The sequence below is a fragment of the Narcine bancroftii genome, chromosome 7 (assembly GCF_036971445.1).
Source record: "Narcine bancroftii isolate sNarBan1 chromosome 7, sNarBan1.hap1, whole genome shotgun sequence".
NCBI classification, from domain to species: domain Eukaryota; kingdom Metazoa; phylum Chordata; class Chondrichthyes; order Torpediniformes; family Narcinidae; genus Narcine; species Narcine bancroftii.
Window position 1 is genome coordinate 117,672,587 of NC_091475.1, and position 72,089 is coordinate 117,744,675.

The following is a 72,089-nucleotide window of genomic DNA, read 5'->3' on the forward strand; positions in this document are numbered from 1 at the left end:
CATATCTGATTCCTCGCCTCTGTTTCCCCGCCTCTGATTCCCCGCCTCTGATTCCCCATATCTCATTCCCCGCCTCTGATTCCCCATCTCTGATTCCCGGACTCTGATTCCCCACCTCTGATTCCCGGCCTCTTATTCCCGGCATCTGATTCCGGCCTCTGATTCCCGGCCTCTGATTCCCTGCTTCTGATTCCCCATCTCTGATTCCGCAAATCTAATTCCCTGCCTCTGATTCCCCACCTCTGATTCCCCATATCTGATTCCCCGCCTCTGTTTCCCCGCCTCTGATTCCCCGCCTCTGTTTCCCCATATCTAAGTCCCCGCCTCTGATTCCCCAACTTTGATTCCCCACCTCTGATTCCCCAGCTCTGATTCGCCACCTCTGATTCCCCTTATCTGATTCCTCGCCACTGTTTCCCCGCCTCTGATTCCCCGCCTCTGATTCCCCATATCTCATTCCCCGCCTCTGATTCGCCAGCTATGATTCCCCACCTCTGATTCCCCGCGTCTGATTCCCTGCCTCTGATTCCCCGTCTCTGATTCCACATCTCGGATTCACCACCTCTGTTTCCCCGCGTCTGATTCCCCGCCTCTGATTCCCCATCTCTGATTCCCCATCTCTGATTCCCCAATTCTGATTCCCCGCCTCTGATTCCCCAGCTCTGATTCCTCGCCTCTGATTCCCTTCCTCTGATTCCCAACCACTCATTCCCCACCTCTGATTTCCCATATTGATTCCCTGCGTCTGATTCCCCGCCTCTGATTCCCCAACTCTGATTCCCCGCCTCTGATTCCCCAGCTCTGATTCCCCGCCTCTGATTCCCCGTGTTTGATTCCCTGCCTCTGATTCTCGGCCTCTGATTCCCCATCTCTGATTCACCGCCTTTGATTCGCCACCTCTGATTCCCCATATCTGATTCCCCGCCTCTGTTTCCCCGCCTCTGATTCCCAGACTCTGATTCCCCAACTCTGATTCCCGGCCTCTTATTCCCGGCATCTGATTCAGGCCTCTGATTCCCGGCCTCTGATTCCCTGCTTCTGATTCTGATTCCCTGCCTCTGATTCCCCATCTCTGATTCCACACATCTGATTCCCTGCCTCTGATTCCCCACCTCTGATTCCCCATATCTGACTCCCCGCCTCTGTTTCCCCGCCTCTGATTCCACGCCTCTGTTTCCCAATATCTAAGTCCCCGCCTCTGATTCCCCAACTCTGATTCCCCACCTCTGTTTCCCCAGCTCTGATTCCCCACCTCTGATTCCCCGCATCTGATTCCCTGCATCTGATTCCAAGCCTCTGATTCCCCACCTCTGATTCCCCATATCTGAATCCCCGCCTCTGTTTCCCCGCCTCTGATTCCCCACCTCTGTTTCCCCATATCTGATTCCCGGCCTCTGTTTCCCCATCTCTGATTCCCCGCCTCTGATTCCCTGCCTCTGATTCCCCATCTCCGATTCCGCACATCTGATTCCCTGCCTCTGATTCCCCGCCTCTGATTTCCCGCCTCTGATTCCCTGCCTCTGATTCCCAACCTCTGATTCCCCACCTCTGATTCCCCATATCTGATTCCCCGCCTCTGTTTCCCCGCCTCTGATTCCCCTCCTCTGATTCCCCAACTCTAATTCCCCACCTCTGATTCCCCATATCTGATTCCCCGCCTCTGTTTCCCCGCCTCTGATTCCCTGCCTCTGATTCCCAACCTCTGATTCCACACCTCTAATTCCCCATATCTGATTCCCCGCCTCTGTTTCTCCGCCTCTGATTCCCTGCCCCTGTTTCCCCATATCTGATTCCCTGCCTCTGATTCCCCAACTCTGATTCCCCGCCTCTGATTCCCCAGCTCTGATTCCCCGCCTCTGATTTCCCGTGTTTGATTCCCTGCCTCTGATTCCCTGCCTCTGATTCCCCATCTCTGATTCACCGCCTTTGATTCGCCACCTCTGATTCCACATATCTGATTCCCCACCTCTGTTTCCCCGCCTCTGATTCCCCGCCTCTGATTCCCCATATCTGATATCCCGCCTCTGTTTCCCCGCCTCTGATTCCCCGCCTCTGTTTCCCCATATCTAATTCCCAACCTCTGATGCCCCAACTCTGATTCCCTGCCTCTGATTCCCCGCGTTCTATTCCCTGCCTCTGATTCCCCGCCTGTGATTCCCCATCTCTGATTCACCACCTCTGATTCCCCACCTCTGATTCCCCATATCTAATTCCCCGCCTCTGTTTGCCCGCCTCTGATTCCCCGCCTCTGTTTCCCCATATCTGATTCCCCGCCTCTGAATCCCCAACTCTGATTCCCTGCCTCTGATTCCCCAGCTCTGATTCTCCGCCTTTGATTCCCCCGTCTGATTCCCAGCCTCTGAAACCCCGTGTCTGATTTCTTGCCTCTGATTCCCCGCCTCTGATTCCCCATCTCTGATTCACAGCCTCTGATTCCCCACCTCTGATTCCCCATCTCTGATTCCGCACATCTGATTCCCTGCCTCTGATTCCCCGACTCTGATCCCCACCTCTGATTACCCAGCTCTGATTCCCCGCCTCTGATTTCCCGTGTTTGATTCCCTGCCTCTGATTCCCCGCCTCTGATTCCCCATATGTCATTCCCCGCCTCTGATTCCCCATCTCTGATTCCCGGACTCTGATTCCCCACCTCTGATTCCCGGCCTCTTATTCCCGGCATCTGATTCCGGCCTCTGATTCCCGGCCTCTGATTCCCTGCTTCTGTTTCCCCATCTCTGATTCCGCAAATCTAATTCCCTGCCTCTGATTCCCCACCTCATATTCCCCATATCTGATACCCCGCCTCTGTTTCCCGGCCTCTGATTCCCCGCTTCTGATTCTGATTCCCTGCCTCTGATTCCCCATCTCTGATTCCGCACATCTGATTCCCTGCCTCTGATTCCCCACCTCTGATTCCCCATATCTGATTTCCCGCCTCTGTTTCCCCGACTCTGATTCCCCGCCTCTGTTTCCCCATTTCTAATTCCCAACCTCTGATGCCCCAACTCTGATTCCCTGCCTCTGATTCCCCGCGTTCTATTCCCTGCCTCTGATTCCCCGCATGTGATTCCCCATCTCTGATTCACCACCTCTGATTCCGCACCTCTGATTCCCCATATCTAATTTCCCGCCTCTGTTTGCCCGCCTCTGATTCCCCGCCTCTGTTTCCCCATATCTGATACCCCGCCTCTGAATCCCCAACTCTGATTCCCTGCCTCTGATTCCCCAGCTCTGATTCCCCGCCTTTGATTCCCGCGTCTGATTCCCAGCCTCTGAAACCCCGTGTCTGATTTCTTGCCTATGATTCCCCGCCTCTGATTCCCCATCTCTGATTCACAGCCTCTGATTCCCCACCTCTGATTCCCCATCTCTGATTCCGCACATCTGATTCCCTGCCTCTGATTCCCCGACTCTGATCCCCACCTCTGATTCCCCAGCTCTGATTCCCCGCCTCTGATTTCCCGTGTTTGATTCCCTGCCTCTGATTCCCCGCCTCTGATTCCCCATATCTCATTTCCCACCTCTGATTCCCAATCTCTGATTCCGCACATCTGATTCCCTGCCTCTGATTCCCCGAATCTGATCCCCACCTCTGATTCCCCAGCTCTGATTCCCCGCCTCTGATTTCCCGTGTTTGATTCCCTGCCTCTGATTCCCAGACTCTGATTCCCCATATCTGATTCCCCGCCTCTGAATCCCCAACTCTGATTCCCTGCCTCTGATTCCCCAGCTCTGATTCCCCGCCTTTGATACCCCCGTCTGATTCCCAGCCTCTGAAACCCCGTGTCTGATTTCTTGCCTCTGATTCCCCGCCTCTGATTCCCCATCTCTGATTCACAGCCTCTGATTCCCCACCTCTGATTCCCCATCTCTGATTCCGCACATCTGATTCCCTGCCTCTGATTCCCCGACTCTGATCCCCACCTCTGATTCCCCAGCTCTGATTCCCCGCCTCTGATTCCCCAACTCTGATTCCCCGCCTCTGATTCCCCAGCTCTGATTCCCCGCCTCTGATTCCCCGTGTTTGATTCCCTGCCTCTGATTCCCCATCTCTGATTCACCGCCTTTGATTCGCCACCTCTGATTCCCCATATCTGATTCCTCGCCTCTGTTTCCCCGCCTCTGATTCCCCGCCTCTGATTCCCCATATCTCATTCCCCGCCTCTGATTCCCCATCTCTGATTCCCGGACTCTGATTCCCCACCTCTGATTCCCGGCCTCTTATTCCCGGCATCTGATTCCGGCCTCTGATTCCCGGCCTCTGATTCCCTGCTTCTGATTCCCCATCTCTGATTCCGCAAATCTAATTCCCTGCCTCTGATTCCCCACCTCTGATTCCCCATATCAGATTCCCCGCCTCTGTTTCCCCGCCTCTGATTCCCCGCCTCTGTTTCCCCATATCTAAGTCCCCGCCTCTGATTCCCCAACTTTGATTCCCCACCTCTGATTCCCCAGCTCTGATTCGCCACCTCTGATTCCCCTTATCTGATTCCTCGCCACTGTTTCCCCGCCTCTGATTCCCCGCCTCTGATTCCCCATATCTCATTCCCCGCCTCTGATTCGCCAGCTATGATTCCCCGCCTCTGATTCCCCGCGTCTGATTCCCTGCCTCTGATTCCCCGCCTCTGATTCCACATCTCGGATTCACCACCTCTGTTTCCCCGCGTCTGATTCCCCGCCTCTGATTCCCCATCTCTGATTCCCCATCTCTGATTCCCCAATTCTGATTCCCCACCTCTGATTCCCCAGCTCTGATTCCTCGCCTCTGATTCCCTTCCTCTGATTCCCAACCACTCATTGCCCACCTCTGATTTCCCATATTGATTCCCTGCGTCTGATTCCCCGCCTCTGATTCCCCAACTCTGATTCCCCGCCTCTGATTCCCCAGCTCTGATTCCCCGCCTCTGATTCCCCGTGTTTGATTCCCTGCCTCTGATTTTCGGCCTCTGATTCCCCATCTCTGATTCACCGCCTTTGATTCGCCACCTCTGATTCCCCATATCTGATTCCCCGCCTCTGTTTCCCCGCCTCTGATTCCCGGACTCTGATTCCCCAACTCTGATTCCCGGCCTCTTATTTCCGGCATCTGATTCAGGCCTCTGATTCCCGGCCTCTGATTCCCTGCTTCTGATTCTGATTCCCTGCCTCTGATTCCCAATCTCTGATTCCACACATCTGATTCCCTGCCTCTGATTCCCCTCCTGTGATTTCCAATATCTGACTCCCCGCCTCTGTTTCCCCGCCTCTGATTCCCCGCCTCTGTTTCCCAATATTTAAGTCGCCGCCTCTGATTCCCCAACTCTGATTCCCCACCTCTGTTTCCCCAGCTCTGATTCCCCGCCTCTGATTCCCCGCATCTGATTCCCTGCATCTGATTCCAAGCCTCTGATTCCCTGCCTCTGATTCCAAACCTCTGATTCCCCACCTCTGATTCCCCATATCTGAATCCCCGCCTCTGTTTCCCCGCCTCTGATTCCCCACCTCTGTTTCCCCATATCTGATTCCCGGCCTCTGTTTCCCCGCCTCTGATTCCCCGCCTCTGATTCCCTGCCTCTGATTCCCCATCTCCGATTCCGCACATCTGATTCCCTGCCTCTGATTCCCCGCCTCTGATTCCCCGCCTCTGATTCCCTGCCTCTGATTCCAAACCTCCGATTCCCCACCTCTGATTCCCCATATCTGATTCCCCGCCTCTGTTTCCCCGCCTCTGATTCCCCTCCTCTGATTCCCCAACTCTAATTCCCCGCCTCTGATTCCCCAGCTCTGATTCCCCGCCTCTGATTTCCCGTGTTTGATTCCCTGCCTCTGATTCCCCGCCTCTGATTCCCCATCTCTGATTCACCGCCTTTGATTCGCCACCTCTGATTCCACATATCTGATTCCCAACCTCTGTTTCCCCGCCTCTGATTCCCCGCCTCTGATTCTCCATATCTCATTCCCCGCCTCTGAATCCCCATCTCGGATTCCCGGACTCTGATTCCCCACCTCTGATTCCCGGCCTCTTATTCCCAGCATCTGATTCCCGGCCTCTGATTCCCGGCCTCTGATTCCCCGCTTCTGATTCTGATTCCCTGCCTCTGATTCCCCATCTCTGATTCAGCACATCTGATTCCCTGCCTCTGATTCCCCACCTCTGATTCCCCATATCTGATATCCCGCCTCTGTTTCCCCGCCTCTGATTCCCCGCCTCTGTTTCCCCATATCTAATTCCCAACCTCTGATGCCCCAACTCTGATTCCCTGCCTCTGATTCCCCGCGTTCTATTCCCTGCCTCTGATTCCCCGCCTGTGATTCCCCATCTCTGATTCACCACCTCTGATTCCCCACCTCTGATTCCCCATATCTAATTCCCCGCCTCTGTTTGCCCGCCTCTGATTCCCCGCCTCTGTTTCCCCATATCTGATTCCCCGCCTCTGAATCCCCAACTCTGATTCCCTGCCTCTGATTCCCCAGCTCTGATTCTCCGCCTTTGATTCCCCCGTCTGATTCCCAGCCTCTGAAACCCCGTGTCTGATTTCTTGCCTCTGATTCCCCGCCTCTGATTCCCCATCTCTGATTCACAGCCTCTGATTCCCCACCTCTGATTCCCCATCTCTGATTCCGCACATCTGATTCCCTGCCTCTGATTCCCCGACTCTGATCCCCACCTCTGATTCCCCAGCTCTGATTCCCCGCCTCTGATTTCCCGTGTTTGATTCCCTGCCTCTGATTCCCCGCCTCTGATTCCCCATATCTCATTCCCCGCCTCTGATTCCCCATCTCTGATTCCCGGACTCTGATTCCCCACCTCTGATTCCCGGCCTCTTATTCCCGGCATCTGATTCCGGCCTCTGATTCCCGGCCTCTGATTCCCTGCTTCTGATTCCCCATCTCTGATTCCGCAAATCTAATTCCCTGCCTCTGATTCCCCACCTCTGATTCCCCATATCTGATTCCCCGCCTCTGTTTCCCGGCCTCTGATTCCCCGCTTCTGATTCTGATTCCCTGCCTCTGATTCCCCATCTCTGATTCCGCACATCTGATTCCCTGCCTCTGATTCCCCACCTCTGATTCCCCATATCTGATTTCCCGCCTCTGTTTCCCCGCCTCTGATTCCCCGCCTCTGTTTCCCCATATCTAATTCCCAACCTCTGATGCCCCAACTCTTATTCCCTGCCTCTGATTCCCCGCGTTCTATTCCCTGCCTCTGATTCCCCGCATATGATTCCCCATCTCTGATTCACCACCTCTGATTCCCCACCTCTGATTCCCCAGCTCTGATTCCCCGCCTCTGATTTCCCGCGTTTGATTCCCTGCCTCTGATTCCCAGACTCTGATTCCCCATATCTGATTCCCCGCCTCTGAATCCCCAACTCTGATTCCCTGCCTCTGATTCCCCAGCTCTGATTCCCCGCCTTTGATACCCCCGTCTGATTCCCAGCCTCTGAAACCCCGTGTCTGATTTCTTGCCTCTGATTCCCCGCCTCTGATTCCCCATCTCTGATTCACAACCTCTGATTCCCCACCTCTGATTCCCCATCTCTGATTCCGCACATTTGATTCCCTGCCTCTGATTCCCCGACTCTGATTCCCACCTCTGATTCCCCAGCTCTGATTCCCCGCCTCTGATTCCCCAACTCTGATTCCCCGCCTCTGATTCCCCGTGTTTGATTCCCTGCCTCTGATTCCCCGCCTCTGATTCCCCATCTTTGATTCACCGCCTTTGATTCGCCACCTCTGATTCCCCATATCTGATTCCTCGCCTCTGTTTCCCCGCCTCTGATTCCCCGCCTCTGATTCCCCATATCTCATTCCCCGCCTCTGATTCCCCATCTCTGATTCCCGGACTCTGATTCCCCACCTCTGATTCCCGGCCTCTTATTCCCGGCATCTGATTCCGGCCTCTGATTCCCGGCCTCTGATTCCCTGCTTCTGATTCCCCATCTCTGATTCCGCAAATCTAATTCCCTGCCTCTGATTCCCCACCTCTGATTCCCCATATCTGATTCCCCGCCTCTGTTTCCCCGCCTCTGATTCCCCGCCTCTGTTTCCCCATATCTAAGTCCCCGCCTCTGATTCCCCAACTTTGATTCCCCACCTCTGATTCCCCAGCTCTGATTCGCCACCTCTGATTCCCCTTATCTGATTCCTCGCCACTGTTTCCCCGCCTCTGATTCCCCGCCTCTGATTCCCCATATCTCATTCCCCGCCTCTGATTCGCCAGCTATGATTCCCCACCTCTGATTCCCCGCGTCTGATTCCCTGCCTCTGATTCCCCGTCTCTGATTCCACATCTCGGATTCACCACCTCTGTTTCCCCGCGTCTGATTCCCCGCCTCTGATTCCCCATCTCTGATTCCCCATCTCTGATTCCCCAATTCTGATTCCCCGCCTCTGATTCCCCAGCTCTGATTCCTCGCCTCTGATTCCCTTCCTCTGATTCCCAACCACTCATTCCCCACCTCTGATTTCCCATATTGATTCCCTGCGTCTGATTCCCCGCCTCTGATTCCCCAACTCTGATTCCCCGCCTCTGATTCCCCAGCTCTGATTCCCCGCCTCTGATTCCCCGTGTTTGATTCCCTGCCTCTGATTCTCGGCCTCTGATTCCCCATCTCTGATTCACCGCCTTTGATTCGCCACCTCTGATTCCCCATATCTGATTCCCCGCCTCTGTTTCCCCGCCTCTGATTCCCAGACTCTGATTCCCCAACTCTGATTCCCGGCCTCTTATTCCCGGCATCTGATTCAGGCCTCTGATTCCCGGCCTCTGATTCCCTGCTTCTGATTCTGATTCCCTGCCTCTGATTCCCCATCTCTGATTCCACACATCTGATTCCCTGCCTCTGATTCCCCACCTCTGATTCCCCATATCTGACTCCCCGCCTCTGTTTCCCCGCCTCTGATTCCACGCCTCTGTTTCCCAATATCTAAGTCCCCGCCTCTGATTCCCCAACTCTGATTCCCCACCTCTGTTTCCCCAGCTCTGATTCCCCACCTCTGATTCCCCGCATCTGATTCCCTGCATCTGATTCCAAGCCTCTGATTCCCCACCTCTGATTCCCCATATCTGAATCCCCGCCTCTGTTTCCCCGCCTCTGATTCCCCACCTCTGTTTCCCCATATCTGATTCCCGGCCTCTGTTTCCCCATCTCTGATTCCCCGCCTCTGATTCCCTGCCTCTGATTCCCCATCTCCGATTCCGCACATCTGATTCCCTGCCTCTGATTCCCCGCCTCTGATTTCCCGCCTCTGATTCCCTGCCTCTGATTCCCAACCTCTGATTCCCCACCTCTGATTCCCCATATCTGATTCCCCGCCTCTGTTTCCCCGCCTCTGATTCCCCTCCTCTGATTCCCCAACTCTAATTCCCCACCTCTGATTCCCCATATCTGATTCCCCGCCTCTGTTTCCCCGCCTCTGATTCCCTGCCTCTGATTCCCAACCTCTGATTCCACACCTCTAATTCCCCATATCTGATTCCCCGCCTCTGTTTCTCCGCCTCTGATTCCCTGCCCCTGTTTCCCCATATCTGATTCCCTGCCTCTGATTCCCCAACTCTGATTCCCCGCCTCTGATTCCCCAGCTCTGATTCCCCGCCTCTGATTTCCCGTGTTTGATTCCCTGCCTCTGATTCCCTGCCTCTGATTCCCCATCTCTGATTCACCGCCTTTGATTCGCCACCTCTGATTCCACATATCTGATTCCCCACCTCTGTTTCCCCGCCTCTGATTCCCCGCCTCTGATTCTCCATATCTCATTCCCCGCCTCTGAATCCCCATATCTGATTCCCGGCCTCTTATTCCCAGCATCTGATTCCCGGCCTCTGATTCCCGGCCTCTGATTCCCCGCTTCTGATTCTGATTCCCTGCCTCTGATTCCCCATCTCTGATTCCGCACATCTGATTCCCTGCCTCTGATTCCCCACCTCTGATTCCCCATATCTGATATCCCGCCTCTGTTTCCCCGCCTCTGATTCCCCGCCTCTGTTTCCCCATATCTAATTCCCAACCTCTGATGCCCCAACTCTGATTCCCTGCCTCTGATTCCCCGCGTTCTATTCCCTGCCTCTGATTCCCCTCCTGTGATTCCCCATCTCTGATTCACCACCTCTGATTCCCCACCTCTGATTCCCCATATCTAATTCCCCGCCTCTGTTTGCCCGCCTCTGATTCCCCGCCTCTGTTTCCCCATATCTGATTCCCTGTCTCTGAATCCCCAACTCTGATTCCCTGCCTCTGATTCCCCAGCTCAGATTCCCCGCCTTTGATTCCCCCGTCTGATTCCCAGCCTCTGAATCCCCGTGTCTGATTTCTTGCCTCTGATTCCCCGCCTCTGATTCCCCATCTCTGATTCACAGCCTCTGATTCCCCACCTCTGATTCCCCATCTCTGATTCCGCACATCTGATTCCCTGCCTCTGATTCCCCGACTCTGATCCCCACCTCTGATTCCCCAGCTCTGATTCCCCGCCTCTGATTTCCCGTGTTTGATTCCCTGCCTCTGATTCACCGCCTCTGATTCCCCATATCTCATTCCCCGCCTCTGATTCCCCATCTCTGATTTCCGGACTCTGATTCCCCACCTCTGATTCCCGGCCTCTTATTCCCGGCATCTGATTCCGGCCTCTGATTCCCGGCCTCTGATTCCCTGCTTCTGATTCCCCATCTCTGATTCCGCAAATCTAATTCCCTGCCTCTGATTCCCCACCTCTGATTCCCCATATCTGATTCCCCGCCTCTGTTTCCCGGCCTCTGATTCCCCGCTTCTGATTCTGATTCCCTGCCTCTGATTCCCCATCTCTGATTCCGCACATCTGATTCCCTGCCTCTGATTCCCCACCTCTGATTCCCCATATCTGATTTCCCGCCTCTGTTTCCCCGCCTCTGATTCCCCGCCTCTGTTTCCCCATATCTAATTCCCAACCTCTGATGCCCCAACTCTTATTCCCTGCCTCTGATTCCCCGCGTTCTATTCCCTGCCTCTGATTCCCCGCATGTGATTCCCCATCTCTGATTCACGACCTCTGATTCCCCACCTCTGATTCCCCAGCTCTGATTCCCCGCCTCTGATTTCCCGTGTTTGATTCCCTGCCTCTGATTCCCAGACTCTGATTCCCCATATCTGATTCCCCGCCTCTGAATCCCCAACTCTGATTCCCTGCCTCTGATTCCCCAGCTCTGATTCCCCGCCTTTGATACCCCCGTCTGATTCCCAGCCTCTGAAACCCCGTGTCTGATTTCTTGCCTCTGATTCCCCGCCTCTGATTCCCCATCTCTGATTCACAACCTCTGATTCCCCACCTCTGATTCCCCATCTCTGATTCCGCACATCTGATTCCCTGCCTCTGATTCCCCGACTCTGATCCCCACCTCTGATTCCCCAGCTCTGATTCCCCGCCTCTGATTCCCCAACTCTGATTCCCCGCCTCTGATTCCCCAGCTCTGATTCCCCGCCTCTGATTCCCCGTGTTTGATTCCCTGCCTCTGATTCCCCGCCTCTGATTCCCCATCTTTGATTCACCGCCTTTGATTCGCCACCTCTGATTCCCCATATCTGATTCCTCGCCTCTGTTTCCCCGCCTCTGATTCCCCGCCTCTGATTCCCCATATCTCATTCCCCGCCTCTGATTCCCCATCTCTGATTCCCGGACTCTGATTCCCCACCTCTGATTCCCGGCCTCTTATTCCCGGCATCTGATTCCGGCCTCTGATTCCCGGCCTCTGATTCCCTGCTTCTGATTCCCCATCTCTGATTCCGCAAATCTAATTCCCTGCCTCTGATTCCCCACCTCTGATTCCCCATATCAGATTCGTCGCATCTGTTTCCCCACCTCTGATTCCCCGCCTCTGTTTCCCCATATCTAAGTCCCCGCCTCTGATTCCCCAACTGTGATTCCCCACCTCTGATTCCCCAGCTCTGATTCGCCACCTCTGATTCCCCTTATCTGATTCCTCGCCACTGTTTCCCCGCCTCTGATTCCCCGCCTCTGATTCCCCATATCTCATTCCCCGCCTCTGATTCGCCAGCTATGATTCCCCGCCTCTGATTCCCCGCGTCTGATTCCCTGCCTCTGATTCCCCGCCTCTGATTCCACATCTTGGATTCACCACCTCTGTTTCCCCGCGTCTGATTCCCCGCCTCTGATTCCCCATCTCTGATTCCCCATCTCTGATTCCCCAATTCTGATTCCCCGCCTCTGATTCCCCAGCTCTGATTCCTCGCCTCTGATTCCCTTCCTCTGATTCCCAACCACTCATTCCCCACCTCTGATTTCCCATATTGATTCCCTGCGTCTGATTCCCCGCCTCTGATTCCCCAACTCTGATTCCCCGCCTCTGATTCCCCGTGTTTGATTCCCTGCCTCTGATTCTCGGCCTCTGATTCCCCATCTCTGATTCACCGCCTTTGATTCGCCAACTCTGATTCCCCATATCTGATTCCCCGCCTCTGTTTCCCCGCCTCTGATTCCCAGACTCTGATTCCCCAACTCTGATTCCCGGCCTCTTATTCCCGGCATCTGATTCAGGCCTCTGATTCCCGGCCTCTGATTCCCTGCTTCTGATTCTGATTCCCTGCCTCTGATTCCCCATCTCTGATTCCACACATCTGATTCCCTGCCTCTGATTCCCCACCTCTGATTCCCCATATCTGACTCCCCGCCTCTGTTTCCCCGCCTCTGATTCCCCGCCTCTGTTTCCCAATATCTAAGTCCCCGCCTCTGATTCCCCAACTCTGATTCCCCACCTCTGTTTCCCCAGCTCTGATTCCCCACCTCTGATTCCCCGCATCTGATTCCCTGCATCTGATTCCAAGCCTTTGATTCCCTGCCTCTGATTCCAAACCTCTGATTCCCCACCTCTGATTCCCCATATCTGAATCCCCGCCTCTGTTTCCCCGCCTCTGATTCCCCACCTCTGTTTCCCCATATCTGATTCCCGGCCTCTGTTTCCCCACCTCTGATTCCCCGCCTCTGATTCCCTGCCTCTGATTCCCCATCTCCGATTCCGCACATCTGATTCCCTGCCTCTGATTCCCCACCTCTGATTCCCCGCCTCTGATTCCCTGCCTCTGATTCCCAACCTCTGATTCCCCACCTCTGATTCCCCATATCTGATTCCCCGCCTCTGTTTCCCCGCCTCTGATTCCCCTCCTCTGATTCCCCAACTCTAATTCCCCACCTCTGATTCCCCATATCTGATTCCCCGCCTCTGTTTCCCCGCCTCTGATTCCCTGCCTCTGATTCCCAACCTCTGATTCCACACCTCTAATTCCCCATATCTGATTCCCCGCCTCTGTTTCTCCGCCTCTGATTCCCTGCCCCTGTTTCCCCATATCTGATTCCCTGCCTCTGATTCCCCAACTCTGATTCCCCGCCTCTGATTCCCCAGCTCTGATTCCCCGCCTCTGATTTCCCGTGTTTGATTCCCTGCCTCTGATTCCCCGCCTCTGATTCCCCATCTCTGATTCACCGCCTTTGATTCGCCACCTCTGATTCCACATATCTGATTCCCCACCTCTGTTTCCCCGCCTCTGATTCCCCGCCTCTGATTCTCCATATCTCATTCCCCGCCTCTGAATCCCCATATCTGATTCCCGGCCTCTTATTGCCAGCATCTGATTCCCGGCCTCTGATTCCCGGCCTCTGATTCCCCGCTTCTGATTCTGATTCCCTGCCTCTGATTCCCCATCTCTGATTCCGCACATCTGATTCCCTGCCTCTGATTCCCCACCTCTGATTCCCCATATCTGATATCCCGCCTCTGTTTCCCCGCCTCTGATTCCCCGCCTCTGTTTCCCCATATCTAATTCCCAACCTCTGATGCCCCAACTCTGATTCCCTGCCTCTGATTCCCCGCGTTCTATTCCCTGCCTCTGATTCCCCGCCTGTGATTCCCCATCTCTGGTTCACCACCTCTGATTCCCCACCTCTGATTCCCCATATCTAATTCCCCGCCTCTGTTTGCCCGCCTCTGATTCCCCGCCTCTGTTTCCCCATATCTGATTCCCTGCCTCTGAATCCCCAACTCTGATTCCCTGCCTCTGATTCCCCAGCTCAGATTCCCCGCCTTTGATTCCCCCGTCTGATTCCCAGCCTCTGAATCCCCGTGTCTGATTTCTTGCCTCTGATTCCCCGCCTCTGATTCCCCATCTCTGATTCACAGCCTCTGATTCCCCACCTCTGATTCCCCATCTCTGATTCCGCACATCTGATTCCCTGCCTCTGATTCCCCGACTCTGATTCCCCATCTCTGATTCCACACATCTGATTCCCTGCCTCTGATTCCCCACCTCTGATTCCCCATATCTGACTCCCCGCCTCTGTTTCCCCGCCTCTGATTCCCCGCCTCTGTTTCCCAATATCTAAGTCCCCGCCTCTGATTCCCCAACTCTGATTCCCCACCTCTGTTTCCCCAGCTCTGATTCCCCACCTCTGATTCCCCGCATCTGATTCCCTGCATCTGATTCCAAGCCTCTGATTCCCTGCCTCTGATTCCAAACCTCTGATTCCCCACCTCTGAATCCCCATATCTGAATCCCCGCCTCTGTTTCCCCGCCTCTGATTCCCCACCTCTGTTTCCCCATATCTGATTCCCGGCCTCTGTTTCCCCACCTCTGATTCCCCGCCTCTGATTCCCTGCCTCTGATTCCCCATCTCCGATTCCGCACATCTGATTCCCTGCCTCTGATTCCCCGCCTCTGATTCCCCGCCTCTGATTCCCTGCCTCTGATTCCCAACCTCTGATTCCCCACCTCTGATTCCCCATATCTGATTCCCCGCCTCTGTTTCCCCGCCTCTGATTCCCCTCCTCTGATTCCCCAACTCTAATTCCCCACCTCTGATTCCCCATATCTGATTCCCCGCCTCTGTTTCCCCGCCTCTGATTCCCTGCCTCTGATTCCCAACCTCTGATTCCACACCTCTAATTCCCCATATCTGATTCCCCGCCTCTGTTTCTCCGCCTCTGATTCCCTGCCCCTGTTTCCCCATATCTGATTCCCTGCCTCTGATTCCCCAACTCTGATTCCCCGCCTCTGATTCCCCAGCTCTGATTCCCCGCCTCTGATTTCCCGTGTTTGATTCCCTGCCTCTGATTCCCCGCCTCTGATTCCCCATCTCTGATTCACCGCCTTTGATTCGCCACCTCTGATTCCACATATCTGATTCCCCACCTCTGTTTCCCCGCCTCTGATTCCCCGCCTCTGATTCTCCATATCTCATTCCCCGCCTCTGAATCCCCATATCTGATTCCCGGCCTCTTATTGCCAGCATCTGATTCCCGGCCTCTGATTCCCGGCCTCTGATTCCCCGCTTCTGATTCTGATTCCCTGCCTCTGATTCCCCATCTCTGATTCCGCACATCTGATTCCCTGCCTCTGATTCCCCACCTCTGATTCCCCATATCTGATATCCCGCCTCTGTTTCCCCGCCTCTGATTCCCCGCCTCTGTTTCCCCATATCTAATTCCCAACCTCTGATGCCCCAACTCTGATTCCCTGCCTCTGATTCCCCGCGTTCTATTCCCTGCCTCTGATTCCCCGCCTGTGATTCCCCATCTCTGGTTCACCACCTCTGATTCCCCACCTCTGATTCCCCATATCTAATTCCCCGCCTCTGTTTGCCCGCCTCTGATTCCCCGCCTCTGTTTCCCCATATCTGATTCCCTGCCTCTGAATCCCCAACTCTGATTCCCTGCCTCTGATTCCCCAGCTCAGATTCCCCGCCTTTGATTCCCCCGTCTGATTCCCAGCCTCTGAATCCCCGTGTCTGATTTCTTGCCTCTGATTCCCCGCCTCTGATTCCCCATCTCTGATTCACAGCCTCTGATTCCCCACCTCTGATTCCCCATCTCTGATTCCGCACATCTGATTCCCTGCCTCTGATTCCCCGACTCTGATCCCCACCTCTGATTCCCCAGCTCTGATTCCCCGCCTCTGATTCCCCGCGTTCTATTCCCTGCCTCTGATTCCCCGCATGTGATTCCCCATCTCTGATTCACGACCTCTGATTCCCCACCTCTGATTCCCCAGCTCTGATTCCCCGCCTCTGATTTCCCGTGTTTGATTCCCTGCCTCTGATTCCCAGACTCTGATTCCCCATATCTGATTCCCCGCCTCTGAATCCCCAACTCTGATTCCCTGCCTCTGATTCCCCAGCTCTGATTCCCCGCCTTTGATACCCCCGTCTGATTCCCAGCCTCTGAAACCCCGTGTCTGATTTCTTGCCTCTGATTCCCCGCCTCTGATTCCCCATCTCTGATTCACAACCTCTGATTCCCCACCTCTGATTCCCCATCTCTGATTCCGCACATCTGATTCCCTGCCTCTGATTCCCCGACTCTGATCCCCACCTCTGATTCCCCAGCTCTGATTCCCCGCCTCTGATTCCCCAACTCTGATTCCCCGCCTCTGATTCCCCAGCTCTGATTCCCCGCCTCTGATTCCCCGTGTTTGATTCCCTGCCTCTGATTCCCCGCCTCTGATTCCCCATCTTTGATTCACCGCCTTTGATTCGCCACCTCTGATTCCCCATATCTGATTCCTCGCCTCTGTTTCCCCGCCTCTGATTCCCCGCCTCTGATTCCCCATATCTCATTCCCCGCCTCTGATTCCCCATCTCTGATTCCCGGACTCTGATTCCCCACCTCTGATTCCCGGCCTCTTATTCCCGGCATCTGATTCCGGCCTCTGATTCCCGGCCTCTGATTCCCTGCTTCTGATTCCCCATCTCTGATTCCGCAAATCTAATTCCCTGCCTCTGATTCCCCACCTCTGATTCCCCATATCAGATTCGTCGCATCTGTTTCCCCACCTCTGATTCCCCGCCTCTGTTTCCCCATATCTAAGTCCCCGCCTCTGATTCCCCAACTGTGATTCCCCACCTCTGATTCCCCAGCTCTGATTCGCCACCTCTGATTCCCCTTATCTGATTCCTCGCCACTGTTTCCCCGCCTCTGATTCCCCGCCTCTGATTCCCCATATCTCATTCCCCGCCTCTGATTCGCCAGCTATGATTCCCCGCCTCTGATTCCCCGCGTCTGATTCCCTGCCTCTGATATCCCGCCTCTGATTCCACATCTTGGATTCACCACCTCTGTTTCCCCGCGTCTGATTCCCCGCCTCTGATTCCCCATCTCTGATTCCCCATCTCTGATTCCCCAATTCTGATTCCCCGCCTCTGATTCCCCAGCTCTGATTCCTCGCCTCTGATTCCCTTCCTCTGATTCCCAACCACTCATTCCCCACCTCTGATTTCCCATATTGATTCCCTGCGTCTGATTCCCCGCCTCTGATTCCCCAACTCTGATTCCCCGCCTCTGATTCCCCGTGTTTGATTCCCTGCCTCTGATTCTCGGCCTCTGATTCCCCATCTCTGATTCACCGCCTTTGATTCGCCAACTCTGATTCCCCATATCTGATTCCCCGCCTCTGTTTCCCCGCCTCTGATTCCCAGACTCTGATTCCCCAACTCTGATTCCCGGCCTCTTATTCCCGGCATCTGATTCAGGCCTCTGATTCCCGGCCTCTGATTCCCTGCTTCTGATTCTGATTCCCTGCCTCTGATTCCCCATCTCTGATTCCACACATCTGATTCCCTGCCTCTGATTCCCCACCTCTGATTCCCCATATCTGACTCCCCGCCTCTGTTTCCCCGCCTCTGATTCCCCGCCTCTGTTTCCCAATATCTAAGTCCCCGCCTCTGATTCCCCAACTCTGATTCCCCACCTCTGTTTCCCCAGCTCTGATTCCCCACCTCTGATTCCCCGCATCTGATTCCCTGCATCTGATTCCAAGCCTTTGATTCCCTGCCTCTGATTCCAAACCTCTGATTCCCCACCTCTGATTCCCCATATCTGAATCCCCGCCTCTGTTTCCCCGCCTCTGATTCCCCACCTCTGTTTCCCCATATCTGATTCCCGGCCTCTGTTTCCCCACCTCTGATTCCCCGCCTCTGATTCCCTGCCTCTGATTCCCCATCTCCGATTCCGCACATCTGATTCCCTGCATCTGATTCCCCACCTCTGATTCCCCGCCTCTGATTCCCTGCCTCTGATTCCCAACCTCTGATTCCCCACCTCTGATTCCCCATATCTGATTCCCCGCCTCTGTTTCCCCGCCTCTGATTCCCCTCCTCTGATTCCCCAACTCTAATTCCCCACCTCTGATTCCCCATATCTGATTCCCCGCCTCTGTTTCCCCGCCTCTGATTCCCTGCCTCTGATTCCCAACCTCTGATTCCACACCTCTAATTCCCCATATCTGATTCCCCGCCTCTGTTTCTCCGCCTCTGATTCCCTGCCCCTGTTTCCCCATATCTGATTCCCTGCCTCTGATTCCCCAACTCTGATTCCCCGCCTCTGATTCCCCAGCTCTGATTCCCCGCCTCTGATTTCCCGTGTTTGATTCCCTGCCTCTGATTCCCCGCCTCTGATTCCCCATCTCTGATTCACCGCCTTTGATTCGCCACCTCTGATTCCACATATCTGATTCCCCACCTCTGTTTCCCCGCCTCTGATTCCCCGCCTCTGATTCTCCATATCTCATTCCCCGCCTCTGAATCCCCATATCTGATTCCCGGCCTCTTATTCCCAGCATCTGATTCCCGGCCTCTGATTCCCGGCCTCTGATTCCCCGCTTCTGATTCTGATTCCCTGCCTCTGATTCCCCATCTCTGATTCCGCACATCTGATTCCCTGCCTCTGATTCCCCACCTCTGATTCCCCATATCTGATATCCCGCCTCTGTTTCCCCGCCTCTGATTCCCCGCCTCTGTTTCCCCATATCTAATTCCCAACCTCTGATGCCCCAACTCTGATTCCCTGCCTCTGATTCCCCGCGTTCTATTCCCTGCCTCTGATTCCCCGCCTGTGATTCCCCATCTCTGGTTCACCACCTCTGATTCCCCACCTCTGATTCCCCATATCTAATTCCCCGCCTCTGTTTGCCCGCCTCTGATTCCCCGCCTCTGTTTCCCCATATCTGATTCCCTGCCTCTGAATCCCCAACTCTGATTCCCTGCCTCTGATTCCCCAGCTCAGATTCCCCGCCTTTGATTCCCCCGTCTGATTCCCAGCCTCTGAATCCCCGTGTCTGATTTCTTGCCTCTGATTCCCCGCCTCTGATTCCCCATCTCTGATTCACAGCCTCTGATTCCCCACCTCTGATTCCCCATCTCTGATTCCGCACATCTGATTCCCTGCCTCTGATAACCCGACTCTGATTCCCCATCTCTGATTCCACACATCTGATTCCCTGCCTCTGATTCCCCACCTCTGATTCCCCATATCTGACTCCCCGCCTCTGTTTCCCCGCCTCTGATTCCCTGCCTCTGATTCCCAACCTCTGATTCCACACCTCTAATTCCCCATATCTGATTCCCCGCCTCTGTTTCTCCGCCTCTGATTCCCTGCCCCTGTTTCCCCATATCTGATTCCCTGCCTCTGATTCCCCAACTCTGATTCCCCGCCTCTGATTCCCCAGCTCTGATTCCCCGCCTCTGATTTCCCGTGTTTGATTCCCTGCCTCTGATTCCCCGCCTCTGATTCCCCATCTCTGATTCACCGCCTTTGATTCGCCACCTCTGATTCCACATATCTGATTCCCCACCTCTGTTTCCCCGCCTCTGATTCCCCGCCTCTGATTCTCCATATCTCATTCCCCGCCTCTGAATCCCCATATCTGATTCCCGGCCTCTTATTGCCAGCATCTGATTCCCGGCCTCTGATTCCCGGCCTCTGATTCCCCGCTTCTGATTCTGATTCCCTGCCTCTGATTCCCCATCTCTGATTCCGCACATCTGATTCCCTGCCTCTGATTCCCCACCTCTGATTCCCCATATCTGATATCCCGCCTCTGTTTCCCCGCCTCTGATTCCCCGCCTCTGTTTCCCCATATCTAATTCCCAACCTCTGATGCCCCAACTCTGATTCCCTGCCTCTGATTCCCCGCGTTCTATTCCCTGCCTCTGATTCCCCGCCTGTGATTCCCCATCTCTGGTTCACCACCTCTGATTCCCCACCTCTGATTCCCCATATCTAATTCCCCGCCTCTGTTTGCCCGCCTCTGATTCCCCGCCTCTGTTTCCCCATATCTGATTCCCTGCCTCTGAATCCCCAACTCTGATTCCCTGCCTCTGATTCCCCAGCTCAGATTCCCCGCCTTTGATTCCCCCGTCTGATTCCCAGCCTCTGAATCCCCGTGTCTGATTTCTTGCCTCTGATTCCCCGCCTCTGATTCCCCATCTCTGATTCACAGCCTCTGATTCCCCACCTCTGATTCCCCATCTCTGATTCCGCACATCTGATTCCCTGCCTCTGATTCCCCGACTCTGATCCCCACCTCTGATTCCCCAGCTCTGATTCCCCGCCTCTGATTCCCCGCGTTCTATTCCCTGCCTCTGATTCCCCGCATGTGATTCCCCATCTCTGATTCACGACCTCTGATTCCCCACCTCTGATTCCCCAGCTCTGATTCCCCGCCTCTGATTTCCCGTGTTTGATTCCCTGCCTCTGATTCCCAGACTCTGATTCCCCATATCTGATTCCCCGCCTCTGAATCCCCAACTCTGATTCCCTGCCTCTGATTCCCCAGCTCTGATTCCCCGCCTTTGATACCCCCGTCTGATTCCCAGCCTCTGAAACCCCGTGTCTGATTTCTTGCCTCTGATTCCCCGCCTGTGATTCCCCATCTCTGATTCACAACCTCTGATTCCCCACCTCTGATTCCCCATCTCTGATTCCGCACATCTGATTCCCTGCCTCTGATTCCCCGACTCTGATCCCCACCTCTGATTCCCCAGCTCTGATTCCCCGCCTCTGATTCCCCAACTCTGATTCCCCGCCTCTGATTCCCCAGCTCTGATTCCCCGCCTCTGATTCCCCGTGTTTGATTCCCTGCCTCTGATTCCCCGCCTCTGATTCCCCATCTTTGATTCACCGCCTTTGATTCGCCACCTCTGATTCCCCATATCTGATTCCTCGCCTCTGTTTCCCCGCCTCTGATTCCCCGCCTCTGATTCCCCATATCTCATTCCCCGCCTCTGATTCCCCATCTCTGATTCCCGGACTCTGATTCCCCACCTCTGATTCCCGGCCTCTTATTCCCGGCATCTGATTCCGGCCTCTGATTCCCGGCCTCTGATTCCCTGCTTCTGATTCCCCATCTCTGATTCCGCAAATCTAATTCCCTGCCTCTGATTCCCCACCTCTGATTCCCCATATCTGATTCCCCGCATCTGTTTCCCCACCTCTGATTCCCCGCCTCTGTTTCCCCATATCTAAGTCCCCGCCTCTGATTCCCCACCTCTGATTCCCCGCATCTGATTCCCTGCATCTGATTCCAAGCCTCTGATTCCCTGCCTCTGATTCCAAACCTCTGATTCCCCACCTCTGATTCCCCATATCTGAATCCCCGCCTCTGTTTCCCCGCCTCTGATTCCCCACCTCTGTTTCCCCATATCTGATTCCCGGCCTCTGTTTCCCCACCTCTGATTCCCCGCCTCTGATTCCCTGCCTCTGATTCCCCATCTCCGATTCCGCACATCTGATTCCCTGCCTCTGATTCCCCGCCTCTGATTCCCCGCCTCTGATTCCCTGCCTCTGATTCCCAACCTCTGATTCCCCACCTCTGATTCCCCATATCTGATTCCCCGCCTCTGTTTCCCCGCCTCTGATTCCCCTCCTCTGATTCCCCAACTCTAATTCCCCACCTCTGATTCCCCATATCTGATTCCCCGCCTCTGTTTCCCCGCCTCTGATTCCCTGCCTCTGATTCCCAACCTCTGATTCCACACCTCTAATTCCCCATATCTGATTCCCCGCCTCTGTTTCTCCGCCTCTGATTCCCTGCCCCTGTTTCCCCATATCTGATTCCCTGCCTCTGATTCCCCAACTCTGATTCCCCGCCTCTGATTCCCCAGCTCTGATTCCCCGCCTCTGATTTCCCGTGTTTGATTCCCTGCCTCTGATTCCCCGCCTCTGATTCCCCATCTCTGATTCACCGCCTTTGATTCGCCACCTCTGATTCCACATATCTGATTCCCCACCTCTGTTTCCCCGCCTCTGATTCCCCGCCTCTGATTCTCCATATCTCATTCCCCGCCTCTGAATCCCCATATCTGATTCCCGGCCTCTTATTCCCAGCATCTGATTCCCGGCCTCTGATTCCCGGCCTCTGATTCCCCGCTTCTGATTCTGATTCCCTGCCTCTGATTCCCCATCTCTGATTCCGCACATCTGATTCCCTGCCTCTGATTCCCCACCTCTGATTCCCCATATCTGATATCCCGCCTCTGTTTCCCCGCCTCTGATTCCCCGCCTCTGTTTCCCCATATCTAATTCCCAACCTCTGATGCCCCAACTCTGATTCCCTGCCTCTGATTCCCCGCGTTCTATTCCCTGCCTCTGATTCCCCGCCTGTGATTCCCCATCTCTGGTTCACCACCTCTGATTCCCCACCTCTGATTCCCCATATCTAATTCCCCGCCTCTGTTTGCCCGCCTCTGATTCCCCGCCTCTGTTTCCCCATATCTGATTCCCTGCCTCTGAATCCCCAACTCTGATTCCCTGCCTCTGATTCCCCAGCTCAGATTCCCCGCCTTTGATTCCCCCGTCTGATTCCCAGCCTCTGAATCCCCGTGTCTGATTTCTTGCCTCTGATTCCCCGCCTCTGATTCCCCATCTCTGATTCACAGCCTCTGATTCCCCACCTCTGATTCCCCATCTCTGATTCCGCACATCTGATTCCCTGCCTCTGATTCCCCGACTCTGATCCCCACCTCTGATTCCCCAGCTCTGATTCCCCGCCTCTGATTTCCCGTGTTTGATTCCCTGCCTCTGATTCACCGCCTATGATTCCCCATATCTCATTCCCCGCCTCTGATTCCCCATCTCTGATTCCCGGACTCTGATTCCCCACCTCTGATTCCCGGCCTCTTATTCCCGGCATCTGATTCCGGCCTCTGATTCCCGGCCTCTGATTCCCTGCTTCTGATTCCCCATCTCTGATTCCGCAAATCTAATTCCCTGCCTCTGATTCCCCACCTCTGATTCCCCATATCTGATTCCCCGCCTCTGTTTCCCGGCCTCTGATTCCCCGCTTCTGATTCTGATTCCCTGCCTCTGATTCCCCATCTCTGATTCCGCACATCTGATTCCCTGCCTCTGATTCCCCACCTCTGATTCCCCATATCTGATTTCCCGCCTCTGTTTCCCCGCCTCTGATTCCCCATCTCTGATTCCCTGCCTCTGATTCCCCGACTCTGATCCCCACCTCTGATTCCCCAGCTCTGATTCCCCAACTCTGATTCCCCGCCTCTGATTCCCCAGCTCTGATTCCCCGCCTCTGATTCCCCGTGTTTGATTCCCTGCCTCTGATTCCCCGCCTCTGATTCCCCATCTTTGATTCACCGCCTTTGATTCGCCACCTTGATTCCCCATATCTGATTCCTCGCCTCTGTTTCCCCGCCTCTGATTCCCCGCATCTGATTCCCCATATCTCATTCCCCGCCTCTGATTCCCCATCTCTGATTCCCGGACTCTGATTCCCCACCTCTGATTCCCGGCCTCTTATTCCCGGCATCTGATTCCGGCCTCTGATTCCCGGCCTCTGATTCCCTGCTTCTGATTCCCCATCTCTGATTCCACAAATCTAATTCCCTGCCTCTGATTCCCCACCTCTGATTCCCCATATCTGATTCCCCGCATCTGTTTCCCCACCTCTGATTCCCCGCCTCTGTTTCCCCATATCTAAGTCCCCGCCTCTGATTCCCCAACTTTGATTCCCCACCTCTGATTCCCCAGCTCTGATTCGCCACCTCTGATTCCCCTTATCTGATTCCTCGCCACTGTTTCCCCGCCTCTGATTCCCCGCCTCTGATTCCCCATATCTCATTCCCCGCCTCTGATTCGCCAGCTATGATTCCCCGCCTCTGATTCCCCGCGTCTGATTCCCTGCCTCTGATTCCCCGCCTCTGATTCCACATCTTGGATTCACCACCTCTGTTTCCCCGCATCTGATTCCCCGCCTCTGATTCCCCATCTCTGATTCCCCATCTCTGATTCCCCAATTCTGATTCCCCGCCTCTGATTCCCCAGCTCTGATTCCTCGCCTCTGATTCCCTTCCTCTGATTCCCAACCACTCATTCCCCACCTCTGATTTCCCATATTGATTCCCTGCGTCTGATTCCCCGCCTCTGATTCCCCAACTCTGATTCCCCGCCTCTGATTCCCCGTGTTTGATTCCCTGCCTCTGATTCTCGGCCTCTGATTCCCCATCTCTGATTCACCGCCTTTGATTCGCCAACTCTGATTCCCCATATCTGATTCCCCGCCTCTGTTTCCCCGCCTCTGATTCCCAGATTCTGATTCCCCAACTCTGATTCCCGGCCTCTTATTCCCGGCATCTGATTCAGGCCTCTGATTCCCGGCCTCTGATTCCCTGCTTCTGATTCTGATTCCCTGCCTCTGATTCCCCATCTCTGATTCCACACATCTGATTCCCTGCCTCTGATTCCCCACCTCTGATTCCCCATATCTGACTCCCCGCCTCTGTTTCCCCGCATCTGATTCCCCGCCTCTGTTTCCCAATATCTAAGTCCCCGCCTCTGATTCCCCAACTCTGATTACCCACCTCTGTTTCCCCAGCTCTGATTCCCCGCCTCTGATTCCCCGCATCTGATTCCCTGCATCTGATTCCAAGCCTCTGATTCCCTGCCTCTGATTCCAAACCTCTGATTCCCCACCTCTGATTCCCCATATCTGAATCCCCGCCTCTGTTTCCCCGCCTCTGATTCCCCACCTCTGTTTCCCCATATCTGATTCCCGGCCTCCGTTTCCCCGCCTCTGATTCCCCGCCTCTGATTCCCTGCCTCTGATTCCCCATCTCCGATTCCGCACATCTGATTCCCTGCCTCTGATTCCCCGCCTCTGATTCCCCGCCTCTGATTCCCTGCCTCTGATTCCCAACCTCTGATTCCCCACCTCTGATTCCCCATATCTGATTCCCCGCCTCTGTTTCCCCGCCTCTGATTCCCCTCCTCTGATTCCCCAACTCTAATTCCCCACCTCTGATTCCCCATATCTGATTCCCCGCCTCTGTTTCCCCGCCTCTGATTCCCTGCCTCTGATTCCCAACCTCTGATTCCACACCTCTAATTCCCCATATCTGATTCCCCGCCTCTGTTTCCCCGCCTCTGATTCCCTGCCCCTGTTTCCCCATATCTGATTCCCTGCCTCTGATTCCCCAACTCTGATTCCCCGCCTCTGATTCCCCAGCTCTGATTCCCCGCCTCTGATTTCCCGTGTTTGATTCCCTGCCTCTGATTCCCCGCCTCTGATTCCCCATCTCTGATTCACCGCCTTTGATTCGCCACCTCTGATTCCACATATCTGATTCCCCACCTCTGTTTCCCCGCCTCTGATTCCCCGCCTCTGATTCTCCATATCTCATTCCCCGCCTCTGAATCCCCATCTCTGATTCCCGGCCTCTTATTCCCAGCATCTGATTCCCGGCCTCTGATTCCCGGCCTCTGATTCCCCGCTTCTGATTCTGATTCCCTGCCTCTGATTCCCCATCTCTGATTCCGCACATCTGATTCCCTGCCTCTGATTCCCCACCTCTGATTCCCCATATCTGATATCCCGCCTCTGTTTCCCCGCCTCTGATTCCCCGCCTCTGTTTCCCCATATCTAATTCCCAACCTCTGATGCCCCAACTCTGATTCCCTGCCTCTGATTCCCCGCGTTCTATTCCCTGCCTCTGATTCCCCGCCTGTGATTCCCCATCTCTGATTCACCACCTCTGATTCCCCACCTCTGATTCCCCATATCTAATTCCCCGCCTCTGTTTGCCCGCCTCTGATTCCCCGCCTCTGTTTCCCCATATCTGATTCCCCGCCTCTGAATCCCCAACTCTGATTCCCTGCCTCTGATTCCCCAGCTCAGATTCCCCGCCTTTGATTCCCCCGTCTGATTCCCAGCCTCTGAAACCCCGTGTCTGATTTCTTGCCTCTGATTCCCCGCCTCTGATTCCCCATCTCTGATTCACAGCCTCTGATTCCCCACCTCTGATTCCCCATCTCTGATTCCGCACATCTGATTCCCTGCCTCTGATTCCCCGACTCTGATCCCCACCTCTGATTCCCCAGCTCTGATTCCCCGCCTCTGATTTCCCGTGTTTGATTCCCTGCCTCTGATTCACCGCCTCTGATTCCCCATATCTCATTCCCCGCCTCTGATTCCCCATCTCTGATTCCCGGACTCTGATTCCCCACCTCTGATTCCCGGCCTCTTATTCCCGGCATCTGATTCCGGCCTCTGATTCCCGGCCTCTGATTCCCTGCTTCTGATTCCCCATCTCTGATTCCGCAAATCTAATTCCCTGCCTCTGATTCCCCACCTCTGATTCCCCATATCTGATTCCCCGCCTCTGTTTCCCGGCCTCTGATTCCCCGCTTCTGATTCTGATTCCCTGCCTCTGATTCCCCATCTCTGATTCCGCACATCTGATTCCCTGCCTCTGATTCCCCACCTCTGATTCCCCATATCTGATTTCCCGCCTCTGTTTCCCCGCCTCTGATTCCCCGCCTCTGTTTCCCCATATCTAATTCCCAACCTCTGATGCCCCAACTCTTATTCCCTGCCTCTGATTCCCCGCGTTCTATTCCCTGCCTCTGATTCCCCGCATGTGATTCCCCATCTCTGATTCACCACCTCTGATTCCCCACCTCTGATTCCCCATATCTAATTCCCCGCCTCTGTTTGCCCGAATCTGATTCCCCGCCTCTGTTTCCCCATATCTGATTCCCCGCCTCTGAATCCCCAACTCTGATTCCCTGCCTCTGATTCCCCAGCTCTGATTCCCCGCCTTTGATTCCCGCGTCTGATTCCCAGCCTCTGAAACCCCGTATCTGATTTCTTGCCTCTGATTCCCCGCCTCTGTTTCCCCATCTCTGATTCACAGCCTCTGATTCCCCACCTCTGATTCCCCATCTCTGATTCCGCACATCTGATTCCCTGCCTCTGATTCCCCGACTCTGCTCCCCACCTCTGATTCCCCAGCTCTGATTCCCCGCCTCTGATTCCCCAACTCTGATTCCCCACCTCTGATTCCCGAGCTCTGATTCCCCGCCTCTGATTCCCCGTGTTTGATTCCCTGCCTCTGATTCCCCGCCTCTGATTCCCCATCTCTGATTCACCTCCTTTGATTCGCCACCTCTGATTCCCCATATGTGATTCCTCGCCTCTGTTTCCCCGCCTCTGATTCCCCGCCTCTGATTCCCCATATCTCATTCCCCGCCTCTGATTCCCCATCTCTGATTCCCGGACTCTGATTCCCCACCTCTGATTCCCGGCCTCTTATACCCGGCATCTGATTCCGGCCTCTGATTCCCGGCCTCTGATTCCCTGCTTCTGATTCCCCATCTCTGATTCCGCAAATCTAATTCCCTGCCTCTGATTCCCCACCTCTGATTCCCCATATCTGATTCCCCGCCTCTGTTTCCCCGCCTCTGATTCCCCGCCTCTGTTTCCCCATATCTAAGTCCCCGCCTCTGATTCCCCAACTTTGATTCCCCACCTCTGATTCCCCAGCTCTGATTCCCCGCCTCTGATTCCCCGCATCTGATTCCATGCATCTGATTCCCAGCCTCTGATTCCCAGCCTCTGATTCCCAACCTCTGATTCCCCACCTCTGATTCCCCATATCTGATTCCCCGCCTCTGTATCCCCGCCTCTGATTCCCCGCCTCTGTTTCCCCATATCTGATCCCCGCCTCTATTTGCCCGCATCTGATTCCCCGCCTCTGTTTCCCCATATCTGATTCCCCGCCTCTGAATCCCCAACTCTGATTCCCTGCCTCTAATTTCCCAGCTCTGATTCCCCGCCTCTGATTCCCCGCGTCTGATTACCGGCCTCTGATTCCCCGCCTCTGATTCCCCATCTCTGATTCACAACCTCTGATTCCCCACCTCTGATACCCCATATCTGATTCCCCGCCTCTGTTTCCCCGCCTCTGATTCCCCACCTCTGATTCCCAATATCTGATTCCCCGCCTCTGATTCCCCACCTCTGATTCCCCGCCTCTGATTCGCCAGCTATGATTCCCCGCCTCCGATTCCCCGTGTTTGATTCCCTGCCTCTGAATCCCGGCCTCTGATTCCCCATCTCTGATTCACCGCCTTTGATTCGCCACCTCTGATTCCCCATATCTGATTCCCCGCCTCTGTTTCCCCGCCTCTGATTCCCCGCCTCTGATTCCCCATATCTCATTCCCCGCCTCTGAATCCCCATCTCTGATTCCCGGACTCTGATTCCCCACCTCTGATTCCCTGCTTCTGATTCTGATTCCCTGCCTTTGATTCACCATCTCTGATTCCGCACATCTGATTCCCTGCCTCTGATTCCCCATCTCTGATTCCCCATATCTGATTCCCCGCCTCTGTTTCCCCACCTCTGATTCCCCAGCTCTGATTCCCCGCCTCTGATTCCCAGCATCTGATTCCCTGCATCTTATTCCAAGCCTCTTATTCCCTGCCTCTGATTCCCAACCTCTGATTCCCCATCTCTGATTCCCCATATCTGATTCCCAGCCTCTGTACCCGCCTTTGATTCCCCGCCTCTGTTTCCCCATATCTGATTCCCAGCCTCTGTTTCCCCGCCTTTGATTCCCCGCCTCTGTTTCCCCATATCTGATTCCCGGCCTCTGATTCCCCGCCTCTGATTCCCCATCTCTGATTCACCGCCTTTGATTCGCCACCTCTGATTCCACATATCTGATTCCCCACCTCTGTTTCCCCGCCTCTGATTCCCCGCCTCTGATTCTCCATATCTCATTCCCCGCCTCTGAATCCCCATATCTGATTCCCGGCCTCTTATTCCCAGCATCTGATTCCCGGCCTCTGATTCCCGGCCTCTGATTCCCCGCTTCTGATTCTGATTCCCTGCCTCTGATACCCCATCTCTGATTCCGCACATCTGATTCCCTGCCTCTGATTCCCCACCTCTGATTCCCCATATCTGATATCCCGCCTCTGTTTCCCCGCCTCTGATTCCCCGCCTCTGTTTCCCCATATCTAATTCCCAACCTCTGATGCCCCAACTCTGATTCCCTGCCTCTGATTCCCCGCGTTCTATTCCCTGCCTCTGATTCCCCGCCTGTGATTCCCCATCTCTGGTTCACCACCTCTGATTCCCCACCTCTGATTCCCCATATCTAATTCCCCGCCTCTGTTTGCCCGCCTCTGATTCCCCGCCTCTGTTTCCCCATATCTGATTCCCTGCCTCTGAATCCCCAACTCTGATTCCCTGCCTCTGATTCCCCAGCTCAGATTCCCCGCCTTTGATTCCCCCGTCTGATTCCCAGCCTCTGAATCCCCGTGTCTGATTTCTTGCCTCTGATTCCCCGCCTCTGATTCCCCATCTCTGATTCACAGCCTCTGATTCCCCACCTCTGATTCCCCATCTCTGATTCCGCACATCTGATTCCCTGCCTCTGATTCCCCGACTCTGATCCCCACCTCTGATTCCCCAGCTCTGATTCCCCGCCTCTGATTTCCCGTGTTTGATTCCCTGCCTCTGATTCACCGCCTCTGATTCCCCATATCTCATTCCCCGCCTCTGATTCCCCATCTCTGATTCCCGGACTCTGATTCCCCACCTCTGATTCCTGGCCTCTTATTCCCGGCATCTGATTCCGGCCTCTGATTCCCGGCCTCTGATTCCCTGCTTCTGATTCCCCATCTCTGATTCCGCAAATCTAATTCCCTGCCTCTGATTCCCCACCTCTGATTCCCCATATCTGATTCCCCGCCTCTGTTTCCCGGCCTCTGATTCCCCGCTTCTGATTCTGATTCCCTGCATCTGATTCCCCATCTCTGATTCCGCACATCTGATTCCCTGCCTCTGATTCCCCACCTCTGATTCCCCATATCTGATTTCCCGCCTCTGTTTCCCCGCCTCTGATTCCCCGCCTCTGTTTCCCCATATCTAATTCCCAACCTCTGATGCCCCAACTCTTATTCCCTGCCTCTGATTCCCCGCGTTCTATTCCCTGCCTCTGATTCCCCGCATGTGATTCCCCATCTCTGATTCACGACCTCTGATTCCCCACCTCTGATTCCCCAGCTCTGATTCCCCGCCTCAAATTTCCCGTGTTTGATTCCCTGCCTCTGATTCCCAGACTCTGATTCCCCATATCTGATTCCCCGCCTCTGAATCCCCAACTCTGATTCCCTGCCTCTGATTCCCCAGCTCTGATTCCCCGCCTTTGATACCCCCGTCTGATTCCCAGCCTCTGAAACCCCGTGTCTGATTTCTTGCCTCTGATTCCCCGCCTCTGATTCCCCATCTCTGATTCACAACCTCTGATTCCCCACCTCTGATTCCCCATCTCTGATTCCGCACATCTGATTCCCTGCCTCTGATTCCCCGACTCTGATCCCCACCTCTGATTCCCCAGCTCTGATTCCCCGCCTCTGATTCCCCAACTCTGATTCCCCGCCTCTGATTCCCCAGCTCTGATTCCCCGCCTCTGATTCCCCGTGTTTGATTCCCTGCCTCTGATTCCCCGCCTCTGATTCCCCATCTTTGATTCACCGCCTTTGATTCGCCACCTTGATTCCCCATATCTGATTCCTCGCCTCTGTTTCCCCGCCTCTGATTCCCCGCATCTGATTCCCCATATCTCATTCCCCGCCTCTGATTCCCCATCTCTGATTCCCGGACTCTGATTCCCCACCTCTGATTCCCGGCCTCTTATTCCCGGCATCTGATTCCGGCCTCTGATTCCCGGCCTCTGATTCCCTGCTTCTGATTCCCCATCTCTGATTCCGCAAATCTAATTCCCTGCCTCTGATTCCCCACCTCTGATTCCCCATATCTGATTCCCCGCATCTGTTTCCCCACCTCTGATTCCCCGCCTCTGTTTCCCCATATCTAAGTCCCCGCCTCTGATTCCCCAACTTTGATTCCCCACCTCTGATTCCCCAGCTCTGATTCGCCACCTCTGATTCCCCTTATCTGATTCCTCGCCACTGTTTCCCCGCCTCTGATTCCCCGCCTCTGATTCCCCATATCTCATTCCCCGCCTCTGATTCGCCAGCTATGATTCCCCGCCTCTGATTCCCCGCGTCTGATTCCCTGCCTCTGATTCCCCGCCTCTGATTCCACATCTTGGATTCACCACCTCTGCTTCCCCGCGTCTGATTCCCCGCCTCTGATTCCCCATCTCTGATTCCCCATCACTGATTCCCCAATTCTGATTCCCCGCCTCTGATTCCCCAGCTCTGATTCCTCGCCTCTGATTCCCTTCCTCTGATTCCCAACCACTCACTCCCCACCTCTGATTTCCCATATTGATTCCCTGCGTCTGATTCCCCGCCTCTGATTCCCCAACTCTGATTCCCCGCCTCTGATTCCCCGTGTTTGATTCCCTGCCTCTGATTCTCGGCCTCTGATTCCCCATCTCTGATTCACCGCCTTTGATTCGCCAACTCTGATTCCCCATATCTGATTCCCCGCCTCTGTTTCCCCGCCTCTGATTCCCAGACTCTGATTCCCCAACTCTGATTCCCGGCCTCTTATTCCCGGCATCTGATTCAGGCCTCTGATTCCCGGCCTCTGATTCCCTGCTTCTGATTCTGATTCCCTGCCTCTGATTCCCCATCTCTGATTCCACACATCTGATTCCCTGCCTCTGATTCCCCACCTCTGATTCCCCATATCTGACTCCCCGCCTCTGTTTCCCCGCCTCTGATTCCCCGCCTCTGTTTCCCAATATCTAAGTCCCCGCCTCTGATTCCCCAACTCTGATTCCCCACCTCTGTTTCCCCAGCTCTGATTCCCCGCCTCTGATTCCCCGCATCTGATTCCCTGCATCTGATTCCAAGCCTCTGATTCCCTGCCTCTGATTCCAAACCTCTGATTCCCCACCTCTGATTCCCCATATCTGAATCCCCGCCTCTGTTTCCCCGCCTCTGATTCCCCACCTCTGTTTCCCCATATCTGATTCCCGGCCTCTGTTTCCCCGCCTCTGATTCCCCGCCTCTGATTCCCTGCCTCTGATTCCCCATCTCCGATTCCGCACATCTGATTCCCTGCCTCTGATTCCCCGCCTCTGATTCCCCGCCTCTGATTCCCTGCCTCTGATTCCCAACCTCTGATTCCCCACCTCTGATTCCCCATATCTGATTCCCCGCCTCTGTTTCCCCGCCTCTGATTCCCCTCCTCTGATTCCCCAACTCTAATTCCCCACCTCTGATTCCCCATATCTGATTCCCCGCCTCTGTTTCCCCGCCTCTGATTCCCTGCCTCTGATTCCCAACCTCTGATTCCACACCTCTAATTCCCCATATCTGATTCCCCGCCTCTGTTTCCCCGCCTCTGATTCCCTGCCCCTGTTTCCCCATATCTGATTCCCTGCCTCTGATTCCCCAACTCTGATTCCCCGCCTCTGATTCCCCAGCTCTGATTCCCCGCCTCTGATTTCCCGTGTTTGATTCCCTGCCTCTGATTCCCCGCCTCTGATTCCCCATCTCTGATTCACCGCCTTTGATTCGCCACCTCTGATTCCACATATCTGATTCCCCACCTCTGTTTCCCCGCCTCTGATTCCCCGCCTCTGATTCTCCATATCTCATTCCCCGCCTCTGAATCCCCATCTCTGATTCCCGGCCTCTTATTCCCAGCATCTGATTCCCGGCCTCTGATTCCCGGCCTCTGATTCCCCGCTTCTGATTCTGATTCCCTGCCTCTGATTCCCCATCTCTGATTCCGCACATCTGATTCCCTGCCTCTGATTCCCCACCTCTGATTCCCCATATCTGATATCCCGCCTCTGTTTCCCCGCCTCTGATTCCCCGCCTCTGTTTCCCCATATCTAATTCCCAACCTCTGATGCCCCAACTCTGATTCCCTGCCTCTGATTCCCCGCGTTCTATTCCCTGCCTCTGATTCCCCGCCTGTGATTCCCCATCTCTGATTCACCACCTCTGATTCCCCACCTCTGATTCCCCATATCTAATTCCCCGCCTCTGTTTGCCCGCCTCTGATTCCCCGCCTCTGTTTCCCCATATCTGATTCCCCGCCTCTGAATCCCCAACTCTGATTCCCTGCCTCTGATTCCCCAGCTCAGATTCCCCGCCTTTGATTCCCCCGTCTGATTCCCAGCCTCTGAAACCCCGTGTCTGATTTCTTGCCTCTGATTCCCCGCCTCTGATTCCCCATCTCTGATTCACAGCCTCTGATTCCCCACCTCTGATTCCCCATCTCTGATTCCGCACATCTGATTCCCTGCCTCTGATTCCCCGACTCTGATCCCCACCTCTGATTCCCCAGCTCTGATTCCCCGCCTCTGATTTCCCGTGTTTGATTCCCTGCCTCTGATTCACCGCCTCTGATTCCCCATATCTCATTCCCCGCCTCTGATTCCCCATCTCTGATTCCCGGACTCTGATTCCCCACCTCTGATTCCCGGCCTCTTATTCCCGGCATCTGATTCCGGCCTCTGATTCCCGGCCTCTGATTCCCTGCTTCTGATTCCCCATCTCTGATTCCGCAAATCTAATTCCCTGCCTCTGATTCCCCACCTCTGATTCCCCATATCTGATTCCCCGCCTCTGTTTCCCGGCCTCTGATTCCCCGCTTCTGATTCTGATTCCCTGCCTCTGATTCCCCATCTCTGATTCCGCACATCTGATTCCCTGCCTCTGATTCCCCACCTCTGATTCCCCATATCTGATTTCCCGCCTCTGTTTCCCCATATCTAATTCCCAACCTCTGATGCCCCAACTCTTATTCCCTGCCTCTGATTCCCCGCGTTCTATTCCCTGCCTCTGATTCCCCGCATGTGATTCCCCATCTCTGATTCACCACCTCTGATTCCCCACCTCTGATTCCCCATATCTAATTCCCCGCCTCTGTTTGCCCGAATCTGATTCCCCGCCTCTGTTTCCCCATATCTGATTCCCCGCCTCTGAATCCCCAACTCTGATTCCCTGCCTCTGATTCCCCAGCTCTGATTCCCCGCCTTTGATTCCCGCGTCTGATTCCCAGCCTCTGAAACCCCGTATCTGATTTCTTGCCTCTGATTCCCCGCCTCTGTTTCCCCATCTCTGATTCACAGCCTCTGATTCCCCACCTCTGATTCCCCATCTCTGATTCCGCACATCTGATTCCCTGCCTCTGATTCCCCGACTCTGATCCCCACCTCTGATTCCCCAGCTCTGATTCCCCGCCTCTGATTCCCCAACTCTGATTCCCCACCTCTGATTCCCCAGCTCTGATTCCCCGCCTCTGATTCCCCGTGTTTGATTCCCTGCCTCTGATTCCCCGCCTCTGATTCCCCATCTCTGATTCACCGCCTTTGATTCGCCACCTCTGATTCCCCATATGTGATTCCTCGCCTCTGTTTCCCCGCCTCTGATTCCCCGCCTCTGATTCCCCATATCTCATTCCCCGCCTCTGATTCCCCATCTCTGATTCCCGGACTCTGATTCCCCACCTCTGATTCCCGGCCTCTTATACCCGGCATCTGATTCCGGCCTCTGATTCCCGGCCTCTGATTCCCTGCTTCTGATTCCCCATCTCTGATTCCGCAAATCTAATTCCCTGCCTCTGATTCCCCACCTCTGATTCCCCATATCTGATTCCCCGCCTCTGTTTCCCCGCCTCTGATTCCCCGCCTCTGTTTCCCCATATCTAAGTCCCCGCCTCTGATTCCCCAACTTTGATTCCCCACCTCTGATTCCCCAGCTCTGATTCCCCGCCTCTGATTCCCCGCATCTGATTCCATGCATCTGATTCCCAGCCTCTGATTCCCAGCCTCTGATTCCCAACCTCTGATTCCCCACCTCTGATTCCCCATATCTGATTCCCCGCCTCTGTATCCCCGCCTCTGATTCCCCGCCTCTGTTTCCCCATATCTGTTCCCCGCCTCTATTTGCCCGCATCTGATTCCCCGCCTCTGTTTCCCCATATCTGATTCCCCGCCTCTGAATCCCCAACTCTGATTCCCTGCCTCTAATTTCCCAGCTCTGATTCCCCGCCTCTGATTCCCCGCGTCTGATTACCGGCCTCTGATTCCCCGCCTCTGATTCCCCATCTCTGATTCACAACCTCTGATTCCCCACCTCTGATACCCCATATCTGATTCCCCGCCTCTGTTTCCCCGCCTCTGATTCCCCACCTCTGATTCCCAATATCTGATTCCCCGCCTCTGATTCCCCACCTCTGATTCCCCGCCTCTGATTCGCCAGCTATGATTCCCCGCCTCCGATTCCCCGTGTTTGATTCCCTGCCTCTGAATCCCGGCCTCTGATTCCCCATCTCTGATTCACCGCCTTTGATTCGCCACCTCTGATTCCCCATATCTGATTCCCCGCCTCTGTTTCCCCGCCTCTGATTCCCCGCCTCTGATTCCCCATATCTCATTCCCCGCCTCTGAATCCCCATCTCTGATTCCCGGACTCTGATTCCCCACCTCTGATTCCCTGCTTCTGATTCTGATTCCCTGCCTTTGATTCACCATCTCTGATTCCGCACATCTGATTCCCTGCCTCTGATTCCCCATCTCTGATTCCCCATATCTGATTCCCCGCCTCTGTTTCCCCGCCTCTGATTCCCCGCCTCTGTTTCCCAATATCTAAGTCCCCGCCTCTGATTCCCCAACTCTAATTCCCCACCTCTGATTCCCCAGCTCTGATTCCCCGCCTCTGATTCCCCGCATCTGATTCCCTGCATCTTATTCCAAGCCTCTTATTCCCTGCCTCTGATTCCCAACCTCTGATTCCCCATCTCTGATTCCCCATATCTGATTCCCAGCCTCTGTTTCCCCGCCTTTGATTCCCCGCCTCTGTTTCCCCATATCTGATTCCCGGCCTCTGGTTCCCCGCCTCTGATTCCCCGCCTCTGATTCCCCATCTCCGATTCCGCACATCTGATTCCCTGCCTCTGATTCCCCGCCTCTGATTCCCCGCCTCTGATTCCCTGCCTCTGATTCCCCGCCCCTGTTTCCCCATATCTGATTCCCTGCCTCTGATTCCCCAACTTTGATTCCCAGCATCTGATTCCCCAGCTCTGATTCCCCGCCTCTGATTCCCCGCATCTGATTCCCTGCATCTGATTCCAAGCCTCTGATTCCCTGCCTCTGATTCCCAACCTCTGATTCCCCACCTCTGATTCCCCATATCTGATCCCCAGCCTCTGTTTCCCCGCCTCTGTTTCCCCATATCTGATTCCCGGCCTCTGATTCCCCGCCTCTGATTCCCCGCCTCTGATTCCCTGCCTCTGATTCCCCATCTCCGATTCCGCACATCTGATTCCCTGCCTCTGATTCCCTGCCTCTGATTCCCCATCTCCGATTCCGCACATCTGATTCCCTGCCTCTGATTCCCCGCCTCTGATTCCCCAACTCTAATTCCCCGCCTCTGATTCCCCATATCTGATTCCCCGCCTCTGTTTCCCCGCCTCTGATTCCCCGCCCCTGTTTCCCCATATCTGATTCCCTGCCTCTGATTCCCCAACTTTGATTCCCAGCATCTGATTCCCCAGCTCTGATTCCCCGCCTCTGAAACCCCGCATCTGATTCCCCGTGTTTGATTCCCCGCCTCTGTTTCCCCGCCTCTGATTCCCCGCCTCTGATTCCCCAACTCTAATTCCCCGCCTCTGATTCCCCATATCTGATTCCCTGCCTCTGTTTCCCCGCCTCTGATTCCCCGCCCCTGTTTCCCCATATCTGATTCCCTGCCTCTGATTCCCCAACTTTGATTCCCAGCCTCTTATTCCCCAGCTCTGATTCCCCGCCTCTGATTCCCCGTGTTTGATTCCCTGCCTCTGATTCCCCGCCTCTGATTCCCCACCTCTGATTCCCCGTGTTTGATTCCCCGCCTCTGTTTCCCCGCCTCTGATTCCCCGCCTCTGATTCCCCAACTCTAATTCCCCGCCTCTGATTCCCCATATCTTATTCCCTGCCTCTGTTTCCCCGCCTCTGATTCCCCGCCCCTGTTTCCCCATATCTGATTCCCTGCCTCTGATTCCCCAACTTTGATTCCCAGCCTCTGATTCCCCAGCTCTGATTCCCCGCCTCTGATTCCCCGTGTTTGATTCCCTGCCTCTGACTCCCCGCCTCTGATTCCCCATCTCTGATTCACCGCCTTTGATTCGCCACCTCTGATTCCCCATATCTGATTCCCCACCTCTGTTTCCCCGCCTCTGATTCCCCGCCTCTGATTCTCCATATCTCATTCCCCGCCTCTGACTCCCCATCTCTGATTCCCGGACTCTGATTCCCCACCTCTGATTCCCGGCCTCTTATTCCCAGCATCTGATTCCAGGACTCTTATTCCCGGCCTCTGACTCCCCGCTTCTGATTCTGATTCCCTGCCTCTGATTCCCCATCTCTGATTCCGCACATCTGATTACCTGCCTCTGATTCCCCACCTCTGATTCCCCATATCTGATTCCCCGCCTCTGTTTCCACGCCTCTGATTCCCCGCCTCTGTTTCCCCATATCTAATTCCCCACCTCTGATGCCCCAACTCTGATTCCCCGCCTCTGATTCCACAGCTCTGATTCCCCGCCTCTGAATCCCCACATCCGATTCCCCATATCTGATTCCCCGCCTCTGTTTCCCCTCCCCTGATTCCCCGCCTCTGTTTCCCCATATCTTATTCCCCGCCTCTGATTCCCAACTATGATTCCCCGCCTCTTATTCCCCAGCTCTGATTCCCTGCCTCTGATTCCCCGCTTTCTATTCCCTGCCTCTGATTCCCCGCCTGTGATTCCCCATCTCTGATTCACCACCTCTGATTCCCCACCACTGATTCCCCATATCTAATTCCCCGCCTCTGTTTGCCCGCCTCTGATTCCCTGCCTCTGTTTCCCCATATCTGATTCCCCGCCTCTGAATCCCCAACTCTGATTCCCTGCCTCTGATTCCCCATCTTCATTCCCCGCCTTTGATTCCCCCCGACTGATTCCCAGCCTCTGAATCCCCGTGTCTGATAACCTGCCTCTGATTCCCCGCCTCTGATTCCCCGCCTCTGATTCCCCAACTCTGATTCCCTGCCTCTGATTCCCCAGCTCTGATTCCCCGCCTCTGATTCCCCGTGTTTGATCCCCTGCCTCTGATTCCCCAGCTCTGATTCCCCATCTCTGATTCACCACCTTTGATTCGCCACCTCTGATTCCCCATATCTGATTCCTCGCCTCTGATTCCCCATCTCTGATTCCCGGACTCTGATTCCCCACCTCTGATTCCCGACCTCTTATTCCCGGCATCTGATTCCGGCCTCTGATTCCCGGCCTCTGATTCCCTGCTTCTGATTCTGATTCCCTGCCTCTGATTCCCCATTTCTGATTCCGCACATCTAATTCCCTGCCTCTGATTCCCCACCTCTGATTCCCCATATCTGAATCCACGCCTCTGTTTCCCCGTCTCTGATTCCCCGCCTCTGTTTCCCTATATCTAAGTCCCCGCCTCTGATTCCCCAACTTTGATTCCCCACCTCTGATTCCCCAGCTCTGATTCCCCGCCTCTGATTCCCCACCTCTGATTCCCCATATCTGATTCCTGGCCTCTGATTCCCCGCCTCTGATTCCCCGCCTCTGATTCCCTGCCTCTGATTCCCCATCTCCGATTCCGCACATCTGATTCCCTGCCTCTCATTCCCCGCCTCTGATTCCCCGCCTCTGATTCCCTGCCTCTGATTCCCAACCTCTGATTCCCCACCTCTGATTCCCCGTGTTTTATTCCCCGCCTCTGTTTCCCCGCCTCTGATTCCCCGCCTCTGATTCCCCAACTCTAATTCCCCGCCTCCGATTCCCCATATCTGATTCCCCGCCTCTGTTTCCCCGCCTCTGATTCCCCGCCCCTGTTTCCCCATATCTGATTCCCTGCCTCTGATTCCCCAACTTTGATTCCCAGCCTCTGATTCCCCAGCTCTGATTCCCCGCCTCTGATTCCCCGCATCTGATTCCCTGCATCTGATTCCAAGCCTCTGATTCCCTGCCTCTGATTCCCAACCTCTGATTCCCCACCTCTGATTCCCCATATGTGATTCCTCGCCTCTGTTTCCCCGCCTCTGATTCCCCGCCTCTGATTCCCCATATCTCATTCCCCGCCTCTGATTCCCCATCTCTGATTCCCGGACTCTGATTCCCCACCTCTGATTCCCGGCCTCTTATACCCGGCATCTGATTCCGGCCTCTGATTCCCGGCCTCTGATTCCCTGCTTCTGATTCCCCATCTTTGATTCCGCAAATCTAATTCCCTGCCTCTGATTCCCCACCTCTGATTCCCCATATCTGATTCCCCGCCTCTGTTTCCCCGCCTCTGATTCCCCGCCTCTGTTTCCCCATATCTAAGTCCCCGCCTCTGATTCCCCAACTTTGATTCCCCACCTCTGATTCCCCAGCTCTGATTCCCCGCCTCTGATTCCCCGCATCTGATTCCATGCATCTGATTCCCAGCCTCTGATTCCCAGCCTCTGATTCCCAACCTCTGATTCCCCACCTCTGATTCCCCATATCTGATTCCCCGCCTCTGTATCCCCGCCTCTGATTCCCCGCCTCTGTTTCCCCATATCTGATCCCCGCCTCTATTTGCCCGCATCTGATTCCCCGCCTCTGTTTCCCCATATCTGATTCCCCGCCTCTGAATCCCCAACTCTGATTCCCTGCCTCTAATTTCCCAGCTCTGATTCCCCGCCTCTGATTCCCCGCGTCTGATTACCGGCCTCTGATTCCCCGCCTCTGATTCCCCATCTCTGATTCACAACCTCTGATTCCCCACCTCTGATACCCCATATCTGATTCCCCGCCTCTGTTTCCCCGCCTCTGATTCCCCACCTCTGATTCCCAATATCTGATTCCCCGCCTCTGATTCCCCACCTCTGATTCCCCGCCTCTGATTCGCCAGCTATGATTCCCCGCCTCCGATTCCCCGTGTTTGATTCCCTGCCTCTGAATCCCGGCCTCTGATTCCCCATCTCTGATTCACCGCCTTTGATTCGCCACCTCTGATTCCCCATATCTGATTCCCCGCCTCTGTTTCCCCGCCTCTGATTCCCCGCCTCTGATTCCCCATATCTCATTCCCCGCCTCTGAATCCCCATCTCTGATTCCCGGACTCTGATTCCCCACCTCTGATTCCCTGCTTCTGATTCTGATTCCCTGCCTTTGATTCACCATCTCTGATTCCGCACATCTGATTCCCTGCCTCTGATTCCCCATCTCTGATTCCCCATATCTGATTCCCCGCCTCTGTTTCCCCGCCTCTGATTCCCCGCCTCTGTTTCCCAATATCTAAGTCCCCGCCTCTGATTCCCCAACTCTAATTCCCCACCTCTGATTCCCCAGCTCTGATTCCCCGCCTCTGATTCCCCGCATCTGATTCCCTGCATCTTATTCCAAGCCTCTTATTCCCTGCCTCTGATTCCCAACCTCTGATTCCCCATCTCTGATTCCCCATATCTGATTCCCAGCCTCTGTTTCCCCGCCTTTGATTCCCCGCCTCTGTTTCCCCATATCTGATTCCCGGCCTCTGGTTCCCCGCCTCTGATTCCCCGCCTCTGATTCCCCATCTCCGATTCCGCACATCTGATTCCCTGCCTCTGATTCCCCGCCTCTGATTCCCCGCCTCTGATTCCCTGCCTCTGATTCCCCGCCCCTGTTTCCCCATATCTGATTCCCTGCCTCTGATTCCCCAACTTTGATTCCCAGCATCTGATTCCCCAGCTCTGATTCCCCGCCTCTGATTCCCCGCATCTGATTCCCTGCATCTGATTCCAAGCCTCTGATTCCCTGCCTCTGATTCCCAACCTCTGATTCCCCACCTCTGATTCCCCATATCTGATCCCCAGCCTCTGTTTCCCCGCCTCTGTTTCCCCATATCTGATTCCCGGCCTCTGATTCCCCGCCTCTGATTCCCCGCCTCTGATTCCCTGCCTCTGATTCCCCATCTCCGATTCCGCACATCTGATTCCCTGCCTCTGATTCCCTGCCTCTGATTCCCCATCTCCGATTCCGCACATCTGATTCCCTGACTCTGATTCCCCGCCTCTGATTCCCCAACTCTAATTCCCCGCCTCTGATTCCCCATATCTGATTCCCCGCCTCTGTTTCCCCGCCTCTGATTCCCCGCCCCTGTTTCCCCATATCTGATTCCCTGCCTCTGATTCCCCAACTTTGATTCCCAGCATCTGATTCCCCAGCTCTGATTCCCCGCCTCTGATTCCCCGCATCTGATTCCCCGTGTTTGATTCCCCGCCTCTGTTTCCCCGCCTCTGATTCCCCGCCTCTGATTCCCCAACTCTAATTCCCCGCCTCTGATTCCCCATATCTGATTCCCTGCCTCTGTTTCCCCGCCTCTGATTCCCCGCCCCTGTTTCCCCATATCTGATTCCCTGCCTCTGATTCCCCAACTTTGATTCCCAGCCTCTTATTCCCCAGCTCTGATTCCCCGCCTCTGATTCCCCGTGTTTGATTCCCTGCCTCTGATTCCCCGCCTCTGATTCCCCACCTCTGATTCCCCGTGTTTGATTCCCCGCCTCTGTTTCCCCGCCTCTGATTCCCCGCCTCTGATTCCCCAACTCTAATTCCCCGCCTCTGATTCCCCATATCTTATTCCCTGCCTCTGTTTCCCCGCCTCTGATTCCCCGCCCCTGTTTCCCCATATCTGATTCCCTGCCTCTGATTCCCCAACTTTGATTCCCAGCCTCTGATTCCCCAGCTCTGATTCCCCGCCTCTGATTCCCCGTGTTTGATTCCCTGCCTCTGATTCCCCGCCTCTGATTCCCCATCTCTGATTCACCGCCTTTGATTCGCCACCTCTGATTCCCCATATCTGATTCCCCACCTCTGTTTCCCCGCCTCTGATTCCCCGCCTCTGATTCTCCATATCTCATTCCCCGCCTCTGACTCCCCATCTCTGATTCCCGGACTCTGATTCCCCACCTCTGATTCCCGGCCTCTTATTCCCAGCATCTGATTCCAGGACTCTTATTCCCGGCCTCTGACTCCCCGCTTCTGATTCTGATTCCCTGCCTCTGATTCCCCATCTCTGATTCCGCACATCTGATTACCTGCCTCTGATTCCCCACCTCTGATTCCCCATATCTGATTCCCCGCCTCTGTTTCCACGCCTCTGATTCCCCGCCTCTGTTTCCCCATATCTAATTCCCCACCTCTGATGCCCCAACTCTGATTCCCCGCCTCTGATTCCACAGCTCTGATTCCCCGCCTCTGAATCCCCACATCCGATTCCCCATATCTGATTCCCCGCCTCTGTTTCCCCTCCCCTGATTCCCCGCCTCTGTTTCCCCATATCTGATTCCCCGCCTCTGATTCCCAACTATGATTCCCCGCCTCTTATTCCCCAGCTCTGATTCCCTGCCTCTGATTCCCCGCTTTCTATTCCCTGCCTCTGATTCCCCGCCTGTGATTCCCCATCTCTGATTCACCACCTCTGATTCCCCACCACTGATTCCCCATATCTAATTCCCCGCCTCTGTTTGCCCGCCTCTGATTCCCTGCCTCTGTTTCCCCATATCTGATTCCCCGCCTCTGAATCCCCAACTCTGATTCCCTGCCTCTGATTCCCCATCTTCATTCCCCGCCTTTGATTCCCCCCGACTGATTCCCAGCCTCTGAATCCCCGTGTCTGATAACCTGCCTCTGATTCCCCGCCTCTGATTCCCCGCCTCTGATTCCCCAACTCTGATTCCCTGCCTCTGATTCCCCAGCTCTGATTCCCCGCCTCTGATTCCCCGTGTTTGATCCCCTGCCTCTGATTCCCCAGCTCTGATTCCCCATCTCTGATTCACCGCCCTTGATTCGCCACCTCTGATTCCCCATATCTGATTCCTCGCCTCTGATTCCCCATCTCTGATTCCCGGACTCTGATTCCCCACCTCTGATTCCCGACCTCTTATTCCCGGCATCTGATTCCGGCCTCTGATTCCCGGCCTCTGATTCCCTGCTTCTGATTCTGATTCCCTGCCTCTGATTCCCCATTTCTGATTCCGCACATCTAATTCCCTGCCTCTGATTCCCCACCTCTGATTCCCCATATCTGAATCCACGCCTCTGTTTCCCCGTCTCTGATTCCCCGCCTCTGTTTCCCTATATCTAAGTCCCCGCCTCTGATTCCCCAACTTTGATTCCCCACCTCTGATTCCCCAGCTCTGATTCCCCGCCTCTGATTCCCCACCTCTGATTCCCCATATCTGATTCCTGGCCTCTGATTCCCCGCCTCTGATTCCCCGCCTCTGATTCCCTGCCTCTGATTCCCCATCTCCGATTCCGCACATCTGATTCCCTGCCTCTCATTCCCCGCCTCTGATTCCCCGCCTCTGATTCCCTGCCTCTGATTCCCAACCTCTGATTCCCCACCTCTGATTCCCCGTGTTTTATTCCCCGCCTCTGTTTCCCCGCCTCTGATTCCCCGCCTCTGATTCCCCAACTCTAATTCCCCGCCTCTGATTCCCCATATCTGATTCCCCGCCTCTGTTTCCCCGCCTCTGATTCCCCGCTCCTGTTTCCCCATATCTGATTCCCTGCCTCTGATTCCCCAACTTTGATTCCCAGCCTCTGATTCCCCAGCTCTGATTCCCCGCCTCTGATTCCCCGCATCTGATTCCCTGCATCTGATTCCAAGCCTCTGATTCCCTGCCTCTGATTCCCAACCTCTGATTCCCCACCTCTGATTCCCCATATCTGATTCCCAGCCTCTGTTTCCCCGCCTCTGATTCCCCGCCTCTGTTTCCCCATATCTGATTCCCGGCCTCTGATTCCCCGCCTCTGATTCCCCGCCTCTGATTCCCTGCCTCTGATTCCCCATCTCCGATTCCGCACATCTGATTCCCTGCCTCTGATTCCCCGCCTCTGATTCCCCGCCTCTGATTCCCTGCCTCTGATTTCCAACCTCTGATTCCCCACCTCTGATTCCCAGTGTTTGATTCCACGCCTATGTTTCCCCGCCTCTGATTCCCCGCCTCTGTTTCCCAATATCTAAGTCCCCGCCTCTGATTCCCCAACTCTAATTCCCCACCTCTGATTCCCCAGCTCTGATTCCCCGCCTCTGATTCCCTGCATCTGATTCCCTGCATCTGATTCCAAGCCTCTGATTCCGTGCCTCTAATTCCCAACCTCTGATTCCCCACCTCTGATTCCCCATATCTGATTCCCAGAATCTGTTTCCCCGCCTCTGATTCCCCGCCTCTGTTTCCCCATATCTGATTCCCGGCCTCTGGTTCCCCGCCTCTGATTCCCCGCCTCTGATTCCCTGCCTCTGATTCCCAACCTCTGATTCCCCACCTCTGATTCCCCGTGTTTGATTCCCCGCCTCTGTATCCCCGCCTCTGATTCCCCGCCTCTGATTCCCCAACTCTAATTCCCCACCTCTGATTCCCCATATCTGATTCGCCGCCTCTGTTTCCCCGCCTCTGATTCCCCGCCCCTGTTTCCCCATATCTGATTCCCTGCCTCTGATTCCCCAACTTTGATTCCCAGCCTCTGATTCCCCAGCTCTGATTCCCCGCCTCTGATTCCCCGCATCTGATTCCCTGCATCTGATTCCAAGCCTCTGATTCCCTGCCTCTGATTCCCAACCTCTGATTCCCCACCTCTGATTACCCATATCTGATTCCCAGCCTCTGTTTCCCCGACTCTGATTCCCCGCCTCTGTTTCCCCATATCTGATTCCCGGCCTCTGATTCCCCGCATCTGATTCCCCGCCTCTGATTCCCTGCCTCTGATTCCTCATCTCCGATTCCGCACATCTGATTCCATGCCTCTGATTCCCCGCATCTGATTCCCCGCCTCTGATTCCGTGCCTCTGATTCCCAACCTCTGATTCCCCACCTCTGATTCCCCGTGTTTGATTCCCCGCCTCTGTTTCCCCGCCTCTGATTCCCCGCCTCTGATTCCCCAACTCTAATTCCCCGCCTCTGATTCCCCATATCTGATTCCCTGCCTCTGTTTCCCCGCCTCTGATTCCCCGCCCCTGTTTCCCCATATCTGATTCCCTGCCTCTGATTCCCAAACTTTGATTCCCAGCCTCTGATTCCCCAGCTCTGATTCCCCGCCTCTGATTCCCCGTGTTTGATTCCCTGCCTCTGATTCTCCGCCTCTGATTCCCCATCTCTGATTCACCGCCTTTGATTCGCCACCTCTGATTCCCCATATCTGATTCCCCACCTCTGTTTCCCCACCTCTGATTCCCCGCCTCTGATTCTCCATATCTCATTCCCCGCCTCTGACTCCCCATCTCTGATTCCCGGACTCTGATTCCCCACCTCTGATTCCCGGCCTCTTATTCCCAGCATCTGATTCCAGGCCTCTGATTCCCGGCGTCTGACTCCCCGCTTCTGATTCTGATTCCCTGCCTCTGATTCCCCGCCTCTGATTCCGCACATCTGATTCCCCGCCTCTGTTTCCCCATATCTAATTCCCCACCTCTGATGCCCCAACTCTGATTCCCCGCCTCTGATTCCCCAGCTCTGATTCCCCGCCTCTGATTCTCCACATCCGATTCCCCATATCTGATTCCCCGCCTCTGTTTCCCCGCCCCTGATTCCCCGCCTCTGTTTCCCCATATCTGATTCCCCGCCTCTGATTCCCAACTATGATTCCCCGCCTCTTATTCCCCAGCTCTGATTCCCTGCCTCTGATTCCCCGCGTTCTATTCCCTGCCTCTGATTCCCCGCCTGTGATTCCCCATCTCTGATTCACCACCTCTGATTCCCCACCACTGATTCCCCATATCTAATTCCCCGCCTCTGTTTGCCCGCCTCTGATTACCGCCTCTGTTTCCCCATATCTGATTCCCCGCCTCTGAATCCCCAACTCTGATTCCCTGCCTCTGATTCCCCAGCTTCATTCCCCGCCTTTGATTCCCCCCGTCTGATTCCCAGCCTCTGAATCCCCGTGTCTGATAACCTGCCTCTGATTCCCCGCCTCTGATTCCCCATCTCAGATTCACCGCCTCTGATTCCCCACCTCTGATTCCCCATCTCTGATTCCGCACATCCGATTCCCTGCCTCTGATTCCTCGACTCTGATTCCCCACCTCTGATTCCCCAGCTCTGATTCCCCGCCTCTGATTCCCCAACTCTGATTCCCCGCCTCTGATTCCCCAGCTCTGATTCCCCGCCTCTGATTCCTCGTGTTTGATCCCCTGCCTCTGATTCCCCAGCTCTGATTCCCCATCTCTGATTCACCGCCTTTGATTCGCCACCTCTGATTCCCCATATCTGATTCCTCGCCACTGTTTCCCCGCCTCTGATTCCCCGCCTCTGATTCCCCATATCTCATTCCCCGCCTCTGATTCCCCATCTCTGATTCCCGGACTCTGATTCCCCACCTCTGATTCCCGACCCCTTATTCCCGGCATCTGATTCCGGCCTCTGATTCCCGGCCTCTGATTCCCTGCTTCTGATTCTGATTCCCTGCCTCTGATTCCCCATTTCTGATTCCGCACATCTAATTCCCTGCCTCTGATTCCCCACCTCTGATTACCCATATCTGAATCCCCGCCTCTGTTTCCCCGTCTCTGATTCCCCGCCTCTGTTTCCCCATATCTAAGTCCCCGCCTCTGATTCCCCAACTTCGATTCCACCCCTCTGATTCCCCAGCTCTGATTCCCTGCTTCTGTTTCCCCATATCTGATTCCCGGCCTCTGATTCCCCGACTCTTATTCCCCGCCTCTGATTCCCTGCCTCTGATTCCCCATCTCCGATTCCGCACATCTGATTCCCTGCCTCTCATTCCCCGCCTCTGATTCCCCGCCTCTGATTCCCTGCCTCTGATTCCCAACCTCTGATTCCCCACCTCTGATTCCCCGTGTTTGATTCCCCGCCTCTGTTTCCCCGCCTCTGATTCCCCACCTCTGATAACCCAACTCTAATTCCCCGCCTCTGATTCCCCATATCTGATTCCCCGCCTCTGTTTCCCCGCCTCTGATTCCCCGCCCCTGTTTCCCCATATCTGATTCCCTGCCTCTGATTCCCCAACTTTGATTCCCAGACTCTGATTCCCCAGCTCTGATTCCCTGCCTCTGATTCCCCGCATCTGATTCCCTGCATCTGATTCCAAGCCTCTCATCCCCTGCCTCTGATTCCCAACCTCTGATTCCCCACCTCTGATTCCCCATATCTGATTCCCAGCCTCTGTTTCCCCGCCTCTGATTCCCCGCCTCTGTTTCCCCATATCTGATTCCCGGCCTCTGATTCTCCGCCTCTGATTCCCTGCCTCTGATTCCCCATCACCAATTCCGCACATCTGATTCCCTGCCTCTGATTCCCCGCCTCTGATTCCCCGCCACTGATTCCCTGCCTCTGATTTCCAACCTCTGATTCCCCACCTCTGATTCCCCGTGTTTGATTCCCCGCCTCTGTTTCCCCACCACTGATTCCCCGCCTCTGATTCCCCAACTCTATTTCCCCGCCTCTGATTCCCCATATCTGATTCCCTGCCTCTGTTTCCCCGCCTCTGATTCCCCGCCCCTGTTTCACCATATCTGAATCCCTGCCTCTGATTCCCCGCCTCTGTTTCCCCATATCTAAGTCCCCGCCTCTGATTCCCCAACTTTGATTCCCCACCTCTGATTCCCCAGCTCTGATTCCCCGCCTCTGATTCCCCGCATCTGATTCCATGCATCTGATTCCCAGCCTCTGATTCCCAGCCTCTGATTCCCAACCTCTGATTCCCCACCTCTGATTCCCCATATCTGATTCCCCGCCTCTGTATCCCCGCCTCTGATTCCCCGCCTCTGTTTCCCCATATCTGTTCCCCGCCTCTATTTGCCCGCATCTGATTCCCCGCCTCTGTTTCCCCATATCTGATTCCCCGCCTCTGAATCCCCAACTCTGATTCCCTGCCTCTAATTTCCCAGCTCTGATTCCCCGCCTCTGATTCCCCGCGTCTGATTACCGGCCTCTGATTCCCCGCCTCTGATTCCCCATCTCTGATTCACAACCTCTGATTCCCCACCTCTGATACCCCATATCTGATTCCCCGCCTCTGTTTCCCCGCCTCTGATTCCCCACCTCTGATTCCCAATATCTGATTCCCCGCCTCTGATTCCCCACCTCTGATTCCCCGCCTCTGATTCGCCAGCTATGATTCCCCGCCTCCGATTCCCCGTGTTTGATTCCCTGCCTCTGAATCCCGGCCTCTGATTCCCCATCTCTGATTCACCGCCTTTGATTCGCCACCTCTGATTCCCCATATCTGATTCCCCGCCTCTGTTTCCCCGCCTCTGATTCCCCGCCTCTGATTCCCCATATCTCATTCCCCGCCTCTGAATCCCCATCTCTGATTCCCGGACTCTGATTCCCCACCTCTGATTCCCTGCTTCTGATTCTGATTCCCTGCCTTTGATTCACCATCTCTGATTCCGCACATCTGATTCCCTGCCTCTGATTCCCCATCTCTGATTCCCCATATCTGATTCCCCGCCTCTGTTTCCCCGCCTCTGATTCCCCGCCTCTGTTTCCCAATATCTAAGTCCCCGCCTCTGATTCCCCAACTCTAATTCCCCACCTCTGATTCCCCAGCTCTGATTCCCCGCCTCTGATTCCCCGCATCTGATTCCCTGCATCTTATTCCAAGCCTCTTATTCCCTGCCTCTGATTCCCAACCTCTGATTCCCCATCTCTGATTCCCCATATCTGATTCCCAGCCTCTGTTTCCCCGCCTTTGATTCCCCGCCTCTGTTTCCCCATATCTGATTCCCGGCCTCTGGTTCCCCGCCTCTGATTCCCCGCCTCTGATTCCCCATCTCCGATTCCGCACATCTGATTCCCTGCCTCTGATTCCCCGCCTCTGATTCCCCGCCTCTGATTCCCTGCCTCTGATTCCCCGCCCCTGTTTCCCCATATCTGATTCCCTGCCTCTGATTCCCCAACTTTGATTCCCAGCATCTGATTCCCCAGCTCTGATTCCCCGCCTCTGATTCCCCGCATCTGATTCCCTGCATCTGATTCCAAGCCTCTGATTCCCTGCCTCTGATTCCCAACCTCTGATTCCCCACCTCTGATTCCCCATATCTGATCCCCAGCCTCTGTTTCCCCGCCTCTGTTTCCCCATATCTGATTCCCGGCCTCTGATTCCCCGCCTCTGATTCCCCGCCTCTGATTCCCTGCCTCTGATTCCCCATCTCCGATTCCGCACATCTGATTCCCTGCCTCTGATTCCCTGCCTCTGATTCCCCATCTCCGATTCCGCACATCTGATTCCCTGCCTCTGATTCCCCGCCTCTGATTCCCCAACTCTAATTCCCCGCCTCTGATTCCCCATATCTGATTCCCCGCCTCTGTTTCCCCGCCTCTGATTCCCCGCCCCTGTTTCCCCATATCTGATTCCCTGCCTCTGATTCCCCAACTTTGATTCCCAGCATCTGATTCCCCAGCTCTGATTCCCCGCCTCTGAAACCCCGCATCTGATTCCCCGTGTTTGATTCCCCGCCTCTGTTTCCCCGCCTCTGATTCCCCGCCTCTGATTCCCCAACTCTAATTCCCCGCCTCTGATTCCCCATATCTGATTCCCTGCCTCTGTTTCCCCGCCTCTGATTCCCCGCCCCTGTTTCCCCATATCTGATTCCCTGCCTCTGATTCCCCAACTTTGATTCCCAGCCTCTTATTCCCCAGCTCTGATTCCCCGCCTCTGATTCCCCGTGTTTGATTCCCTGCCTCTGATTCCCCGCCTCTGATTCCCCACCTCTGATTCCCCGTGTTTGATTCCCCGCCTCTGTTTCCCCGCCTCTGATTCCCCGCCTCTGATTCCCCAACTCTAATTCCCCGCCTCTGATTCCCCATATCTTATTCCCTGCCTCTGTTTCCCCGCCTCTGATTCCCCGCCCCTGTTTCCCCATATCTGATTCCCTGCCTCTGATTCCCCAACTTTGATTCCCAGCCTCTGATTCCCCAGCTCTGATTCCCCGCCTCTGATTCCCCGTGTTTGATTCCCTGCCTCTGACTCCCCGCCTCTGATTCGCCATCTCTGATTCACCGCCTTTGATTCGCCACCTCTGATTCCCCATATCTGATTCCCCACCTCTGTTTCCCCGCCTCTGATTCCCCGCCTCTGATTCTCCATATCTCATTCCCCGCCTCTGACTCCCCATCTCTGATTCCCGGACTCTGATTCCCCACCTCTGATTCCCGGCCTCTTATTCCCAGCATCTGATTCCAGGACTCTTATTCCCGGCCTCTGACTCCCCGCTTCTGATTCTGATTCCCTGCCTCTGATTCCCCATCTCTGATTCCGCACATCTGATTACCTGCCTCTGATTCCCCACCTCTGATTCCCCATATCTGATTCCCCGCCTCTGTTTCCACGCCTCTGATTCCCCGCCTCTGTTTCCCCATATCTAATTCCCCACCTCTGATGCCCCAACTCTGATTCCCCGCCTCTGATTCCACAGCTCTGATTCCCCGCCTCTGAATCCCCACATCCGATTCCCCATATCTGATTCCCCGCCTCTGTTTCCCCTCCCCTGATTCCCCGCCTCTGTTTCCCCATATCTTATTCCCCGCCTCTGATTCCCAACTATGATTCCCCGCCTCTTATTCCCCAGCTCTGATTCCCTGCCTCTGATTCCCCGCTTTCTATTCCCTGCCTCTGATTCCCCGCCTGTGATTCCCCATCTCTGATTCACCACCTCTGATTCCCCACCACTGATTCCCCATATCTAATTCCCCGCCTCTGTTTGCCCGCCTCTGATTCCCTGCCTCTGTTTCCCCATATCTGATTCCCCGCCTCTGAATCCCCAACTCTGATTCCCTGCCTCTGATTCCCCATCTTCATTCCCCGCCTTTGATTCCCCCCGACTGATTCCCAGCCTCTGAATCCCCGTGTCTGATAACCTGCCTCTGATTCCCCGCCTCTGATTCCCCGCCTCTGATTCCCCAACTCTGATTCCCTGCCTCTGATTCCCCAGCTCTGATTCCCCGCCTCTGATTCCCCGTGTTTGATCCCCTGCCTCTGATTCCCCAGCTCTGATTCCCCATCTCTGATTCACCACCTTTGATTCGCCACCTCTGATTCCCCATATCTGATTCCTCGCCTCTGATTCCCCATCTCTGATTCCCGGACTCTGATTCCCCACCTCTGATTCCCGACCTCTTATTCCCGGCATCTGATTCCGGCCTCTGATTCCCGGCCTCTGATTCCCTGCTTCTGATTCTGATTCCCTGCCTCTGATTCCCCATTTCTGATTCCGCACATCTAATTCCCTGCCTCTGATTCCCCACCTCTGATTCCCCATATCTGAATCCACGCCTCTGTTTCCCCGTCTCTGATTCCCCGCCTCTGTTTCCCTATATCTAAGTCCCCGCCTCTGATTCCCCAACTTTGATTCCCCACCTCTGATTCCCCAGCTCTGATTCCCCGCCTCTGATTCCCCACCTCTGATTCCCCATATCTGATTCCTGGCCTCTGATTCCCCGCCTCTGATTGCCCGCCTCTGATTCCCTGCCTCTGATTCCCCATCTCCGATTCCGCACATCTGATTCCCTGCCTCTCATTCCCCGCCTCTGATTCCCCGCCTCTGATTCCCTGCCTCTGATTCCCAACCTCTGATTCCCCACCTCTGATTCCCCGTGTTTTATTCCCCGCCTCTGTTTCCCCGCCTCTGATTCCCCGCCTCTGATTCCCCAACTCTAATTCCCCGCCTCCGATTCCCCATATCTGATTCCCCGCCTCTGTTTCCCCACCTCTGATTCCCCAGCTCTGATTCCCCGCCTCTGATTCCCCACCTCTGATTCCCCATATCTGATTCCTGGCCTCTGATTCCCCGCCTCTGATTCCCCGCCTCTGATTCCCTGCCTCTGATTCCCCATCTCCGATTCCGCACATCTGATTACCTGCCTCTGATTCCCCACCTCTGATTCCCCATATCTGATTCCCCGCCTCTGTTTCCACGCCTCTGATTCCCCGCCTCTGTTTCCCCATATCTAATTCCCCACCTCTGATGCCCCAACTCTGATTCCCCGCCTCTGATTCCACAGCTCTGATTCCCCGCCTCTGAATCCCCACATCCGATTCCCCATATCTGATTCCCCGCCTCTGTTTCCCCTCCCCTGATTCCCCGCCTCTGTTTCCCCATATCTTATTCCCCGCCTCTGATTCCCAACTATGATTCCCCGCCTCTTATTCCCCAGCTCTGATTCCCTGCCTCTGATTCCCCGCTTTCTATTCCCTGCCTCTGATTCCCCGCCTGTGATTCCCCATCTCTGATTCACCACCTCTGATTCCCCACCACTGATTCCCCATATCTAATTCCCCGCCTCTGTTTGCCCGCCTCTGATTCCCTGCCTCTGTTTCCCCATATCTGATTCCCCGCCTCTGAATCCCCAACTCTGATTCCCTGCCTCTGATTCCCCATCTTCATTCCCCGCCTTTGATTCCCCCCGACTGATTCCCAGCCTCTGAATCCCCGTGTCTGATAACCTGCCTCTGATTCCCCGCCTCTGATTCCCCGCCTCTGATTCCCCAACTCTGATTCCCTGCCTCTGATTCCCCAGCTCTGATTCCCCGCCTCTGATTCCCCGTGTTTGATCCCCTGCCTCTGATTCCCCAGCTCTGATTCCCCATCTCTGATTCACCACCTTTGATTCGCCACCTCTGATTCCCCATATCTGATTCCTCGCCTCTGATTCCCCATCTCTGATTCCCGGACTCTGATTCCCCACCTCTGATTCCCGACCTCTTATTCCCGGCATCTGATTCCGGCCTCTGATTCCCGGCCTCTGATTCCCTGCTTCTGATTCTGATTCCCTGCCTCTGATTCCCCATTTCTGATTCCGCACATCTAATTCCCTGCCTCTGATTCCCCACCTCTGATTCCCCATATCTGAATCCACGCCTCTGTTTCCCCGTCTCTGATTCCCCGCCTCTGTTTCCCTATATCTAAGTCCCCGCCTCTGATTCCCCAACTTTGATTCCCCACCTCTGATTCCCCAGCTCTGATTCCCCGCCTCTGATTCCCCACCTCTGATTCCCCATATCTGATTCCTGGCCTCTGATTCCCCGCCTCTGATTCCCCGCCTCTGATTCCCTGCCTCTGATTCCCCATCTCCGATTCCGCACATCTGATTCCCTGCCTCTCATTCCCCGCCTCTGATTCCCCGCCTCTGATTCCCTGCCTCTGATTCCCAACCTCTGATTCCCCACCTCTGATTCCCCGTGTTTTATTCCCCGCCTCTGTTTCCCCGCCTCTGATTCCCCGCCTCTGATTCCCCAACTCTAATTCCCCGCCTCCGATTCCCCATATCTGATTCCCCGCCTCTGTTTCCCCGCCTCTGATTCCCCGCCCCTGTTTCCCCATATCTGATTCCCTGCCTCTGATTCCCCAACTTTGATTCCCAGCCTCTGATTCCCCAGCTCTGATTCCCCGCCTCTGATTCCCCGCATCTGATTCCCTGCATCTGATTCCAAGCCTCTGATTCCCTGCCTCTGATTCCCAACCTCTGATTCCCCACCTCTGATTCCCCATATGTGATTCCTCGCCTCTGTTTCCCCGCCTCTGATTCCCCGCCTCTGATTCCCCATATCTCATTCCCCGCCTCTGATTCCCCATCTCTGATTCCCGGACTCTGATTCCCCACCTCTGATTCCCGGCCTCTTATACCCGGCATCTGATTCCGGCCTCTGATTCCCGGCCTCTGATTCCCTGCTTCTGATTCCCCATCTTTGATTCCGCAAATCTAATTCCCTGCCTCTGATTCCCCACCTCTGATTCCCCATATCTGATTCCCCGCCTCTGTTTCCCCGCCTCTGATTCCCCGCCTCTGTTTCCCCATATCTAAGTCCCCGCCTCTGATTCCCCAACTTTGATTCCCCACCTCTGATTCCCCAGCTCTGATTCCCCGCCTCTGATTCCCCGCATCTGATTCCATGCATCTGATTCCCAGCCTCTGATTCCCAGCCTCTGATTCCCAACCTCTGATTCCCCACCTCTGATTCCCCATATCTGATTCCCCGCCTCTGTATCCCCGCCTCTGATTCCCCGCCTCTGTTTCCCCATATCTGATCCCCGCCTCTATTTGCCCGCATCTGATTCCCCGCCTCTGTTTCCCCATATCTGATTCCCCGCCTCTGAATCCCCAACTCTGATTCCCTGCCTCTAATTTCCCAGCTCTGATTCCCCGCCTCTGATTCCCCGCGTCTGATTACCGGCCTCTGATTCCCCGCCTCTGATTCCCCATCTCTGATTCACAACCTCTGATTCCCCACCTCTGATACCCCATATCTGATTCCCCGCCTCTGTTTCCCCGCCTCTGATTCCCCACCTCTGATTCCCAATATCTGATTCCCCGCCTCTGATTCCCCACCTCTGATTCCCCGCCTCTGATTCGCCAGCTATGATTCCCCGCCTCCGATTCCCCGTGTTTGATTCCCTGCCTCTGAATCCCGGCCTCTGATTCCCCATCTCTGATTCACCGCCTTTGATTCGCCACCTCTGATTCCCCATATCTGATTCCCCGCCTCTGTTTCCCCGCCTCTGATTCCCCGCCTCTGATTCCCCATATCTCATTCCCCGCCTCTGAATCCCCATCTCTGATTCCCGGACTCTGATTCCCCACCTCTGATTCCCTGCTTCTGATTCTGATTCCCTGCCTTTGATTCACCATCTCTGATTCCGCACATCTGATTCCCTGCCTCTGATTCCCCATCTCTGATTCCCCATATCTGATTCCCCGCCTCTGTTTCCCCGCCTCTGATTCCCCGCCTCTGTTTCCCAATATCTAAGTCCCCGCCTCTGATTCCCCAACTCTAATTCCCCACCTCTGATTCCCCAGCTCTGATTCCCCGCCTCTGATTCCCCGCATCTGATTCCCTGCATCTTATTCCAAGCCTCTTATTCCCTGCCTCTGATTCCCAACCTCTGATTCCCCATCTCTGATTCCCCATATCTGATTCCCAGCCTCTGTTTCCCCGCCTTTGATTCCCCGCCTCTGTTTCCCCATATCTGATTCCCGGCCTCTGGTTCCCCGCCTCTGATTCCCCGCCTCTGATTCCCCATCTCCGATTCCGCACATCTGATTCCCTGCCTCTGATTCCCCGCCTCTGATTCCCCGCCTCTGATTCCCTGCCTCTGATTCCCCGCCCCTGTTTCCCCATATCTGATTCCCTGCCTCTGATTCCCCAACTTTGATTCCCAGCATCTGATTCCCCAGCTCTGATTCCCCGCCTCTGATTCCCCGCATCTGATTCCCTGCATCTGATTCCAAGCCTCTGATTCCCTGCCTCTGATTCCCAACCTCTGATTCCCCACCTCTGATTCCCCATATCTGATCCCCAGCCTCTGTTTCCCCGCCTCTGTTTCCCCATATCTGATTCCCGGCCTCTGATTCCCCGCCTCTGATTCCCCGCCTCTGATTCCCTGCCTCTGATTCCCCATCTCCGATTCCGCACATCTGATTCCCTGCCTCTGATTCCCTGCCTCTGATTCCCCATCTCCGATTCCGCACATCTGATTCCCTGACTCTGATTCCCCGCCTCTGATTCCCCAACTCTAATTCCCCGCCTCTGATTCCCCATATCTGATTCCCCGCCTCTGTTTCCCCGCCTCTGATTCCCCGCCCCTGTTTCCCCATATCTGATTCCCTGCCTCTGATTCCCCAACTTTGATTCCCAGCATCTGATTCCCCAGCTCTGATTCCCCGCCTCTGATTCCCCGCATCTGATTCCCCGTGTTTGATTCCCCGCCTCTGTTTCCCCGCCTCTGATTCCCCGCCTCTGATTCCCCAACTCTAATTCCCCGCCTCTGATTCCCCATATCTGATTCCCTGCCTCTGTTTCCCCGCCTCTGATTCCCCGCCCCTGTTTCCCCATATCTGATTCCCTGCCTCTGATTCCCCAACTTTGATTCCCAGCCTCTTATTCCCCAGCTCTGATTCCCCGCCTCTGATTCCCCGTGTTTGATTCCCTGCCTCTGATTCCCCGCCTCTGATTCCCCACCTCTGATTCCCCGTGTTTGATTCCCCGCCTCTGTTTCCCCGCCTCTGATTCCCCGCCTCTGATTCCCCAACTCTAATTCCCCGCCTCTGATTCCCCATATCTTATTCCCTGCCTCTGTTTCCCCGCCTCTGATTCCCCGCCCCTGTTTCCCCATATCTGATTCCCTGCCTCTGATTCCCCAACTTTGATTCCCAGCCTCTGATTCCCCAGCTCTGATTCCCCGCCTCTGATTCCCCGTGTTTGATTCCCTGCCTCTGATTCCCCGCCTCTGATTCCCCATCTCTGATTCACCGCCTTTGATTCGCCACCTCTGATTCCCCATATCTGATTCCCCACCTCTGTTTCCCCGCCTCTGATTCCCCGCCTCTGATTCTCCATATCTCATTCCCCGCCTCTGACTCCCCATCTCTGATTCCCGGACTCTGATTCCCCACCTCTGATTCCCGGCCTCTTATTCCCAGCATCTGATTCCAGGACTCTTATTCCCGGCCTCTGACTCCCCGCTTCTGATTCTGATTCCCTGCCTCTGATTCCCCATCTCTGATTCCGCACATCTGATTACCTGCCTCTGATTCCCCACCTCTGATTCCCCATATCTGATTCCCCGCCTCTGTTTCCACGCCTCTGATTCCCCGCCTCTGTTTCCCCATATCTAATTCCCCACCTCTGATGCCCCAACTCTGATTCCCCGCCTCTGATTCCACAGCTCTGATTCCCCGCCTCTGAATCCCCACATCCGATTCCCCATATCTGATTCCCCGCCTCTGTTTCCCCTCCCCTGATTCCCCGCCTCTGTTTCCCCATATCTGATTCCCCGCCTCTGATTCCCAACTATGATTCCCCGCCTCTTATTCCCCAGCTCTGATTCCCTGCCTCTGATTCCCCGCTTTCTATTCCCTGCCTCTGATTCCCCGCCTGTGATTCCCCATCTCTGATTCACCACCTCTGATTCCCCACCACTGATTCCCCATATCTAATTCCCCGCCTCTGTTTGCCCGCCTCTGATTCCCTGCCTCTGTTTCCCCATATCTGATTCCCCGCCTCTGAATCCCCAACTCTGATTCCCTGCCTCTGATTCCCCATCTTCATTCCCCGCCTTTGATTCCCCCCGACTGATTCCCAGCCTCTGAATCCCCGTGTCTGATAACCTGCCTCTGATTCCCCGCCTCTGATTCCCCGCCTCTGATTCCCCAACTCTGATTCCCTGCCTCTGATTCCCCAGCTCTGATTCCCCGCCTCTGATTCCCCGTGTTTGATCCCCTGCCTCTGATTCCCCAGCTCTGATTCCCCATCTCTGATTCACCGCCCTTGATTCGCCACCTCTGATTCCCCATATCTGATTCCTCGCCTCTGATTCCCCATCTCTGATTCCCGGACTCTGATTCCCCACCTCTGATTCCCGACCTCTTATTCCCGGCATCTGATTCCGGCCTCTGATTCCCGGCCTCTGATTCCCTGCTTCTGATTCTGATTCCCTGCCTCTGATTCCCCATTTCTGATTCCGCACATCTAATTCCCTGCCTCTGATTCCCCACCTCTGATTCCCCATATCTGAATCCACGCCTCTGTTTCCCCGTCTCTGATTCCCCGCCTCTGTTTCCCTATATCTAAGTCCCCGCCTCTGATTCCCCAACTTTGATTCCCCACCTCTGATTCCCCAGCTCTGATTCCCCGCCTCTGATTCCCCACCTCTGATTCCCCATATCTGATTCCTGGCCTCTGATTCCCCGCCTCTGATTCCCCGCCTCTGATTCCCTGCCTCTGATTCCCCATCTCCGATTCCGCACATCTGATTCCCTGCCTCTCATTCCCCGCCTCTGATTCCCCGCCTCTGATTCCCTGCCTCTGATTCCCAACCTCTGATTCCCCACCTCTGATTCCCCGTGTTTTATTCCCCGCCTCTGTTTCCCCGCCTCCGATTCCCCGCCTCTGATTCCCCAACTCTAATTCCCCGCCTCTGATTCCCCATATCTGATTCCCCGCCTCTGTTTCCCCGCCTCTGATTCCCCGCTCCTGTTTCCCCATATCTGATTCCCTGCCTCTGATTCCCCAACTTTGATTCCCAGCCTCTGATTCCCCAGCTCTGATTCCCCGCCTCTGATTCCCCGCATCTGATTCCCTGCATCTGATTCCAAGCCTCTGATTCCCTGCCTCTGATTCCCAACCTCTGATTCCCCACCTCTGATTCCCCATATCTGATTCCCAGCCTCTGTTTCCCCGCCTCTGATTCCCCGCCTCTGTTTCCCCATATCTGATTCCCGGCCTCTGATTCCCCGCCTCTGATTCCCCGCCTCTGATTCCCTGCCTCTGATTCCCCATCTCCGATTCCGCACATCTGATTCCCTGCCTCTGATTCCCCGCCTCTGATTCCCTGCCTCTGATTCCCTGCCTCTGATTTCCAACCTCTGATTCCCCACCTCTGATTCCCAGTGTTTGATTCCACGCCTATGTTTCCCCGCCTCTGATTCCCCGCCTCTGTTTCCCAATATCTAAGTCCCCGCCTCTGATTCCCCAACTCTAATTCCCCACCTCTGATTCCCCAGCTCTGATTCCCCGCCTCTGATTCCCTGCATCTGATTCCCTGCATCTGATTCCAAGCCTCTGATTCCGTGCCTCTAATTCCCAACCTCTGATTCCCCACCTCTGATTCCCCATATCTGATTCCCAGAATCTGTTTCCCCGCCTCTGATTCCCCGCCTCTGTTTCCCCATATCTGATTCCCGGCCTCTGGTTCCCCGCCTCTGATTCCCCGCCTCTGATTCCCTGCCTCTGATTCCCAACCTCTGATTCCCCACCTCTGATTCCCCGTGTTTGATTCCCCGCCTCTGTATCCCCGCCTCTGATTCCCCGCCTCTGATTCCCCAACTCTAATTCCCCACCTCTGATTCCCCATATCTGATTCGCCGCCTCTGTTTCCCCGCCTCTGATTCCCCGCCCCTGTTTCCCCATATCTGATTCCCTGCCTCTGATTCCCCAACTTTGATTCCCAGCCTCTGATTCCCCAGCTCTGATTCCCCGCCTCTGATTCCCCGCATCTGATTCCCTGCATCTGATTCCAAGCCTCTGATTCCCTGCCTCTGATTCCCAACCTCTGATTCCCCACCTCTGATTACCCATATCTGATTCCCAGCCTCTGTTTCCCCGACTCTGATTCCCCGCCTCTGTTTCCCCATATCTGATTCCCGGCCTCTGATTCCCCGCATCTGATTCCCCGCCTCTGATTCCCTGCCTCTGATTCCTCATCTCCGATTCCGCACATCTGATTCCATGCCTCTGATTCCCCGCATCTGATTCCCCGCCTCTGATTCCGTGCCTCTGATTCCCAACCTCTGATTCCCCACCTCTGATTCCCCGTGTTTGATTCCCCGCCTCTGTTTCCCCGCCTCTGATTCCCCGCCTCTGATTCCCCAACTCTAATTCCCCGCCTCTGATTCCCCATATCTGATTCCCTGCCTCTGTTTCCCCGCCTCTGATTCCCCGCCCCTGTTTCCCCATATCTGATTCCCTGCCTCTGATTCCCAAACTTTGATTCCCAGCCTCTGATTCCCCAGCTCTGATTCCCCGCCTCTGATTCCCCGTGTTTGATTCCCTGCCTCTGATTCTCCGCCTCTGATTCCCCATCTCTGATTCACCGCCTTTGATTCGCCACCTCTGATTCCCCATATCTGATTCCCCACCTCTGTTTCCCCACCTCTGATTCCCCGCCTCTGATTCTCCATATCTCATTCCCCGCCTCTGACTCCCCATCTCTGATTCCCGGACTCTGATTCCCCACCTCTGATTCCCGGCCTCTTATTCCCAGCATCTGATTCCAGGCCTCTGATTCCCGGCGTCTGACTCCCCGCTTCTGATTCTGATTCCCTGCCTCTGATTCCCCGCCTCTGATTCCGCACATCTGATTCCCCGCCTCTGTTTCCCCATATCTAATTCCCCACCTCTGATGCCCCAACTCTGATTCCCCGCCTCTGATTCCCCAGCTCTGATTCCCCGCCTCTGATTCTCCACATCCGATTCCCCATATCTGATTCCCCGCCTCTGTTTCCCCGCCCCTGATTCCCCGCCTCTGTTTCCCCATATCTGATTCCCCGCCTCTGATTCCCAACTATGATTCCCCGCCTCTTATTCCCCAGCTCTGATTCCCTGCCTCTGATTCCCCGCGTTCTATTCCCTGCCTCTGATTCCCCGCCTGTGATTCCCCATCTCTGATTCACCACCTCTGATTCCCCACCACTGATTCCCCATATCTAATTCCCCGCCTCTGTTTGCCCGCCTCTGATTACCGCCTCTGTTTCCCCATATCTGATTCCCCGCCTCTGAATCCCCAACTCTGATTCCCTGCCTCTGATTCCCCAGCTTCATTCCCCGCCTTTGATTCCCCCCGTCTGATTCCCAGCCTCTGAATCCCCGTGTCTGATAACCTGCCTCTGATTCCCCGCCTCTGATTCCCCATCTCAGATTCACCGCCTCTGATTCCCCACCTCTGATTCCCCATCTCTGATTCCGCACATCCGATTCCCTGCCTCTGATTCCTCGACTCTGATTCCCCACCTCTGATTCCCCAGCTCTGATTCCCCGCCTCTGATTCCCCAACTCTGATTCCCCGCCTCTGATTCCCCAGCTCTGATTCCCCGCCTCTGATTCCTCGTGTTTGATCCCCTGCCTCTGATTCCCCAGCTCTGATTCCCCATCTCTGATTCACCGCCTTTGATTCGCCACCTCTGATTCCCCATATCTGATTCCTCGCCACTGTTTCCCCGCCTCTGATTCCCCGCCTCTGATTCCCCATATCTCATTCCCCGCCTCTGATTCCCCATCTCTGATTCCCGGACTCTGATTCCCCACCTCTGATTCCCGACCCCTTATTCCCGGCATCTGATTCCGGCCTCTGATTCCCGGCCTCTGATTCCCTGCTTCTGATTCTGATTCCCTGCCTCTGATTCCCCATTTCTGATTCCGCACATCTAATTCCCTGCCTCTGATTCCCCACCTCTGATTACCCATATCTGAATCCCCGCCTCTGTTTCCCCGTCTCTGATTCCCCGCCTCTGTTTCCCCATATCTAAGTACCCGCCTCTGATTCCCCAACTTCGATTCCACCCCTCTGATTCCCCAGCTCTGATTCCCTGCTTCTGTTTCCCCATATCTGATTCCCGGCCTCTGATTCCCCGACTCTTATTCCCCGCCTCTGATTCCCTGCCTCTGATTCCCCATCTCCGATTCCGCACATCTGATTCCCTGCCTCTCATTCCCCGCCTCTGATTCCCCGCCTCTGATTCCCTGCCTCTGATTCCCAACCTCTGATTCCCCACCTCTGATTCCCCGTGTTTGATTCCCCGCCTCTGTTTCCCCGCCTCTGATTCCCCACCTCTGATAACCCAACTCTAATTCCCCGCCTCTGATTCCCCATATCTGATGCCCCGCCTCTGTTTCCCCGCCTCTGATTCCCCGCCCCTGTTTCCCCATATCTGATTCCCTGCCTCTGATTCCCCAACTTTGATTCCCAGACTCTGATTCCCCAGCTCTGATTCCCTGCCTCTGATTCCCCGCATCTGATTCCCTGCATCTGATTCCAAGCCTCTCATCCCCTGCCTCTGATTCCCAACCTCTGATTCCCCACCTCTGATTCCCCATATCTGATTCCCAGCCTCTGTTTCCCCGCCTCTGATTCCCCGCCTCTGTTTCCCCATATCTGATTCCCGGCCTCTGATTCTCCGCCTCTGATTCCCTGCCTCTGATTCCCCATCACCAATTCCGCACATCTGATTCCCTGCCTCTGATTCCCCGCCTCTGATTCCCCGCCACTGATTCCCTGCCTCTGATTTCCAACCTCTGATTCCCCACCTCTGATTCCCCGTGTTTGATTCCCCGCCTCTGTTTCCCCACCACTGATTCCCCGCCTCTGATTCCCCAACTCTAATTCCCCGCCTCTGATTCCCCATATCTGATTCCCTGCCTCTGTTTCCCCGCCTCTGATTCCCCGCCCCTGTTTCCCCATATCTGAATCCCTGACTCTGATTCCCCAACTTTGATTCCCAGCCTCTGATTCCCCAGCTCTGATTCCCCGCCTCTGATTCCCCGTGTTTGATTCCCTGCCTCTGATTCCCCGCCTCTGATTCCCCATCTCTGATTCACCGCCTTTGATTCGCCACCTCTGATTCCCCATATCTGATTCCCCACCACTGTTTCCCCGCCTCTGATTCCCCGCCTCTGATTCTCCATATCTCATTCCCCGCCTCTGACTCCCCATCTCTGATTCCCGGACTCTGATTCCCCACCTCTGATTCCCGGCCTCTTATTCCCAGCATCTGATTCCAGGCCTCTGATTCCCGGCCTCTGACTCCCCGCTTCTGATTCTGATTCCCTGCCTCTGATTCCCCATCTCTGATTCCGCACATCTGATTACCTGCCTCTGATTCCCCACGTCTGATTCCCCATATCTGATTCCCCGCCTCTGTTTCCACGCCTCTGATTCCCCGCCTCTGTTTCCCCATATCTAATTCCCCACCTCTGATGCCCCAACTCTGATTCCCCGCCTCTGATTCCACAGCTCTGATTCCCCGCCTTTGTTTCCCCATATCTGATTATCCGCCTTTGATTCCCAACTATGATTCCCCGCCTCTGAATCCCCGCGTCTGATTCCCTGCCTCTGCTTCCCCGCCTCTGATTCCGCAACTCTGATTCCCCGCCTCTGATTCCCCAGCTCTGATTCCCCGCCTCTGATTCCCCGTGTTTGATTCCCTGCCTCTGATTCCCGGCCTCTGATTCCCCATCTCTGATTCACCGCCTTTGATTCGCCACCTCTGATTCCCCATATCTGATTCCCCGCATCTGTTTCCCCGCCTCTGATTCCCCGCCTCTGATTCCCCATTTCTCATTCCCCGCCTCTGAATGCCCATCTCTGATTCCCGGACTCTGATTCCCCACCTCTGATTCCCGGCCTCTTATTCCCGGCATCTGATTCCGGCCTCTGATTCCCGGCCTCTGATTCCCTGCTTCTGATTCTGATTCCCTGCCTCTGATACCCAATCTCTGATTCCGCACATCTGATTCCCTGCCTCTGATTCCCCACCTCTGATTCCCCATATTTGACTCCCCGCCTCTGTTTCCCCGCCTCTGATTCCCCGCCTCTGTTTCCCAATATCTAAGTCCCCGCCTCTGATTCCCCAACTCTGTTTCCCCACCTCTGATTCCCCAGCTCTGATTCCCCGCCTCTGATTCCCCGCATCTGATTCCCTGCATCTGATTCCAAGCCTCTGATTCCATGCCTCTGATTCCCAACCTCTGATTCCCCACCTCTGATTCCCCATATCTGATTCCCCGCCTCTGTTTCCCCGCCTCTGATTCCCCACCTCTGTTTCCCCATATCTGATTCCTGGCCTCTTATTCCCCGCCTCTGATTCCCCACCTCTGATTCCCTACCTCTGATTCCCCATCTCCGATTCCGCACATCTGATTCCCTGCCTCTGATTTCCCGCCTCTGATTCCCTGCCTCTGATTCCCAACCTCTGATTCCCCACCTCTGATTCCCCATATCTGATTCCCCGCCTCTGTTTCCCCGCCTCTGATTCCCCTCCTCTGATTCCCCAACTCTAATTCCCCGCCTCTGATTCCCCAGCTCTGATTCCCCGTGTTTGATTCCCTGCCTCTGATTCCCTGCCCTGATTCCCCATCTCTGTTTCACCGCCTTTGATTCGCCACCTCTGATTCCCCATATCTGATTCCCCGCCTCTGTTTCGCCGCCTCTGATTCCCTGCCTCTGATTCCCAAACTCTGATTCCACACCTCTGATTCCCCATATCTGATTCTCCGCCTCTGTTTCCCCGCCTTAGATTCCCTGCCCTTGTTTCCCCATATCTGATTCCCTGCCTCTGATTCCCCAACTCTGATTCCCCGCCTCTGATTCCCCAGCTCTGATTCCCCGCCTCTGATTTCCCGTGTTTGATTCCCTGCCTCTGATTCCCCGCCTCTGATTCCCCATCTCTGATTCACCGCCTTTGATTCGCCACCTCTGATTCCACATATCTGATTCCCCACCTCTGTTTCCCCGCCTCTGATTCCCCGCCTCTGATTCTCCATATCTCATTTTCCGCCTCTGAATCCCCATCTCTGATTCCGCACATCTGATTCCCTGCCTCTGATTCCCCACCTCTGATTCCCCATATCTGATTTCCCGCCTCTGTTTCCCCGCCTCTGATTCCCCGCCTCTGTTTCCCCATATCTAATTCCCAACCTCTGATGCCCCAACTCTGATTCCCTGCCTCTGATTCCCCACGTTCTATTCCCTGCCTCTGATTCCCCGCCTGTGATTCCCCATCTCTGATTCACCACCTCTGATTCCCCACCTCTGATTCCCCATATCTAATTCCCCGCCTCTGTTTGCCCGCCTCTGATTCCCCGCCTCTGTTTCCCAATATCTGATTCCCCGCCTCTGAATCCCCAACTCTGATTCCCTGCCTCTGATTCCCCAGCTCTGATTCCCCGCCTTTGATTCCCCCCGTCTGATACCCAGCCTCTGAATCCCCGTGTCTGATTTCCTGCCTCTGATTCCCCGCCTCTGATTCCCCATCTCTGATTCACAGCCTCTGATTCCCCACCTCTGATTCCCCATCTCGGATTCCGCACATCTGATTCCCTGCCTCTGATTCCCCGACTCTGATCCCCACCTCTGATTCCCAAGCTCTGATTCCCCGCCTCTGATTCCCCAACTCTGATTCCCCGCCTCTGATTCCCCAGCTCTGATTCCCCGCCTCTGATTCCCCGTGTTTGATTCCCTGCCTCTGATTCCCCGCCTCTGATTCCCCATCTCTGATTCACCGCCTTTGATTCGCCACCTCTGATTCCCCATATCTGATTCCTCGCCTCTGTTTCCCCGCCTCTGATTCCCCGCCTCTGATTCCCCATATCTCATTCCCCGCCTCTGATTCCCCATCTCTGATTCCCGGACTCTGATTCCCCACCTCTGATTCCAAGCCTCTTATTCCCGGCATCTGATTCCGGCCTCTGATTCCCGGCCTCTGATACCCTGCTTCTGATTCTGTTTCCCTGCCTTTGATTCCCCATCTCTGATTCCGCTCATCTGTTTCCTTGCCTCTGATTCCCCATCTCTGATTCCCCATATCTGATTCCCCGCCTCTGTTTCCCCGCCTCTGATTCCCCGCCTCTGTTTCCCAATATCTAAGTCCCCGCCTCTGATTCCCCAACTCTGATTCCCCACCTCTGATTCCCCAGCTCTGATTCCCCGCCTCTGATTCCCTGCATCTGATTCCCTGCATCTGATTCCAAGCCTCTGATTCCCTGACTCTGATTCCCAACCTCTGATTCCCCACCTCTGATTCCCCATATCTGATTCCCAGCCTCTGTTTCCCCGCCTCTGATTCCCCGCCTCTGTTTCCCCTTATCTGATTCCCGGACTCTGATTCCCCGCCTCTGATTCCCTGCCTCTGATTCCCCATCTCCGATTCCGCACATCTGATTCCCTGCCTCTGATTCCCCGCCTCTGATTCCCCGCCTCTGATTCCCTGCCTCTGATTCCCAACCTCTGATTCCCCACCTCTGATTCCCCGTGTTTGATTCCCCGCCTCTGTTTCCCCGCCTCTGATTCCCCGCCTCTGATTCCCCAACTCTAATTCCCCGCCTCTGATTCCCCATATCTGATTCCCCGCCTCTGTTTCCCCGCCTCTAATTCCCCGCCCCTGTTTCCCCATATCTGATTCCCTGCCTCTGATTCCCCAACTTTGATTCCCAGCCTCTGATTCCCCAGCTCTGATTCCCCGCCTCTGATTCCCCGTGTTTGATTGCCTGCCTCTGATTCCCGGCCTCTGATTCCCCATCTCTGATTCACCGCCTTTGATTCGCCACCTCTGATTCCCCATATCTGATTCCCCGCCTCTGTTTCCCCGCCTCTGATTCCCCGCCTCTGATTCCCCATATCTCATTCCCCGCCTCTGAATCCCCATCTCTGATTCCCGGACTCTGATTCCCCACCTCTGATTCCCGGCCTCTTATTCCCGGCATCTGATTCCGGCCTCTGATTCCCGGCCTATGATTCCCTGCTTCTGATTCTGATTCCCTGCCTTTGATTCCCCATCTCTGATTCCGCACATCTGATTCCCTGCCTCTGATTCCCCATCTCTGATTCCCCATATCTGATTCCCCGCCTCTGTTTCCCCGCCTCTGATTCCACGCCTCTGTTTCCCAATATCTAAGTCCCCGCCTCTGATTCCCCAACTCTGATTCCCCACCTCTGATTCCCCAGCTCTGATTCCCGGCCTCTGATTCCCCGCATCTGATTCCCTGCATCTGATTCCAAGCCTCTGATTCCCTGCCTCTGATTCCCAACCTCTGATTCCCCACCTCTGATTCCCCATATCTGATTCCCAGCCTCTGTTTCCCCGCCTCGGATTCCCCGCCTCTGTTTCCCCATATCTGATTCCCGGCCTCTGATTCCCCGCCTCTGATTCCCCGCCTCTGATTCCCTGCCTCTGATTCCCCATCTCCGATTCCGCACATCAGATTCCCTGCCTCTGATTCCCCGCCTCTGATTCCCCGCCTCTGATTCCCTGCCTCTGATTCCCCGCCTGTGATTCCCCATCTCTGATTCACCACCTCTGATTCCCCACCACTGATTCCCAATATCTAATTCCCCGCCTCTGTTTGCCCGCCTCTGATTCCCCGCCTCTGTTTCCCCATATCTGATTCCCCGCCTCTGAATCCCCAACTCTGATTCCCTGCCTCTGATTCCCCAGCTTCATTCCCCGCCTTTGATTCCCCCCGTCTGATTCCCAGCCTCTGAATCCCCGTGTCTGATAACCTGCCTCTGATTCCCCGCCTCTGATTCCCCATCTCAGATTCACCGCCTCTGATTCCCCACCTCTGATTCCCCATCTCTGATTCCGCACATCCGATTCCCTGCCTCTGATTCCCCGACTCAGATTCCCCACCTCTGATTCCCCAGCTCTGATTCCCCGCCTCTGATTCCCCAACTCTGATTCCCCGCCTCTGATTCCCCAGCTCTGATTACCCGCCTCTGATTCCCCGTGTTTGATCCCCTGCCTCTGATTCCCCAGCTCTGATTCCCCATCTCTGATTCACCGCCTTTGATTCGCCACCTCTGATTCCCCATATCTGATTCCTCGCCACTGTTTCCCCGCCTCTGATTCCCCGCCTCTGATTCCCCATATCTCATTCCCCGCCTCTGATTCCCCATCTCTGATTCCCGGACTCTGATTCCCCACCTCTGATTCCCGACCTCTCATTCCCGGCATCTGATTCCGGCCTCTGATTCCCGGCCTCTGATTCCCTGCTTCTGATTCTGATTCCCTGCCTCTGATTCCCCATTTCTGATTCCGCACACCTAATTCCCTGCCTCTGATTCCCCACCTCTGATTCCCCATATCTGAATCCCCGCCTCTGTTTCCCCGTCTCTGATTCCCCGCCACTGTTTCCCCATATCTAAGTCCCCGCCTCTGATTCCCCAACTTTGATTCCCCACCTCTGATTCCCCAGCTCTGATTCCCCGCCTCTGATTCCCCACCTCTGATTCCCCATACCTGATTCCCAGCCTCTGTTTCCCCACCTCTGATTCCCCGCTTCTGTTTCCCCATATCTGATTCCCGGCCTCTGATTCCCCGCCTCTGATTCCCCGCCTCTGATTCCCTGCCTCTGATTCCCCATCTCCGATTCCACACATCTGATTCCCTGCCTCTCATTCCCCGCCTCTGATTCCCCGCCTCTGATTCCCTGCCTCTGATTCCCAACCTCTGATTCCCCACCTCTGATTCCCCATCTTTGATTCCCCGCCTCTGTTTCCCCGCCTCTGATTCCCCGCCTCTGATTCCCCAACTCTAATTCCCCGCCTCTGATTCCCCATATCTGATTCCCCGCCTCTGTTTCCCCACCTCTGATTCCCCGCCACTGTTTCCCCATATCTGATTCCCTGCCTCTGATTCCCCAACTTTGATTCCCAGACTCTGATTCCCCAGCTCTGATTCCCCGCCTCTGATTCCCCGCATCTGATTCCCTGCATCTTATTCCAAGCCTCTGATTCCCTGCCTCTGATTCCCAACCTCTGATTCCGCACCTCTGATTCCCCATATCTCATTCCCCGCCTCTGATTCGCCAGCTATGATTCCCCGCCTCTGATTCCCCGCGTCTGATTCCCTGCCTCTGTTTCCCCGCCTCTGATTCCACATCTCTGATTCACCACCTCTGTTTCCCCGCGTCTGATTCCCCGCCTCTGATTCCCCATCTCTGATTCCCCATCTCTGATTCCCCAATTCTGATTCCCCGCCTCTGATTCCCCAGCTCTGATTCCTCGCCTCTGATTCCCTTCCTCTGATTCCCAACCACTCATTCCCCACCTCTGATTTCCCATATTGATTCCCTGCGTCTGATTCCCCGCCTCTGATTCCCCAACTCTGATTCCCCGCCTCTGATTCCCCAGCTCTGATTCCCCTCCTCTGATTCCCCGTGTTTGATTCCCTGCCTCTGATTCCCGGCCTCTGATTCCCCATCTCTGATTCACCGCCTTTGATTCGCCACCTCTGATTCCCCATATCTGATTCCCCGCCTCTGTTTCCCCGCCTCTGATTCCCGGACTCTGATTCCCCACCTCTGATTCCCGGCCTCTTATTCCCGGCATCTGATTCAGGCCTCTGATTCCCGGCCTCTGATTCCCTGCTTCTGATTCTGATTCCCTGCCTCTGATTCCCCATCTCTGATTCCGCACATCTGATTCCCTGCCTCTGATTCCCCACCTCTGATTCCCCATATCTGACTCCCCGCCTCTGTTTCCCCGCCTCTGATTCCCCGCCTCTGTTTCCCAATATCTAAGTCCCCGCCTCTGATTCCCCAACTCTGATTCCCCACCTCTGTTTCCCCAGCTCTGATTCCCCGCCTCTGATTCCCCGCATCTGATTCCCTGCATCTGATTCCAAGCCTCTGATTCCCTGCCTCTGATTCCCAACCTCTGATTCCCCACCTCTGATTCCCCATATCTGAATCCCCGCCTCTGTTTCCCCGCCTCTGATTCCCCACCTCTGTTCCCCATATCTGATTCCCGGCCTCTGATTCCCCGCCTCTGATTCCCCGCCTCTGATTCCCTGCCTCTTATTCCCCATCTCCAATTCCGCACATCTGATTCCCTACCTCTGATTCCCCGCCTCTGATTCCCTGCCTCTGATTCCCTGCCTCTGATTCCCAACCTCTGATTCCCCACCTCTGATTCCCGGCCTCTTATTCCCGGCATCTGATTCCGGCCTCTGATTCCCGGCCTATGATACCCTGCTTCTGATTCTGATTCCCTGCCTTTGATTCCCCATCTCTGATTCCGCACATCTGATTCCCTGCCTCTGATTCCCCATCTCTGATTCCCCATATCTGATTCCCCGCCTCTGTTTCCCCGCCTCTGATTCCACGCCTCTGTTTCCCAATATCTAAGTCCCCGCCTCTGATTCCCCAACTCTGATTCCCCACCTCTGATTCCCCAGCTCTGATTCCCGGCCTCTGATTCCCTGCCTCTGATTCCCCGCCTCTGATTCCCTGCCTCTGATTCCCCATCTCCGATTCCGCACATCTGATTCCCTGCCTCTGATTCCCCGCCTCTGATTCCCCGCCTCTGATTCCCTGCCTCTGATTCCCCGCCTGTGATTCCCCATCTCTGATTCACCACCTCTGATTCCCCACCACTGATTCCCCATATCTAATTCCCCGCCTCTGTTTGCCCGCCTCTGATTCCCCGCCTCTGTTTCCCCATATCTGATTCCCCGCCTCTGAATCCCCAACTCTGATTCCCTGCCTCTGATTCCCCAGCTTCATTCCCCGCCTTTGATTCCCCCCGTCTGATTCCCAGCCTCTGAATCCCCGTGTCTGATAACCTGCCTCTGATTCCCCGCCTCTGATTCCCCATCTCAGATTCACCGCCTCTGATTCCCCACCTCTGATTCCCCATCTCTGATTCCGCACATCCGATTCCCTGCCTCTGATTCCCCGACTCTGATTCCCCACCTCTGATTCCCCAGCTCTGATTCCCCGCCTCTGATTCCCCAACTCTGATTCCCCGCCTCTGATTCCCCAGCTCTGATTCCCCGCATCTGATTCCCCGTGTTTGATCCCCTGCCTCTGATTCCCCAGCTCTGATTCCCCATCTCTGATTCACCGCCTTTGATTCGCCACCTCTGATTTCCCATATCTGATTCCTCGCCACTGTTTCCCCGCCTCTGATTCCCCGCCTCTGATTCCCCATATCTCATTCCCCGCCTCTGATTCCCCATCTCTGATTCCCGGACTCTGAATCCCCACCTCTGATTCCCGACCTCTTATTCCCGGCATCTGATTCCGGCCTCTGATTCCCGGCCTCTGATTCCCTGCTTCTGATTCTGATTCCCTGCCTCTGATTCCCCATTTCTGATTCCGCACACCTAATTCAGTGCCTCTGATTCCCCACCTCTGATTCGCCATATCTGAATCCCCGCCTCTGTTTCCCCGTCTCTGATTCCCCGCCACTGTTTCCCCATATCTAAGTCCCCGCCTCTGATTCCCCAACTTTGATTCCCCACCTCTGATTCCCCAGCTCTGATTCCCCGCCTCTGATTCCCCACCTCTGATTCCCCATACCTGATTCCCAGCCTCTGTTTCCCCGCCTCTGATTCCCCGCTTCTGTTTCCCCATATCTGATTCCCGGCCTCTGATTCCCCGCCTCTGATTCCCCGCCTCTGATTCCCTGCCTCTGATTCCCCATCTCCGATTCCGCACATCTGATTCCCTGCCTCTCATTCCCCGCCTCTGATTCCCCGCCTCTGATTCCCTGCCTCTGATTCCCAACCTCTGATTCCCCACCTCTGATTCCCCATCTTTGATTCCCCGCCTCTGTTTCCCCGCCTCTGATTCCCCGCCTCTGATTCCCCAACTCTAATTCCCCGCCTCTGATTCCCCATATCTGATTCCCCGCCTCTGTTTCCCCACCTCTGATTCCCCGCCCCTGTTTCCCCATATCTGATTCCCTGCCTCTGATTCCCCAACTTTGATGCCCAGACTCTGATTCCCCAGCTCTGATTCCCCGCCTCTGATTCCCCGCATCTGATTCCCTGCATCTGATTCCAAGCCTCTGATTCCCTGCCTCTGATTCCCAACCTCTGATTCCCCGCCTCTGATTCCACATCTCTGATTCACCACCTCTGTTTCCCCGCGTCTGATTCCCCGCCTCTGATTCCCCATCTCTGATTCCCCATCTCTGATTCCCCAATTCTGATTCCCCGCCTCTGATTCCCCAGCTCTGATTCCTCGCCTCTGATTCCCTTCCTCTGATTCCCAACCACTCATTCCCCACCTCTGATTTCCCATATTGATTCCCTGCGTCTGATTCCCCGCCTCTGATTCCCCAACTCTGATTCCCCGCCTCTGATTCCCCAGCTCTGATTCCCCTCCTCTGATTCCCCGTGTTTGATTCCCTGCCTCTGATTCCCGGCCTCTGATTCCCCATCTCTGATTCACCACCTTTGATTCGCCACCTCTGATTCCCCATATCTGATTCCCCGCCTCTGTTTCCCCGCCTCTGATTCCCGGACTCTGATTCCCCACCTCTGATTCCCGGCCTCTTATTCCCGGCATCTGATTCAGGCCTCTGATTCCCGGCCTCTGATTCCCTGCTTCTGATTCTGATTCCCTGCCTCTGATTCCCCATCTCTGATTCCGCACATCTGATTCCCTGCCTCTGATTCCCCACCTCTGATTCCCCATATCTGACTCCCAGCCTCTGTTTCCCCGCCTCTGATTCCCCGCCTCTGTTTCCCAATATCTAAGTCCCCGCCTCTGATTCCCCAACTCTGATTCCCCACCTCTGTTTCCCCAGCTCTGATTCCCCGCCTCTGATTCCCCGCATCTGATTCCCTGCATCTGATTCCAAGCCTCTGATTCCCTGCCTCTGATTCCCAACCTCTGATTCCCCACCTCTGATTCCCCATATCTGAATCCCCGCTTCTGTTTCCCCGCCTCTGATTCCCCACCTCTGTTTCCCTATATCTGATTCCCGGCCTCTGATTCCCCGCCTCTGATTCCCCGCCTCTGATTCCCTGCCTCTTGTTCCCCATCTCCGATTCCGCACATCTGATTCCCTGCCTCTGATTCCCCGCCTCTGATTCCCTGCCTCTGATTCCC